At 41.2% G+C, this 72,089-nt stretch overlaps 2 protein-coding genes and 1 long non-coding RNA gene across 4 annotated transcripts in view; 2 read left to right on the forward strand and 1 right to left on the reverse strand.

The window, feature by feature from the left end:
- Nucleotides 1-9,575: 9,575 nt before the first annotated feature.
- On the reverse strand, nucleotides 9,576-58,181 carry Abcd2 (ATP binding cassette subfamily D member 2). Its single transcript, NM_033352.2, has 10 exons — nucleotides 57,041-58,181; nucleotides 55,314-55,494; nucleotides 49,310-49,431; nucleotides 45,677-45,842; nucleotides 44,865-44,959; nucleotides 41,240-41,385; nucleotides 28,422-28,567; nucleotides 22,899-22,983; nucleotides 16,660-16,785; nucleotides 9,576-12,883 (listed from the first exon to the last, which is right to left on the reverse strand). The coding sequence occupies exons 1-10, from the start codon at nucleotides 57,977-57,979 to the stop codon at nucleotides 12,664-12,666; spliced, it is 2,226 nt and encodes a 741-aa protein (NP_203503.2). The 5' UTR covers nucleotides 57,980-58,181; the 3' UTR covers nucleotides 9,576-12,663.
- LOC120093710 (uncharacterized) lies at nucleotides 30,648-44,389 on the forward strand. The gene is made up of 3 exons (XR_005487300.2): nucleotides 30,648-32,322; nucleotides 37,972-38,062; nucleotides 44,064-44,389. It is a non-coding gene; the product is annotated as an uncharacterized LOC120093710 (long non-coding RNA).
- Nucleotides 58,182-65,012: 6,831 nt separating the features above from the next.
- The window catches only part of Redic1 (regulator of DNA class I crossover intermediates 1), a 67,512-nt gene continuing 60,435 nt past the window's right edge, over nucleotides 65,013-72,089 (forward strand). Inside the window, exon 1 of one of the 2 annotated variants that reach the window (XM_039080329.2) lies at nucleotides 65,013-65,149. In XM_039080329.2, coding sequence (XP_038936257.1) covers nucleotides 65,127-65,149 — 23 coding nt within the window. In that variant the 5' untranslated portion in view covers nucleotides 65,013-65,126. The remainder of the gene's footprint in view (nucleotides 65,150-72,089) is intronic. The other variant, XM_006242269.5, reaches the window with a different exon arrangement.

Below are 72,089 nucleotides of genomic sequence, written 5' to 3' on the forward strand. Positions count from 1 at the left end.
AGGGCAATGCAAACAGCAACTAATACAGTTGGTGTCTGCTTCTCTGCTCATGGAGGCTGTGCTGATCTTGCCACTGACAGACACATTGACTTCATGGCTTTTGTAGTGTGACCTCACCCATAGCTGGCATTTTGAAACCACTTAGTGCTTTTACCTGTTTTCTCTACTTCTCTATGACCCATTCATTCATTTCTTCACTGACCGCTCTTTCAACCAAGTCTCATGAACAGGATCTTTGACGTCAGATAAGTGTTCTTCCTTCTAACAGCTTATAATTTGCTTTTGACTGTGAAAACTCACTCTGATTTCTTTGTGCTGGGTTCTAGCGGTGTTCATTGCCCTACCTCGATGCCCCTTGAGAGACAGAGCCCTGTGCTTCCTAATTGCCAAGCACAAACGGCATGGGGTTGTTAACCTGGTGTTGGATTTGTGGCAGTGACTTGAACTGAAATGAAAGTTGTTGCAATTTTCAGCCTGTGTTCACTCTCACATAGCATTTTAAAGTCTGCTAGGAACAGGTTGGTAGAATTATTGAAGAGGGTTCAATGGCAGAACTAGAAGGAAACAAATGTTTCTTTAACTTGATGGTGAATCTGGAAAGAAGCTATGGCTTAGGAGGTAAGAGGAGCAGGTTTTGTTCTCTCTCTCTCTCTCTCTCTCTCTCTCTCTCTCTCTCTCTCTCTCTCCTTTATGAATGGGATGCCAGAGATAACTCCTAGGAACAACTGCTGTATATAGGAAAACTCTGGTAAATAGTTCTTGGAGAGAAAGGGGCCATGTATGGAAGGACTGATAGCTAAAACGAGGCATTAGTGGAACCGATGGGTCTGTCAACAGCCATCCATGAGAAGAGGAGAAGAGGTATATTTGTCATATGTGTGTACAGAGAAGTGAATGCAATTAGAACATTAATTGTAGAGACAGGAAGAAGAAAGGAGAAAAAAATGTGGTGGAATTGAACTGTGGTGTTGGGAGTTCCTCTGAGATTGACCGTCCTGGGTTTGTAGTAACCTAAGGAGGAATTGCATCAATAGCACCCAGCTCCTACTGGGAGACTCTAAAGAGAAGAAGCCTTCATCTAGGTCATGGCTGTCTGGAAGTTTTCCAGGTGGGTTTGGTCAGTAGCATGTTCGAGGTAGCATAGTTAGTCAAATATAAAAGATTAAAACCACACAGGGTGGCGTGTGTCTGTAATCCCAGCATTTGGGATGCTGATGGAGAAGGATTGCGGGCTTAACTCCAGGATGGGCTGCATAGTAAGATGCTGTCTCATAAAATAATAAAAATAAACAATAACAACAAAACCTGCAAAACAAAATAAAGCCCACAATGATAATGTCCCAAAGTCCAATTTTCTGATTAGAAAGGAGAAAGTAGGTAGTAAATAGGTCTGCACTCCAGAGCTCCTCTGGAAAGGAACTTTCACTTGAGAAAGTAAGAGCGAGGTGACTGCGTGCATCCAGATCGCCTCTCCTCACCTCTTCAAGCATCTTCCCCTGCTGCTGCACCGCAACCACATGAGGACATTTCCTAGCCCCATCCTTATCTTTTTCTCTTGCACCTCCCCAGGTCCCTTTCTCCATTGGCAGAGCGTGTAGAGGGTATAACCGTGAAGTGGACACACTAACAGGGTTAGGCTTCCTGGAAGATTTGAGTTACGGTTCAGCTGTCCTTAGCTGTCGTTTTACCTGTAATTCCAGAATTCTGTCCCAAATAACGGCAAAAGCGTGCAGCTGCAGGAATGCACCTGGCTTGCCCTCGTAAAGGAACGTTAAAGAGACATGGGTAGACAAGAAAAGAGAACGCAGGCTCCCTGAGGGGAGAGCTTCTCGTCCCCAGAAGACATTGTGAAGAGAAATGTGGGAGAGGCTCGAGGAGCAGGGTGGAGTATCTGAACATGGCGGTGGTGTGAAGTCGAAGACTCAGGCCCCACATAAAACACCAAAGCCAAGGGCGTTCGCTGACTTCCTGTCTTAGGCTCCGCCCATCTTAAAGAGATGAGGTGTTGCTTCCCTTTCCTTGTGTCTAGGTTTCCTGCCTCTCCTGAATGATTGATTCTTTCCGCTAGTCACAGAGTGACCTCTGCACTCCCCTTGACAATCCTCCTTATGTGTGGACTCTTGGAACGACAACAAAGAAGGCAGCTTCATGCCCTTGGCGTGTACCTATCTCTTTATTTTCTTAATACCCCATACACTTATTCATTCAGCCTTCCCATCATTACTTACTCCACCAACAAAAGGGTATGACACGCACGCCCTGGACTCTGTCCTCCAGCGACTCACATTCGGGCTATTTCAATCCAAAAGGACTTTTAGTTGCCCAGAATTAGCGTTTCCTCTTTTGTGACTTCATAAAACACAACGATCCCCAAAGTGGTTCTGATTAGACATCTTTTAACATTAGTCATTCCAGTATGTGTAGCATTGGGAATGTTCATAAGGATTCTCTCCCTTCTAGTATTCTGTAAATACCAATATATTTAATCCTCACATCTAAAGAGTCCAAAACCCAAGGCACAGAAAAGCTAACTCAGTAGCATGCTCAGCCTGAGGTTACAAAAGGTTAGGATCAACCAAGCAGCTGGCCACAGGCAGGGGAGAGGGCTGTGTTTCCAATGTGCTCAACTGTCAGTTAAATGTATTTCTGCTTTAATTTATAGTCGTTGGGAGTTAGCTATCCTTGTTCAGAGGGTATTACACTTTATGTAAATGTTAAGAAGGTAGAAATTTGTTCATGTCTCTAATTTCTCTTACTCACAGAGACATCTCAGATGGTCAGTGGGATCCATAAAAATAGCAGAATATATAGATGCCTGGACCTTGTCCTCATGCACATAAGGAATGTTGAGAACCACTCAATGAAGCAGAAAGAAGAATGTGTGCTGTGGGATTTTGGAAGTAGGGCAGGAGAGAGAACGCAAGCAGAACTAAGTGACTTAAATAAGTAGTTAATGTTTTATTGCATTTTTTGCAATTTTAGTATATGTGCTGCTTAAGTGAGAAAAAACATTTTCAGTACTTTTATGAGAGCATCCAATTGGATAAAAAAGTATCAAACGCAGTGGACGGATTCTTAGTGTAGGGAAGAGGAGAAAAAGAGTGGAAGCAAACAGAATGAAACACCAAGAGCTCCAGCTTTCTGCTGACAAAAAGAAAGAGTGAACATTGCAGTTTTAGTTACTGGAGTTTAGCACATAGGATGTGGTGGTGGGGAGGGTGAACTCTTCCCCTCACCTGGGATAATATTCATCCTCACCTTCCTTTTTGTGTTTATTTTTTTCTTGGATGCTTTAGTGCCACACTTCAATTCAATCATCTTTTCCTACCCTATTGAACAAACAGTTTTTAAGGGTCTCCCTCCGGGTATGTGTTTCTCTATGTGTGATGAACAGTGCAGGTGGTAATAATCGTTTGTGTATCATCTAAGAAGAGGATGTTGGTAGGCAGAAGCAAATGAGTTACCTCTTTTTGGAGCGCTGGTCACTGAGGTTCCACAGACTTCCAAATGGTACAGGTCAAACCTGCTAATGGTGGTGAGCAGAGCCAGGGGCCTGTGAGCTGCTTGGGAATTTAGGATGTCCACATAAGATTAACCATATATATATATATATATATATATATACATATATATATATATATATATATATATATATATATGTTCCGTCTATTCACACAAACGTTCCTTAGAATAACACGCCACTGTAAAGGTGGGGATAATCTCACGTAACCAGTGATCTCATCAAGAAGGCAAGAGCACAGGATAGTGCATGACTAGTTTTTCCTGGATAAAGTAAGGTAGGCGCACATAGAATTCACAGAAGCTGTGAAAACATGCATAAGCCTTTGGCAAACTCAAGCCGGAACAAACAACGTGGAGAGGGTAGGTGGGTATAAAGTCTCATCCCTAGCTAAGGAGATATTGGAAATGCATAGTTGTTGGGAGAAGGAAAGTCCATCTTCTTAAAGGTGTGGTCCCTAGAAGGTTGACCACACTCCATAGACCATACACCCAAGAGCAAGTGGACAGTACAAACTGTAAGTGATTGTTAAAAGACAAGAGGCCAGAAAGTTGGGAGGTAAGAAGGGGGTGGGAAGAAGGGATGAATGAAGGAGACCTGGGGGAGCGGTGGAGATGATTAGAATACATTGAATGAAGTTCTCAAAGAACTAATAGAATGAGAGAAAGGGGTGTTAGACATAAAGAATGCAAAAGATTAATGAAAATAATACAGTACATAAAAAATAAAACTGGATGATTTGTTGACAAGGCATTGTTTGACAGACCATTTTGGATGTGAAAAGCGAATGCTTAAATGAATTGTTTATTAGTAAACATGTATTGGTAAACGAATGAAAGCCTTCTGTAAGCAGGACAAAAAAAGCATATAAAAAGAATTTTAGATTTCTTTAAAGTAAAATACGATTTCGAAAGATGAAAATTTGGAGAGAAGAACATTTTTGGGTGAAGAACAAGTAAAAGTAAATAAAATAAATGAATAATCCGAGAGAAAATAACACCAAGCATGCCTGACTAAGGAAGCTAGAAACAGAGGACTAGAAGAGGAATAATGAGTTTATCTACAGAAGATAGATTGAGGTCCAAGCAACATGGACCTTGAATACCATGAAACACATTCTAATTTTCTAAAACAGTTCTTTAAGCAGAGGCTCGAAAAGACACTTCTCCAAAGATTTTATACAAATGGGAAATAGTGTACCCCAATGTTAAGCATCCATGTGTCTTAGAATGGCTATTAACAAAAAGCCAGAAACAGCCAGTGCTGGAAAAACGGTGGGGGTGGGATTGGAAGCCCTGTGCATTCCTCATGGGGACGCTAAATTCTGCAGTACCACGTTGGGCATGAATCTGAAGGCACACCAGCACTTCACAGGAGCCAAAGGGGAGAAGCAACTCACAAGCAAAATACGTTGTCAAGTCCTCACTGATCCATAAGAAGGGATGGATCCTGTAATGTGCTGCACTCTGAGTGATGCTTGAGACCTCCACACTGAGTGAAACACGCTAAGTGAGAAGTAACAAATAGTGTATATCCCTTTGAGTGTGGTCAAAGTCACAGAGACGCAAAGGAAATGGTGATTGTGCTGGTCAGCTTTTGTGAATCTGATATGAATTGTAGTCACCTGGGAAGAGGGACGTTCACCTGAGCAGTGGCCTCCATCAGAATGACCCATGAGCATGTCTGTGGAGTGTTTTCTTGGTTGCTGGTTGGTGTAGAGGGTCCCAGACCGCTATAAGGAGTGTCCTGAACTGTGGAAGAAAAGTAGCTGAGTAAGCCTAGCTGAGTAAGCCAGAGGGAGCAAGCAAGTGGACAGCATTCCTCCATGGTCTCTGCTTCATCTCCTGCCTTAGCTTTCCATCAGTAATGGACTATAACCTGGAAGGAAAAAAAATCCCTTCCTTCCCCCTAGTTGGTTTTGGTTAGTGTTTTATCATGACAATAGAAACCTAACTAGAATAGGAGTCATGTTGGAATAGAAATGGAAGTTGTTTAATGGTTCAAGAGTCTTAGAATTGCTAGATTAACAAGGTCTACCGATCTGTTTTCGGTGATGTGAATACATTTAACACACACACACACACACACACACACACACACACACACACACACACACACACAGCTAAAGGTGATAAATGTTGGGTTTTTTTTAACCATAGTACAAAAAGAATTCATTTACTTAAGTCCTCAAATCTTACATTGGTATGTATGAAACCGATCATGCATGTATATGCAGGCATGCACAGGTGTCCATAGGCTCCAGGAAAATACCAGTGGTTGAATTTACATAAGCCTTGGTTAAACCCCTTCCACGTAGACCTTAGAAACATATTCCATAGGGAGGAGTATAAGGCGGTCTCAACATAGAAACCGTCACCACTTTCTGTCACTCTGAAGGTATGGGCGTTTGTACGCCAGAAAGCACCTCACTGAAACAGCTTCCCAGTAAAATGCCTCCTATAGGACTTCTTTTAGCCCTCTCTATTGGGAGCCTTAAGATAGCTCTATAATATTGTTTACTTTTACAAAAAGGAACTATATTTGACATATATCACTATCCCTGTTTTACATGGATTAAGCCAAGGATTCTTATAGAGTTGAGCCAGAAAAATATTTAGTATTTAGCAGTTTTTTTTTTGTTTTTTGTTTTTTTGTTTTCATTGGGATGTGACCTATTATTTGATATGAAATCACTGACAAACACTTAATCACCTTGTCTTAGTCAGTGTTCTATTGCCATGACTACAGTAACTCTCTTATAAAAGGAAGCATTTAATTGGGGCTTACTTACAGTTCCAGGGGTCTGGTACATTATCCTCCTGGTGGGGAAGCATGGTGGCTCATAGGCCTGGTACATTATCCTCCTGGTGGGGAAGCATGGTGGCTCATAGGCAGATATGATAACTCAGAGTCCTACATTCTGGATCTACAGACAGCAGGAAGAGAGAGACACTGGGACTGGCTTGGGCTTTTGTAAACAAGTCCACGTAGCTGTCTTCAGATACACCAGATCCCATTACAGATGGTTGTGAGCCACCATGTGTTTGCTGGGGATTGAACTCAGGACCTCTGGAAGAGCAGGAAGAGCTCTTATCCGCTGAGTCATCTTATCCGCTGACTGGCTTGGGCCTTTGAAACCCCAAAGTTTCAAGGAAGTGACACACCTCCTCTAACGAGGCCACACCTCCTAATCCTTCTCAAGTAGTGCCACTCCCTGATGACTAAGCTTTCAAATATATGAATCTATGGGGCATTCTTATTCAAACCACCATATATCTTATGAATTGTATTAATTACTGAGATTTTCAAGTAATTTTAAGTGTGTTTAACTTTGGAAGTTTTTTGTTTCATTTTTTTGTTGTTGTTGTGCTAGAGACAGAGTCAGGCTAGAAAACACTGACTAAAACTCATGATGTAGCCCAAGCAGCCTCTAATTTTCAGTGATCCTTTGCCTGTACCCCTCAGTGCTGGGATTGCAGCCTATGACAGCAGGCTTATCTATTTGCTTTTTTTTTTTTTTTTTTTTTGGTTCTTTTTTTTTTTTTCGGAGCTGGGGACCAAACCCAGGGCCTTGCGCTTCCTAGGTAAGCGCTCTACCACTGAGCTAAATCCCCAGTCTCTATTTGCTTTTGTAATGACTGCTTTTGCCTTTTAGAGTTTTCACACTCTAGCTTACAGTTTGTGTTGATATAGAACACATACTCCTGGATCTACAAAATTGGTTCGTTATAGATGTTCTGAACTTAAAATAATTTCATAGATTTTAGAGACAACATACTAAACGCATTAGAGGTCCTACTGGCAAAGTAGGTCATACGATTCTCAGCATAATCAAGAGAACTTGCTTTGAGAATATATTTATTGCTTACTAGTTAGAACAGAGCGGTGTAAGCAGGACGTACAGATTACTACAAAACACATAGGCTGTTTATCTGCATTTATAGCATCAAGAGGGTTGACAGCTGTTCAGTATGTCTACCAAAGTGTTTCAAACACAGTGTCGAGACAGTGTCTTGTCTGTCTGAATCAGTAGCACGGTAGCTGGTAACTTGAAAGTGTCAATAAACATTTTTATTTTATTTTATTTTTTATGCGGATGGATACTTAGCCTTCACGTTAAGTCTATTCACCGCTCATGTCCTTGGAGGTGAGGAGAGAGGACATCGGATCCTCAGAACTGGAGTTTCGGGCCATTGGGAGTTGCCGCAGGAATATTAGGAATTGGACTGAGTCTTCCAGATCAGCAGCCGGGTTCAGTCATCTCCAGTCTATACGTTATAACTGGATGGGGGATGAATTCCTCAGAACATTTAAAAGTCACCTCATGCCATCCCCCTTCGATACAACCACATTCTTAATGGAGAATAAAAATATTAAAGTTATAATATGTTACACAAATTTCCCACGGCCCTAACACAACTGAATGGAGACACAGAGCTGCACTCACACGCTGCTGGTATCAAACTAGAGTCAAAGCAGCTCGGATGCCACTTTAAGCGGCATGAACTCCTCAACCTCTCTCTCCATTGTTAGAGCTTACTTTGTGCAATTTAACGAATCGATGTATGTACGGGCAGTGCTTCACGTCTACTTAGTAAACAAGGTGCAGTTACTGACTTTCCGTCTCGTTAATAATCTCCATTTCTCAGGTTCAGTGGGCTTTAAGCCTGGAAAAGAGGTCACGTTCATTCTTAGAGTTCAGTACAGCAACGGGCATAATGATTAATGGAAAAATTGTTATTTAAACAACTATTTGGGAAAGGTTATGCAGTTTTGTTTTGTTCTGCCTTTGAGATAGGATCTTATCCTGTAGCCCTGGATAGCCAGGGACCTACCGTGTAGCCCAGGATGTCCTCAGACTTATGGTGATCCTCCTGCCTCTGTTTAAATGATGGACTATGTGTGAGGCACCATCGCACAAGGTATAACTCAGGTATATGTAGTCACAAACCCAACAGCTACTCATCGAATAGAAATCAGGCTCTTTACATCACTGACGTGACTTGTACCTCCTCTGAAAACCGAGGAAATTTTTCTTTTCAGGGTGATTAAAGAATTTGTCATGAATCTTGCCATCACTACTTTTCTATTGCTGTGAGAAGACACCAGGACCAAGGTAACTAATAAAAGGATGTTTTTAATTAGAGGAATGCTTACAGTTTCAGAGACAAGTTTATAATCATCACAGAGGGAAGCATGACAACAGGCAGACAGGAAAGCAGGGGCTAGAGCAGTGACTAAGAACTTAAACATCTTATCTGATGAGACTAGGCCTGGTGTGTGGGATTTTTGAACCTTTAAACCCGCCCCCAGTGAGACAGCTCCTCGAATGAGGCCACACCCCCTAATCCTTCCAATACTGACCACCAACTAGAACCAAACATTCAGACCTAAGATCCTCAAGTCCTGGTGCGTGGACGGCAGAGAGGACCATCAGGTACCCACGGCGCTATTCTCCCCCACCGTCACAGTGATGCTCACCACGGAAAAATTCCTGTTCACCTTCATCCACACAGCTCAAGCTGACTGGAGGACAAGTGCTCCTGAAGTTTTTGCATTAAAGGGTGAGATCCCTTTGCACCAGGCAATAAGAAAACTCACCAGAAGTGAAGGGGATATGTGTATTTTTGTTTTTGTTTTTGTTTTTTTTTGTTTTTGTTTTTTTTTGTTTTGTTTTAAAAACACAGATCCATCTGCAAACTTTCATGTGGCAATATTTAAAGTTCACAGGCAGACTCTCAGCTGCTGTTCATGGAGTGGCGGCTCCGTGATGTGCCGGGCGTGGGGAAGCAATTCCACACTCAATCAGGGACACTTTGCTCAGAGTAATTATATCGGAGGCATCTCTTTACACAAATAATTTAATATCTGTTACCACATTCATCACAACTTAAAGCACGTAGCTTCCTCAGGGTTCCAATGTGTAACACGTCCTTTAGGCTACACAGTCAAAAACCTAGTCCAAGAAAAGGAGATTAAACTTCACCTTCCGCAAATACATACTTCTACTTGGGATTAGTGCCCCAGATTGAAAAAAAAAAACCAACACATTTGTTTATACCTTTATTGACACGCCAAAATTTGGGTCAAAAGTCAAATTGCTATCAAAGGAAAACTCTTCCCGTGTAAACATAGGGTGAACTGGGCTGGTTTTCAAGTACGATCACCGACCTTGTGACTCAAGAGGATTTTAGCAATTATCTCGTCTGTAAGAGTGAACACAGTGTGCTTGGGTGCTTGGCATACCATAGCATGCTCCAGAGATCGGATGTCACAATGCAGGTTTTGAGTTATTCCCCGAAATAATCGAACTCCATACATTTATGCCTTTTCTAAGGAAAAAAAAAGTAGTTTGACAGATGAAGCTATCCTTCGTCTTCCTTATTATTCTTTGTCCTAGTCAAAGAAGAGGTCTCAGTGGTCTTTGTGTTTTCACAAGTATGCCTGTCAGAGTATCAGCTCTGGTCTCCCGTGGGAGCACTTTGGAAAGAGTCAGATTATACACAACACAGATCCACATCGGGTTCTCCCTCTAAGAAGGAGGGTACTCTGGCTCAGAAGAGGCAGTTCAGAAAATCAGTAGTGGGGTTGGGGATTTAACTCAGTGGTAGAGCGCTTGCCTAGGAAGCGCAAGGCCCTGGGTTCGGTCCCCAGCTCTGGAAAAAAAAAAAAGAAAAAAAAAAAAGATATCCAGCATTAAATCAGTAGTTACCAAAAGGCTACTGGGAAACAGTTAGTTCTGAAACCTTAACGTTTAAATTTCGTGACTAGAGTTTTAGTACCGAATTCCAAACATCGTTGAACCCCCATCCACTGTGTAACGAGTCTTATTTATTTCGATCCAGCTCGCTGGTAACATCTACTAAATAAGGTCTAGTTCCGAATGTAGCATTGATGTTGGCATCTTTCGCAAAGCTTGAAAATGTAGGATATCAGGTCTTACATGGTTTATTTTAAGTCTGAAATGGTATAATTTCAAATGTGAACTTTCAATTTTCCTCTTGTGCTTGTCAGAGCTAATATAAGACCCTTGCTTCAAATGATTCTCCTTTAGCACTATAACCTGGGTAACTGCTAGCACGGTTGTTAAGAGATTAGTGAATTGTGTTTTTTTTTTTTTTAATTCAGTGTCAATTTCTGGTTTTATACTTTTGCTAAACCAAATATTTCATTAGTGTCCCACATTATTAGTAAGAAGTAGCAGTAACAGACAAATACAAAGGTACTGATTATGACCTTGTATTGTTTTGTGTAAGGTGGTCACAGTGATTGGTAATTCAAATTGTGTAGATTTTTGCGGAATTGAAAATGTGGAAATGCTGCAATTTCTCACGACCATCATTGTGAATGACTTCTAGGGGGTCTGTCTTCCAAACCGTCTGTTATCGAGAGTTAGTGTCTGCTAAAGCGCTGTCTGAATACAGAAACAAAACCTTAAGCCCCTAAAACTGTTCATCTCGGGTTTTCACATACCTCGTCATGTCTGAGAGAGGATGAGATTAAAGCATTAGTCGTGGTTTTGTACTCCAGATGCACTGTATTTCATATGATGTGAGGGTCTCTGTCATCTTCAGCAGCGTGAAGCTTACCGGAAGTGCAATGTACTGCCCTCCTGAGCGCTGGCACTGCAGACACTTCGGCATCAGGTGGGTGTGCACAGCCGAGCTGCGTTGACCAACGCCCATTGCATTTCTCACTCAATTTTCACTTCTCACAAACAGTAATTAAGTGATGGTAACATCAACATTGCCAGCTTTCAATATCCTTACTATCTTTCAGATTTATTGATTTTTAATGCTATGAATGTTTTGTCTGCATGTATGTGTGTATGAGGACTACATGTATGCAGGATCCCTGGAGTCTACATGTATGTCAGATCCCCTGGAGCTGGAATTAGACACACGTTTGAGCCACCATGTGGATGTTGGCAATGGAACTCAGGTCCCCTACAAGAGAAGCAACTGTCACTCTTCTATGCCTGAATAATATTTATTTATCTGCTTTAATTTTTTTCCCTTATGCCCTGCTTTGCCTACAACCATTTCTGGCCATCTGCCTGGTCCACATCGTTTTAAAACCGACATTATATCCCAGTTAAATTTAAGGGCCATTAGTGATGACAGCACTGGGTCTGGTGTGTGGGGGAGGGAGACCTTCATGATCGCTACAGCTCTTCCAAAATAAATCATGTGATTAAAGTAAATCTGTGTGTGTGTGTGTGTGTGTGTGTGTGTGTGTGCGCGCGCGCGCGTTTCAGAAGAAAAAGGAACAAAAACTTGTATGTCTTAAAAGATGGAGTAAGGTAAAATGAATGTAGGAACATAACTGTGATTTCCAGGATCCATATTTAGGGCAGCAATCAAGTTTCTAAAATGCCATTTTGGGCACCAGACAGACAGTATTTCTGGACAGAAACCGTACTAAATAGGACTGCAGAGTCAAGCGGTAGCCAGAACAAGTATCGTTCAGACCGTCCTCTTCTGTATGGGCAATTCTCTTTTTAAAACATAAAAGGGTTTTTTTTTTAAACACATACACACAATTTTTATTAATGTTAATTTCTGTATCTGTATTAAGATGCTCAAGGTATGAAAAAATTTAATACAGTACTTTATACTTGTCTAGCCGTGCTTGTTTTCAACCACTGTCATTCGGATACACCCTTTTCAGACTGAAACTATGTATCAAACAGCCTGCTACTTTGTACACAGTTTGAGTTGGCCCCTAGCAATGCTGACTATAGATTCCAGGTGTTGCACCTATTGTCCCCGTTACCTGGGTTGAAAGAGCCCTCAAAGGTCTAATTCCTGACATCGGCCCAGCTGGTGCCCCTGCTGTCTTGTTTTGGGGCATTCTCTCCTAGGAAGAACCACACACACTCTCCTAATCTAGAAACCCACTTTACAGGTGAGCTAGCCTCTCACGGGGCACTAACCTGAGTCATGACTAACTGCAACTAATTCGTTCGCTTTTTTTTTCATTGGAAAAAGTTATCATATTTCCTCGATGCTGAAATCATACAAAATACTTTTTTTTTTTTTGCTGGCTTGCTTTCTCTTCACTTAGCTTAACATACTGCATGCAGTAAAGAAAGAGTCTCTGAGGCATCACCTAGAAGTTAACTTAAAACATGTCAAGGTCAGTTAGGATGTGTCCTCTGCAGTTTGGATCGTTTTCAGCACCGAGTCTTCCCCCAAAATTTTGCACAGTTCATTGAGTCTCTGCTGCATTTTGGGAATTCCAGCGAGCTGCGACTCCAACTTCTGTTTCTCCTCGCTTAACGTTAAGCGGATAGCAGTGTCCAACTGTTCAAAGCGCCAACCTCCTTCGCCATCGAATTGCAATAGGTGGGTGTGGTATTTCCTGTGTAATTAAAACAAAGTGTTATTCGTCATAATCTTAAAAGTCATTTTAGCTATAGAACGTTCTAGCTGATGCTCAAAGGCAAATTTTAGTAAATGTGGCTAATTGACATCTGAGTTCTAATGTTACCTCAGGTGAACAGTGGAATTGCTAAAGTCTAAAGTCTCTCATCTTTAAGAAATTCTTGATGTTCCTGAATTTGCTTAATATTTTGAGTACATATAATTTACAAAGGAAGACTATTTTTTTAAAAAGAGAATTACTTTATTTATATATAAGCACACTATAGCTGTCTTCAGACACATCAGAAGAGGGCATCAGATCTCTTTACAGATGGTTGTGAGCCACCATGTGGTTGCTGGGATTTGAACTCATGACCTCTGGAAGAGCAGTCAGTGCTCTTAACCATTAAGCCATCTCTCCAGCCCCAGCAAGACCATTCTTGTTTTAATTTACCCCCATAATTATCTTCTGAATAAATATGTGTTCTGAATAAATAATGAAGTGTAGTTAGAACAGAAGTAAGGACAGGGAATTGAGGAAAAAAGACCACACCAAGAAAAACAAAGGGAAGTAAAGCAACCACCAGCTCTACGTAACACCGCCCTCTGGGACGGATTCTACTTCAGTGCAACTTTCTCGGTAATAATAATGTAGAATCATTTTTACAAGACTGCCCGCAGGAGTCTTTTAGAAACAGCCCCTACTGCCACATAGATCTCTTCTCTCATGGTTCAGCTACCTAGGAGCTGCGTAGAGGAACAGAACTGAAAGATGGGAGGGAATCCATCCTTGTCTTACGGGAAGCCCAGGCCACCAGCAGAGGATTATGGGATGGTTGGATAGACCGTGGCTGGCAGAGTTGATCCAGTCGTGAGCCACTGTCCAGGGTCACTTAGATCGACTGGCTCATGATTATCCACATTTTCCGTCTTCAGTCTTTCATCTTCAAGTAGTTGTTATTTATTATGAACAGTCAGCTTTCTCAATCAGCTTCTACCCTCTATGCGGAGGTGAGCTGCTTAGCCTTCAATAAACAGGCCACCATCCTTATAACCACAGAGGTTAGGTATAGAGCGGTGGGTCAGTCAGGGAGGAAAAGAACTCCCAAAGAAGGGGAAATAGAATAGATAGTTATGGGTAGATGAAAGGGCTGGAATGAGAGGGCTAATGGGGGGTTGGGGGGAGAGGAAGATAAAGCAGGGAAGACGCGGAGAGACAGGTAAGACTAAGGGACATTTGAGGGCTATCGGAAGCTATCACTAGACATTTCCTAAAATATATACACATATAGAAAAGGAAATTTGAATGGAATCACCACGTAATGTTGGAGACAAAGCCTCCGTATTGATGTCACTTGTCACCAAATGAAACCTCCAGCACCAGGGACGGGATACCTATAATTGAGTTGTTGTACAAAGGGGCCCCGTGAAAACCCCCAAACAACCCCGGGTAAGCCTGTTAGTTGCTTGCCACAAACTGATTGTGAAGCCCTGTTGCTGAGGACAACACCTGCCTAACTCATTACCCATGGAGATGTCTGGCGAGTGCCTACCTGGAGGGTTCATCGCTACTGACTAGAGTTCATGTCACGGAACTGGAAAGTACCCTGCACATCACCAGAGGAGGCAGGTAAATACCAACCCAGCAATGAAACGTGCACCACTATAAACGCCACACAACGGTCACCTGCCTGCCGCTGCCATAGTAGCACAAAATAATCAACTATTACCTGGTTGAATTTAAGGTCCACACCACGATACGGAACCCGTACCAGCACGGTTTGGTTGTCCAAGAACCTAACACCAGGTAGGCCATGACCTAAAGTTAAATCGAATGCTGCTGTTCTGCTAAAGGAACTAGCAATAAAGCGACTCCTATCGTGTTCTGTTGTATTCGTAAATCAGCACTGTGCTCGGCCAGAATCAGAGAAGCTTCCTCCTGCAGTCGACGGGAACAAATGCGGAGACCCGCAGCTAGACAATACGTGGAGAGTATGAGCCCTCGGAACCCGTAATCCTATATGGGATGTCTCCATCAAATGCCTCCCCGTCAGGGCCAGAGCAGCCTTGTAGAGAAGAATGGTGAAAGAACTAAGGAGCCAGAGGGGAAGGAGAGCTCCTAGGAAACGAGGCCTTGTAGATACTGCAGAACTGATGCACACTGAACTCAGAGACTGTGGTAGCATGCACAGGGCCTGCACGGGAGGGGTAAGCCATGGTAGGGTTCCGGTGCTGAGGGGGGAGTAGACACAAACCACCATCCCTCACCAAGAAGCTAGATCCAATCAAGAACCACTGGCAAATAAAAAATATTTTTCTCGAACCTCACCTCACCACCGCTGATATAAACCACACTTTAGGGCAGGCCCTGTGGGCAGCAACAGATGGCCAACACAAACCAGACTCAATGGCATTTCTGGAGGTTTTTGTGTCCCATAATGCTTTGTCTGGGTAGTTCTTTTTAAACCTTACAGGTCTTATGTATTATTGCTTCTGATGTTGTGATTGTATGGGATTATTGTATGAGCAAAAGTGTGTGTTTACTTTTGTATGTAGTTTTTTTCTTTGGTTCTTTTTCCTGTTTGTTTGCTTGCCTGTTGTTATTGCTATGCCTGTTGGTTTTTCTAATGAGAGAGAGAGAGAGAGAGAGAGAGAGAGAGAGAGAGAGAGAGAGAGGAGGAAGAGGAAGAGGAGGAGAGAAGAGAAGAGAAGAGAAGAGAAGAGAAGGAAGAGAGAGAGAGGAAGGAGGAGGAGGGAGAGGAGGAGGAGGAGAGAAGAGAAGAGAAGAGAAAGAGAGAGAGGGAGGGAGGGAGGGAGGAGGAGAAGAGGAGAGAGAGAGAGAGAGAGAGAGAGGGAGGATGTGAATTGGGTGGGTAGGGAAATGAGAATGTGGCAGGAGTTGGGTAGAGGGGAACCCTGGTCAGAATATATTGTATGAAAAAACATATACAATAATAAAAATATACACTGGAAAATACTGACATACATATATATACATATATATATATATATATATATATATAGTATTTATATAGCAAGCTGAAGAATACAAAATAAAAAAACAAAACAAAAGCCCCCTAACCCTATCACTAAACTATGGAAGCCAGGAACAGTGAGATGGCTCAGTGGGTTAAAGGTACTTGCTGAGTGGGTCGTTCCCCTTTAAGAAGATGGATGGCACTGTTTATGATGTCTGCCATCTCCACTGATTCGTCACCATCGTATAAATGGTTATGAGAGATTTAATGCCTGCTCCTACCAGGTTCTTTTTTATTTTCTTAAAACAAACAACAAAAAATAAACTTTATTATTATTATTATTATTATTATTATTTTATTATTTTTTATTTCCTATGATTCCTTTAACTTGATAATTTTAGAAATACTAAGTTATAGAATTTTAACATTCACCCCCACCACTGCATTTTAAAGTAAATATTAAAAGAATTTTGTAATCATACCCTAACCATAACCCACTCTATAATCTTTCACAGTACATTCTAGTGTTATGATAAATAGTTTTTAGTACGGATCAACCATCGGATTCTCTCATAGCTTTTCAAAATGACTAGAAGGTGATGTTCGTTTCCACATAACGCATTAAGGCTACCTTAGGCCAGAGGGAGTTAAAATATTAGGAGGAACATCAGAGAAATACAGGTAGAAAACAAATGAAATGTTTTATATTCTACACAGAAAAGTTTAGCAACGTTATCTTTTAAGAAGAAGAAGAGACAACACGTCCCTCCCAGAGGAGGCTGCCGTGGGCACCTACCACAGAGAAGGCCTGTGCGTTATAGACAGTAAGGAAATGCCAGCCCCGATAGCAGCCTGAAATATCTTTCCTTCCACGTCAATGCTCACAGCACTGGTGCACTCGTCCAGCAATGCGTACTTCGGTCTGAAAAGAAGAGGGAAATAACTGAGTGAACCTGCCCTGGAACTGTGTCTTTCTTCGGACAACCGTTGTACCCTGACAACTTTGGAGGGGCTGAGAAAAATGTGGCAATACTCAGGTTGGTAATTGGTAAAGCAAAAAGCAGCTGTTTTCTTACTCCGCTTGGCCAGCAACCCAGCCTAGCTTAGTCGACAAGTCTAAAGTCGATGTGAACACCGTCATTGGATGTTTTCATTTTAGTTTTGAAGATTAGTTTCCAAGTATTCCAAGGCAGTTTTCACCATGAAATTAATTTTATTTCTATAGTTTGATTTTTTTGAGATTCTAATATAATTATATCATATAATTTCCCCTTCCCACACCCTCTCGTGTACCCCACCTTGTGCTATTTTCAAATTCATGGCCTCCAAAAACAAATTAATAGAAAGCTCTCATTTTACATAAATGATTTCTTAGCCTCCTAAGTTCTTTTTCCTAACATGCGTTTGTTTATTAATGGGATCCCGTTACCTGTTCTGGAGACAGAGCTGAAGGCTGACAGATACAAGAGCTAACGACATCTCTGTCACCCCATGCACTTCCCCGAAGACAATGGTGAAGAACTAGCTCTGGGGGTTGGTTATTCTGTATCGAATATTGCTTTTCTGCGTGATAATTATTGATTGTGACTTGATTTGAACAGAGAAGGCGAAGAAAAGTATGCAAGAGAAAGATGTAATAAATCCTTCTCTTTGCATAAAGCTCTTCTCCTTGCCGTTCATCGAACTTTGTGCCTTCCTTTTTAGAGCGCTTTGAGCGAAAGAAGATTTTTGAAAAAAAAATGTATATTTTATTTTCTGTTGTCATAGCAACTTGTAAGGAATGTAAGCTGAGTCATACGCTTTTGTTTCCTTGGCAGGGCTAGGCTGTGGGTGTGTGTGTGTGTGTGTGTGTGTGTGTGTGTGTGTGTGTGTGTAAATATACCAAACAACACAGCTGGGATTGGGCACTTGTAAAACTAACACTTACAGTGTTAAATAACATCATCTCCTAGACCTTTGGTCCTTTTTCTCCCTCTCGACGAATCACAAATAGTGTAGGATATGTGAAGGAAGAAACCTAACCCCTCAAGAAAGGATTTTCCTGGTCATTCTTTAAATGTTAGAATTGTAAGGATCTCACAGAGCACATTCTACTGTAACGCTTCCTATAATTTCTGACCGGAGTTCTCTGCTGTCGCCAGCTCAGATTTTTCCTATCAAAGCTTCTGTGTTATAATCTCACTGTCATAACTGCACTGACCCCCGAGAGCAAGGGAAGAGGCAGTTACTCAACATTACTCTTTTCCTTCACTGGCTTTAACTTTCTAATTTATTTGATTCATTTGCAAAATGAGTTTACTATTTGCTTGTCCTTGATCTCACAGAATTCACTTAATTTTCACTCCTTGTTATGGTAATACCTAATACATTTTACTGATTAGTTCAATACGTGAAACATTGGGTTAAAATCCTTTCTTTACGCATGTCTCTTGTTCTCATTGAAGGGCTTGTCTTATTGACACAGAGGCACGGAAAAATGGTCACATTTGCAGCTCACTGCAGCACACCTCGCAGGCTGTGTTGCTGATCATATTACTGAGTATTTATGGACGAAACCCAAGCCAGCTCACAGAGATGGGCTAACAGCTGGTCCGAACTGTCAAGCTACAGTGTGCCCTTGCGTCTCCTTGGAGCGAGCATTTCAAAGCTCAGCATGAAAAAATCCAGAGTTGGTAGAATTTGGTTCATTTTTTTTTAATGTACCCTCTATCCTTAGACTAACAATGTAAGCTTATTATTAGTAATACATATATTAAGACATTACTAAGACAACTAACATTTCTCACTAAAATCCACAGCTGTACACAAAACAATATAGTGTATGACTTCGCTTACATGAGACAGTAAAGAAGATAAACCAATAAGAGCAGAAGTGGGTGTATGTAGAACATGAGTGAAAAGGGAACTGAGACCCTTTCTCCAGGTAATAGAAACATTCTCTATCTTGGTTGAGATGTTGGGTGAGGCGAACATTATGTCACTTAATGTCCCTACATTGTAACAACTTATTGAATCAGATACTTAAAATGTACTTAGTATATAATTATTATAATGATGGTAAACTCTAGCCAAGCATCATATAACAACAAAGAGAGGCATAGATAGCATGTGAAACATATAAGCATAAGGGATATATAAGCTATAAATTATGAGAACAATTAAGATGACAGCCAGCTGTGTGCAGCAAGACCAGGAAGAAATTTCTTCAAAATGTTAACATTGTCTCCTGACAGCTAATGGGATAGGAAGTTTTAAATTCTTTTTACTTATCTGCGTTTCTTAAGGAAACATATAATTAAGGTGTGTTCTGTTGATAATAAACAATATGTGCTATGATCTCATGAAAAAGGCTTGGACCTAAATCTAACCAATCATTTTGCTCTGATTGCCTGCCTTTAAGAAAAAAAAAATGGAAGTTAGAAGAATGAGATTATAAGCCAATAGACCAACCTAAAATGTGCCCCACCCTAAATGACAAAAGTCAGTAATACGAAATGTGAGCTAGAAAAAAAAAATGGCTCATCTGGTAGAGCTTCCGGCTGGCAAGTCTGACAGCAGTAGTTTGATCCCAGAACTCACAAGGTAAAAGGAGAGAGTGTATTTCTTGCAAATTGTTCTTATAGTCAGGTGGGACACATATACACATATGCACATATGCACACATGCACAAACGCATGTACACATACACACTGAGAATATATATGGGTGAAAGGATGGACAGATAGATGATGGATAGACAAATGATATACATGTGATAAATAATAGGTGGGTAGGATAGACGCATAGATAGATAAGTGACAGATTCACAGGTAGACGCATAGACAGATAGATAAAATGTAATAATAAAATTAGGCTGAGGCAGGAGGGAGCAAAGATCGGACCTTTAAAGATTACAATGTAATTGAGAGAACAACAAAATTCAACACTTAGCCCCCTGTAGTGCAACATACTACCATCTCAGCTCTCAGGAGAGAATTTCAGACCATCTTTGACTGTGGCAAGATCTTTTCTTTATCTGTAAAACCGATTTTTGTGTTGAATAGATAGGTATAGAAAGGGTTTTAGACCACAAGAGAAACTTAGGCATTAAGTGAGGCTGAAAACTTATTCCAGAGAAGAGGAGTAGAAACAGAAAGGATGGATGAGAACAGTGTCTGGATTTACTCCTTAGTGCTTTTGCTTAGAAATTCTTGAAGTCTATGAAGCTGAAGTCACAGAGAAAAGATTTATAAAAATTATTTCTTGTCATCTACTAGATTGTAGGTTGATGTCCTTATGCAAGTGAAGGCAGACACAAGAAAAGAAAAAACGAGGCCTGTCATTGGATGAGAAGAAAGGGGTGCGGGAGCAGTTTTAGAAGGGAAGGGAGGAGCAGAAAGGGAGAAGCACCAAGGAGGCAGACGATCCTTGCCATGCATCTCTCCATAGATACAGGTTGTTATGAATGCTTCTTAAGGGATGGACTTCTATAGGCATATTTATCTTATGTAGGTGGGCGGTTTATATCCTTATCAATTGGTTGTAAGGTAATTGTGTGGATTGTTATTGTACATTGATCATTTAACACATAAATCTTGTTGTTGGCTTACAGTTTGTTGAGTCATGACTTAACTGGGTTGTTGGGAGGGTGAGCAGGGTCCGTGACAGGAAGCCATGCTAGGCTATAGAATGCTTGGGGCTGGTGTGGTGTGGGGTCATGCTAGTGGAACGTGATGTGTGTGTCAGGCTTGGTAATCACCCGCCAAGGGGACAGTGTTTGGAACTGGCTGACAGAGAAAAGGCTAGAGCGTGTGGATCCTTGAGGAGTGGGAACTTGCAGAACTGGTCGTGTGCTTTTTTTAATTATACCACAAGACTGGAGGTCTCTTTAGATTCCATTTCGCCATTGTTGGGCATTTCAGGTAAGGTCACCCCATTGAGTCCTGGGATCCTTCCACATTTCAGGTCTCTGGGACTTTCTAGAGGTTCCCCCACCCCTGGCAGCTGCATATTTCCGTTCATTCTCCTCTGGGCTTCTCTCCTGTCTTCCCCTCACCCCCCCCACCTGATCCTGTCCCCCTTTCCTCATCCTCCGATCTCCCATCTAGGACCATCGCTCCCTCCGTTTCCCGTGATATTTCTTTCCCCCTTCTAAGTGGGATTGAAGCGTCCACACTTGGGCCTCCCTTCTTGTCAAACTTCTTATGGGCTGTGGGTTCTAGCAACAGTAATCTGTACTCTTCAGCTAATAACCTCTCATCAGTGAGTACAAACCATGAATGTCCTTTTGGGTCTGCGTTGCCTCAAGACAGGGCCCCCCCAGTGGACAGGAGCCACCTACCCATCTTCAAAAATTTTGACCCAGAATTGTTCCTGTTTAAAGAAATGCAGGGACAAAAATGGAGCAGAGACTAGGAAAGGCCGCCTAGTAACTAGACCAACTTAGGATCCATAGCATGGGTGGGCACCAAACCCTGACATGGTTTACTGATGCCATGTTGTGCTTGCAGACAGGAGCCTAGCATGGCTGTACCAGCAGCTGACTAAGACAGATGCAGATACTCACAGTCAAGCATTGGACTGAGGTTGGGGTCCCCAGGGAAGAGTTAGGGGAAGGACCTGAAGGACTTGAAGGGGATGCAACCCCTTAGGAGGACCAACAGTGTCAACTAACTGGTCTACCTGGCAGCTCCCAGAGACTAAGACAACAACCAAAGAACATACACGGGCTGGTCCGAGGCTCCCAGCGCATGTGTAGTAGAGGACTGCAATGTCTGGCCTCAGTGGGAGAGCATATGTCTAATCCTGTAGAGACTTGGAAGGAGGATGAAGAGTATCCTCTCAGAGGCGAAGACGAGGTGATGGGGGTGTGTGTGTGAAAAACTCTAGGAGGGTGAACTGGGAGGGGCAACATTTGGATACAGATAAATAAAATAATTAATTAAAATTATTTCTTGCATCTCGATTTTTCTGAGTTCACTGAGATGTGTGAGCACATTCTTTTTCTTTTCTCTTTCCTTCTTTCTTTCTTCCTTTTTTTTTTTTTTTTTTTTTTTTTTTTACTAATTTTAACTCTAAACAGTTGAGGAAGGAAAAGTAGATTAAGAGACTACTTAAACTTGAATTAGATCCACCTGAATAATCATGTTTTATTTATAATTATAATGTATAACATATAAAATAATGTATTTGAGGTATGATTATTGATAATATATTTCAGCGAGTCTGATTTAGATCCAATTTAACAATTCAGAGAAATTCCCAAATGGGCAGCCACTGGTTTAACCAGTGACGCTGAGGTTACATATTCTTCACGTTTTAAACCTAGTGAAAATCCTATCTCAACCTTTAGAACACATGGAAATTTAATCTAGCACTCCAAATAGTCTTTTATCTACGTTACCCAATGGAAAGCACCTAAAAAACTAAAACACCTGGGGAATCTACTACAATAAAACGTAAGCAAACCTAAAAGTAAAGATTTTATACAACTCTCCTAAGATACATTTTTTTAAACATGCCATCCAGTCCCCCGTCTTCTCCTATCTTTGGTTTTAAAAATGCTTCGAGGATTTATTGATTCGCTGTCATTTACTTGTACGTGTGTGAGCATGTGTGTGTGAGCGCGTGTGTGGTGTGTGCACCACGGTGTGTGTGGAAGGCAGAGGACAATGTGCAGTAGATGTTGAGTCCCTTTCCACCACATGGGTCTAGGGCAGGGGTTCCCAACCTGTGGGCTGTGATCCCCGTCGGGGGGGGGGGGTCACATATCAGATACTTACATTATGATTAATAACAGAAGCAAAATCACAGTTTTGAAGCAGCAACGCAATGATTTTATAGTTGGGGGTCACCACAGCATGAGGAACTACTGTATCGGGTGGCAACACGAGGAAGGTCTAGGGGCTCACTGGTGGGAGCATCTCTAACCACTGAGCATCTGTCCAGTCTCCCGGTCAGTTGTTATCTAACCTAAGACGAGACTGCCTCGTCCTGCTGAGTACTGTCTTGTTCTATCAGTAATGACTATGGGTTCCCTGAACGCAGCACACTTACTTATGGTAAAACATCCGTGCCATCCCCATTCTCTGTTTCTCCCCTCCTGAAAGGACATCTTTCCAATCCATGACTGCATCCCATCCTGGAAAGTAAAAACAGACAGACAAACAACTAAACATACAGGTTGCAGAGACTCGTTGACTTGTCACCACATCTACTCTGGACGAGTGATTCCTGGCCTGCTTTGATTGGAAACAGGAGGGGCCCTGTGTTCCGTAGAGCAGGTGGCCAGCCTTGAGAGCCATGTGTCTGAGTATTTTAGTTTAAATATGATAGTAATTCCTCACACGGATAGACGTCTTGAAAGAGTTGTAAGCATTGGCACCGATGAAGTGTGTTTGTTACTCAGTCTGTTCAAAGGGTTGGTGAGCGTATGCTGATTTTTTTGAGGGCAGTGGGAGAGAAGATCTAATAATTTGCATAGGACGATTGCCAAGTCCCAAAACCGTGTGGGAGGAACTAGGTTAAACGGTTCCCACAAGCCTGGTACTTTATGCAAGTCTTCATTATTCCACAGCTTACGAGATAGCGGCCTTTATTTGCGTTTTACAAGTGGGTGATCCAAAAACTCACGGAGAAATAGAAACATCTGAGTTACACTTGTCTCTCAGAGCTAGGATCTAGGTTTATTTGATGTTTTCACAGCTTATGCAGCCCTATCTCTTAGAACATTTTAATGACTGATTGCTTAATGTCACTTTGCAAGGCAAGCATATGTATCTATATGACTATCTCGCTATCCTAATGTGAAAACAGGACCAGAAACATTTAAAGGAGAACCCAAGTTTCAGAACAGCATATACCATAGCCGTGCTTCTGAAAATGCAGAGACACACATACCAGGCACACATCTGATAGTTCTAAGTTAACACTTCTGTAATAGCTGAAAAAATTTAAATGACTATCTTACATAATTGACTTGAAAAGATGACTTGAGAACAAAACCACAGCTCCATTTTTGCAGACTCCAATTTTCAGAGGAGGAAAAAAATGACTGCCCACACTGGACAAACATTAAAGGCAACATTTCCACAGCTTTGGTGCTCTGGCTTTAATTCTCCCATTGGAGGAAGACCACGCTCCACACACCCACCTTCTCCCTTACCTGTATCATTATTAACCTATCTAAGTAAACCTGGCTTTAGGTACAGGAAGACACAGAATCTTTGTTTTATTACCATGGGTGCCTGAGAAAAACAAATGATCAGATCAATTACTTAATTCTTTTGTGGATTAAAAGAACATGGGTTTATCTTTTAGAATGCAAAAGGTCAGCCAGCACCTTCGACAGAATAACGTATGTTGTTAAATCAGGAGTTATCTTTATGGTTTCTTTCTTTGGGAATTATTATAAAATTTGCCGCATAGTTTAGAACATGAAAAATTAAACCAGGCTCAGTGTAACATGCCTGCAATCCTGGGGCAGGAGCAGGAGGATCACGCCAGCCTGGGCTATGCCGTGATACTCTGTTTCGAAAGAAAAAAAGAGCCTGGATTTATGAATAAGAAGCTAAACAAAGTAGGAAGATGAAAATTAGAGAGAAAAAGGATGGGTAGGATATTTTTAAGGATACATCTTATGTTATTTTTAAAATTTGAAGAAGTCTGGAAGTGATCTGTGTTCCAAAAGTTACAACGGAACTACAATAAAAGTAACATATTTGAAGTAAATGCAGGGCGAGAAAGGAGGAGTTAGAGGAGGTGAGAGAAACGAGAGAGAAGAAGACATAATACAGAAAGCCAGAGGCTCCCAGGACCAGTGGGGATGACATCAGCTGAAATACCCAACGAAGGAGAGAGAGAGAGAGAGAGCCTCTAGAGACGTATCCAGAGGTTAAGCACTGCCCCTGGATGAGGGATGGGGCCACCCACCCATATCCAAAATTTTAACCCAGAATTGCTCCTGTCTAAAAGAAATAAGGGAACAAAGAGTGGAGCAGAGACTGAAGGAAAGGCCATCCAGAGACTGCCTCACCTGGGGATCCACCCATATGCAGCCACCAAACCCAGACACTATTGCTGATTCCAAGAAGAGCTTGCTGACAGGAGCCTGGTATGGCTGTCTCCTGAGAGGCTCTGCCTGAGTCTGACAAATGCAGTGCTGATGCCCACAGTCAACCATCGGACTGAGCACCGGGACCCCAGCGGAGGAGTTAGGGGAAGGACTGAAGGAGCTGAAGGGGTTTGCAGCCCCATAGGAAGAACAACGATATCAACCAATCAGACCTCCCCTCTCCCAGAGCTCCCGGGGACTAAACCACCAACCGAAGAGTACACATGGAGTGACCCATGATGCCAGCTGCATATGTAGCAGAGGATGGCCTTGTCAGGCATCAATGGGAGGAGAGGCTCTTGGTCCCGTGAAGACTCAATGCTCCAGTGTAGGGGAGTGCTTAGGGCGGGGAGGTGGGAGAGGGTGGGTGAGTGGGGGAGCATCGTCATAGAAGCAGGGGGAGACGGGATGGGATGGGGGGGTTGCAGAGGGGAAACCAGGAAAGGGGATAACATTTGAAATGTAAATAAAAATCCAATACAAATATATCAAATAAAAAAACAAAAGACACAATAAATACCAGGACTGTGGTTAAGAAAGAGCACATACTGCCCTTGCACAGGACCTGAGTTTGGATCCTAGCACCCATGTTAAGTGGCCCGCAGCCACCTGTAACGCCAGCTCCAAGTGATCCAACACTTGGCCTCCCCAGGTACCTTACCTCCTTACATACATACAACTGATGAGTAATTTTTTAAAAAAATAAAATTAATACAGTAGAATCTGGAGTGAAAGGCCTTAACATCATCTGATGACGTTGGGTTGATCTCTTTAGAGGGAATATTGTTCGACATTATTTAAAGATAGATCTTTATATGGCTATATTGAAACTTAAAAATGCTGGCTTGCCTCTGGGAAAAAGAAAATTTGAAACAATACTTTCCTGTGGCCCAACTTTACAGTAATTATGAAATGCAACTGATGAGGATGCTGAGGACCGCGCTGCTGAGGACGGCGCTGGTGGGAACGGTCTGTTCCCTGCGCTGAGAACAGGGCACGAGAGAAAAGTCTTTTTCAGTCAAAGGAAGGTTAACTTTTACCTATTTTTATTCACTGCACCCTTTGTTCTACTGAACCTCGAGGGTTCCATCAGCAGCCCTGGCAACACCCACCATGCTTGATGCTCATTTACGGAGCCCAAGACAGCTAACCGGAAAAGCCTTTCCCTGCTTCCTGAGCCTGCGTACAGTTCCCGGCTGTGTCTCTTTGTACCTGTTTTATTTTTTCCCTACTTTGGAACCTGTTTATGGGAATAAGACGTAGTTATTTTCCCATTTCAGCTAATCTACATAATTCCAACAGGCTTCTTCCAAAGGAAGCCGTAGACTGGGAATTGGAAGTATTTACCCCCCGCACCGCTTAGATGCTTTGGTTTTAGAAATTGAGTAAAACTAGTTCCTTAGGAAAGAAGTGTCTGTGTGAAATTAATAGTCCTGATGTCTGAAAAGCTAGGAGACAAAAAGCACATGAGAACACAGGCTGTGACTACTGTTAAGTCTTTCAGACTTAGACCTGTGTTTCAGTTCTGTCCCACCTGCTATGTGGGAACAGGCGTGCAGGGAGCGCCCCGATTTAACCTGTGTAATGGAGACACCCAAGCATCATGAACGGGCTTCCATGAACACTGAACAGAATGATATACAATTGTTTGTACGTGATGTATTCTGTGCGGTAAAACTCAACAAACTGTAACCATTCCTATATTACTAAGGTCCAGAGACTCCTTTCTTTGTGGGAAAAAGAACAAATGAAGTTTGTTATGTGTCCAAAGCAAGGAGGTATAGAACTCTAGGCTTGGCACATCTTAAAAATAGTTCTACAATGTCATGACTAAAAAAAAAATTGAGTATTTCATGTTTATTTTAAATTTCTATTTGGATTACTGGATTCCAAACTCAATTAATCTTCCCATAGTATGTAGACCTTATACTGTCAAGGTCTTTTGAAACCGAGAAGGCATTGGCCACGTGACACGAAAGGAAAAATCTGCTTCCCTCCAAGTGCAGACGCTGTTAAGAGAAATGTAGAGATGTCTTTCCTGCCTGCTTCATTTGCTTACTGTAAGGATCAGGGTCATGGTTCATGTGTGCTTGGTATGCATGAGCCCTCACAGTAAACGCTACACGTATAGATAGCGTTATTTACATATTCACAGACACGCTAAAAAATATATTTCCATCTTACCATTGAGGATGCAGAAAGCAGTGCTAATTAGGATTTGACTCTGAGTCCAAAGCCGATATTCATAAGCACCTACTGTACTTTTTTTTTCCCCTCAAAATAATTTAATTAGGCTGGGAAACAGAGCATGAGATCCATACATGCACAGATCAACCTAGAACTCTGGCTTGCTCTTTAGGTAGTTTTCTGTGCTATAAAATCATGTGACTTATCGATACATTTGAAAGCACAACTATTAGGAAATAATTGGAGCGAAAGCTCCTATGGTATGCATAGTCCCACTCTTTCCTATATGTCTTGTGCTAAAGGAACCTACAACAAAGGTCTGTGTTCTGTAATTTCTAATTTGTGGTCTAAATAGGTCTGTGGATGTTTGCGCGCATGCGTGCCTGCATGTGTGCGTGTGTGTGTGTGTGTGTGTGTGTGTGTGTATTAGAAAGATTGTGGGACTAAAAACAAACAAGTTGTGTGAGAGCCACTTCCAAATATTCCGTTTGATGTAACCTGAGAGAGCTGGCAAGCACATGGTTCATCGCAGACTTCACATACATCTAGCAAGCACGTCAGTGAACTCAGGACACTTGTGCATTTAAATACCAAGGTCTTTAGACGCTACATGTGGTGTTATGGTTACTCAGTAAGAGGACTGTAGTGTGCTGTATTAAACACAATTTAAGCAAAACCAAGATATCAATAATGGGAAAAAATCATAAACCTCTACTTATATGATTACGGTCTAATAATGTCTATTCAAATGAAACCACAGGCTTCATAGACACTTGGGACAGTCATCACAACTGTCAGCTTGACTAGAGTTAGTCACCCGTTGTGGAAGTCGTCTGTGTGTCTTAGTGAGGGCGCTTCCAGCGAGGAAAGACCGACAGAGAAGAATTGGCTTAAAGTTAAGCCCAAGAAGGACAAAGGAGGAGAAAGAGAAAGCCAGCTCTGGTGAGAGCATCGTGCATCCTCGACACCATGACAATCTGACACCTACGAACCATTAGCGAAAGGGGAGGTCAACCCGTAGGCTGCTTCCGTTGGGTATCTGGTAACCAATACCAAACAGAAGTTTATTGATTCAATTAATTGATTTCTTTTTGAGACAAGTTTCGATGTGACCTGGACTAGTCTCAAACTTGCCGCAGAGGGGACGGTGACTTTGAGTTCCTGCTCCTCTTCTCTCTGTGTCCCAAGTGCTAAGAAGACTGGTACACACCATCACACACAGCCCAAACTCGCTTAGTATAGAAAGCTGAACCACATTTAAGATTAATGACGCATTCTACCTCCTTCTCTTTGGACTATGTGGTAGAGGTGGACGCTGTGCAGAATATGCTCTAGGTCTCGGTCTGTATAACCTTTCTCATGCATGTCATCCACCGAGTCAGGATAAATGACTTGATCCCGAAGACTTCCAAGAGACATGTACGGCCTATGAAACACCAAGCACATGTGAATCCTAGTGTAAAGGTTATGTTAACTTATCCAGAGTGACATTCTGATGTCTGGAACACACATTTAAATTATATCATTTAAATTATAGGATTATATTATGTTTCCCAGACGCACTTCAAAAATAATACCTGCTTTATGGAAAAAAATACTGCGATATACATGCAGGAAAGTTTTGAAACCATTTGATATCTTCTATAAAAATATTTTGTTTCACCATCGTGATGGCTATTCTTGGTTGTCATTTAAATCCGGAACTAACTAAAACTCAAGAGTCTGGGTGCAGCAGTGAGGAACTTCTGTTCGTGAGTAAACCATGTGAAGTGGGAAGACAGACTTTCAATCTTGATCTCTGAGGTGGGAAGAGCCAGCTTTAATTTGGGCTAGACCTTCTGGTGACAGCCTATATAAAGGACAGGGGAGGAGGGAGCGTCCTTCTTTGCCTGCTTGCTCTCTCCTCACTAGCAAGTCCATTTCTTCACTGGCATTAGAGACTACATCTTTAGGATTCCAGTGTATACTGAAGACCAGCTGAGACATCCAGTCTTGTAGACTGAACAACTGGATTACTGAACTTTCTGTTGGTAGACAGCCATTGTTGGACTAGGTAGACCACAGCCTGTATACCACTGTAATAAATCCTTCATATATATATATATACACATACTTTAATTGAATCATTTTCCTAATTAAATCAATATCTCTATCAATCTCTCTCTACCTATTTCTTATCTATCTGTCTGTCTGTCTGTCTGTCTGTCTATGTTCCATTAGTTTTGTTCATCTAGAAAACCTGGACAAATACATATGCTTGATAGCAACTGTTTCTGAACATCCAAAATTATTTGCACTAAACATAAAACCTGGAGTTTTGACAGTCATGTAACCAAATAAACTAAAAGGCAAGATATTAATAAGAAAATATAAATTAAAATGACAACAGTTTTCTTGTGCATCAGATAGGCAAAACTTCAACAGCTTGATAATTCTGTCAGCTGACAGGCCCATGGGGTAAAACAGACGTTCCATTACAATGCTGAATATCCGACCTCCTTGGTGGAAATGGGGCGAATTGATGTGCCATTTGCTTTTCGACTCACTTTGGGGAATTTTCTTGAAGAAGGAGGATATCTTCTCAAAATGCCCCAAAGGAAAACTTGCCTAAGCTTACCCATTACAGTGCAAATTGCATGAAAACCAAGGGAAAGACTGAGCAGAGAGAATCCTTGAGTCAACTGTCTGTAGTGCACCACTGTCTGTCTGTAGTTACTGTGATGCACCACTGTCTGTCTGTAGGTACTGTGATGCACCACTGTCTGTCTGTAGCTACTGCGATGCACCACTGTCTGTCTGTAGCTACTGCGATGCACCACTGTCTGTCTGTAGGTACTGTGATGCACCACTGTCTGTCTGTAGCTACTGTGATACACCACTGTCTGTCTGTAGCTACTGTGATACATCACTGTCTGTCTGTAGCTACTGTGATGCACCACTGTCTGTCTGTAGCTACTGTGATGCACCACTGTCTGTCTGTAGCTACTCTAATGCACCACTGTCTGTCTGTAGCTACTATGATGCACCACTGTCTGTCTGTAGCTACTATGATGTGCTAAAAGGACCAGGCAGGCACACATAAGTACTACAGAGTCAGTTCTGTGACCATCATTCGGCTCAAAAGGAAAATGTAAAGGCAGACCCCGATCAGGACACCTCAAAGGCAGCCGGGACAGGCTGGCTGTGGGTGAGCTGTCCTTGCCTAGGGCGGCCTGCTGTGGGAAGGTTTGTGGTATACCTGGCCTCTATCCACTAGATGTCAGTAGCAACTTCTCAAACATGATCAAAGAATTGGCTACAAGTCTCCCCAAGGGGACGAATATTCCTAGGTGATGAAGCTAGGAACCCCAGTTGAGAACCAGAGGTAGACAGTATGTCACCTTCTATGAAAAGAAAATGAAGGGTGATATAAATACATACATTTGTTTGCACCTACGGAAAGAAACAGGAAAAGTGAACCAGAGACTAGTGAGGTTGCCCAAGGAGGTGAAATGGATAGAGTAGAACAGACAGAAAACATCCTTTCTAAACATCTTTCTTTCTTTCTTTCTTTCTTTCTTTCTTTCTTTCTTTCTTTCTTTCTTTCTTTCTTTCTTTGTTCTTTCTCTCTCTCTTTCTTTCCTTCCTTCTTTCTTCTTTCTATATCTTTACTTCCTTCCTTTCATTTTCTTTTCCTTCTTCCTCCCTCCCTCTTTCTTTTTCTTTTCTTTATTTTTGGAGACAGAGTTTCACTTTGTAGCCATGGCTATCCTGACACTGTCTTTGTAGATCACACTTACCTGAAACTCATAGAGATCTGCCTGCTGCTGTCTCTGAAGTGCTGGGGTTAAAGGTGTGTGCCACGTCTTTTCAATACAACTTTCGATTTTATGGTCACGTTAAAATGTTACTAATTGATGAATAAAATTAACTAAACAATTAGTTGAAAAGCAAGAAACTGGATGTTGTTTTTAAGTATCAGAGAGATATGATGGCCACAGAAGAGAGGAAGAAAGGTATAGGAGTGGAAAAAATTAAGTAACTTTGGCTACATAAGCCTCAATTAATTATAAAGTGGTTAAAAACAGTTTCCTAATTCCATCCCATCTGGGACATCTGAAAGCCACCCTTTCAGAAGGTCACATCCTGTAGGCAATATGGTGGACTTCTTTTTGCTTACATAGAAAATGCATTACCCACTGCAACACCTTTCTGCTTTCCCTCTGATCCCGTCACACAAACGGTAAACTGATAAGAGCTTGGCCTGTAAGTCCCAAACTGTGAGGGAATGGCTCTCCATTGCTGCAAGCTACTGGTTTTCTGTGGTAGCAGCAGTGGAAACTAACACAGACAGAGACTCCGAATAGCCTGTACAACCTGAGTGGCTCTGTGAGGAACATCAGACCATCCTAGCTGAGGGTCTGTCTTATACAGACAGCAAGGGATAGCCGCTGCAGCTCGGCAGCTAAGAGCACATTTGCTTCCCAGCACCCACACGGCAGTTCACAGTTGTCTGCAAGTCCCATCAGACTTAATATCCTGCTCCGATTTCCATACATACCAGGTACTCATGTGGACATGGAAACACACGCAGGCAAAGCGCTTACACACATTTAAAAAAAATCCTTTAAAAAAAAATCACACCAGCTTTATGTGCTTTCCTGAGGAGAAAGGCTTTAAATACAAATATGTTTTTCAGACCAAATGCCCACTTACATTTTCATAGTATTTATAGTGTTTCTTTGAGGGCTAACTAGTGTGTAATTATTTTGTAACATACTTAATGAGTATTTGAAATAAAAGTTTGTGTTTCAGCTACACATATATGTAATACAAGGGACCACTTGAGTATCTTTGTTTAACTTGGCACATGATTCAAATATTATATTAGCCTTTAATATCTATAATTCAGTGGGTTTTTTAATACACCCACAAATTCAGGTGGCCATCACTCCCAATTTGAGAATACTTCTCTTGGCTCCTACTCTGTACGCTCCATAGCTGGGATCACACACTGTCATCTGGCTGCTTGGTGCAGGTAATCCGTTTTCTGTCTCCATGGCTTCGCCTATTCCTAATGTTCCAAACACACAGACTCACACAGTCTGTGCCCTCTTGTGACTGAGTTCTTCTTAACGACAAGTGTGTTTGAGAATGTGCCACGTTCCTTTCTAGGGCTGATTCACACTCTTCGTATTTCAGGTGGGTGCCACATTTGCTTCATCCATTCATCTACTGAAGGATATTTCAGTGTTTCCTTCTTTGGGGCACGATGCGTAGTGGGTATAAACCAGTGAATGGAACTGTAGGGGCAAAGAACTGCTCAGGCAACTTTCCAAGATGGCTGCACCACTTCCGGTCACGTTTCCCCTATACATTTAAAGTCTCTCCTTCTCTTTACTCTCCTTTTCCGTTCTATGTTTTCTACACGCCTACAGTCCATGTTCATTTGATTATGCAATCATCTTAAGCAGTCGCATGAGGATGTGTCTTAAATGCACGTCTAGTAACAGTCACATTGGTTGAAAGTAGGGCCACTGAGCGGCTGTCGCAGGGCACTCACCAACTACTCAGGACCTTAGGAAAGCAAACGCTTGCTGCCTTTAAATGGATGCTAGCTCCGATTTAGCACAGATCAGGAGATGTCCTTCAACCTTTGCCTAAAGCATAGACGTTGATGCCCTGCCGCGTGGCACACACAGCTGCGCATCCAGTCCATGAGTGCCTCTGAAGGCTTCGCCATGCAGCCTCCCGGAGGGCTGATAGTGGATGACGTCATCATTCACATCCAGGTTTCGGCATGCTTACTATGCTGTATGCTATACGGTATAGAGCAACGGGTCTGATGATGAACTGCAGAGAGGTGGTTCTGGGGTATACCCAGTCTCACTATGACAGTACTGCCACTCGACTCGGAACTTGACCTAATTTGTTTGTAGAGTCACTGATTGCATTCAGTTTATTGTCGGTACAGAATGAAGCAGCAGAATGAAGTAATGCGGTGAGATTGTTGACTATAACACAGGCACAAGAATTCTCTCAGACCTTCATAGAAGACCTACTACCAATACTGTCTAAACTATTCCACAAAATGGAAACAGAAGGAACGCTACCCAATTCCTTCTATGAAGCCACAATTATGCTTATACCTAAACCATCAAAAAGACCCAACAAAGAAAGACAACTTCAGAACAATTCCCCTTATGGATATTGACTCAAAAATCCTCAATCAAATTCTCACAAACCTAATCCAAGAACACATGAAAACAATCATCCATCACGATCAAGCGGGCTTCATCCCAGGGATGCAAGGATGGTTTAAGATACGGAAATCTATCAACGTAATCCACTATATAAACAAACTCAAAGAAAAAACCCCATGATCATCTCATTAGATGCTGAGAAAGCATTTGACAAAATTCAACAGCCCTTCATGTTAAAAGTCTTAGAAAAATCAGGAATTCAAGGTCCATACCTAAACATAGTAAAAAACAATATACAGCAAACCAGTAGCCAACATCAAACTAAATGGAGAGAAACTTGAAACAATTCCACACAGCTATGGTCACTTGATCTTTGACAAAGGAGCTAAAACCATCCAGTGGTAAAAAGATAGCATTTTCAACAAATGGTGCTGGTTCAACTGGAGGTCAGCATGTAGAAGAATGCAGATCGATCCATGCTTATCACCCTGTACAAAGCTTAAGTCCAAGTGGATCAAAGACCTACACATAAAACCAGATACACTCAAATTAATAGAAGAAAAAGCAGCGAAGACCCTCAAACACATGGACCTGGGAAAAATTCCAGAACAGAACATCAATGGCTTATGCTTTAAGATCAAGTATCAACACATGGGACCTCAAAAAATTGCAAAGCTTCTGTAAGGCAAAGGACACTGTCATTAGGACAAAAGGGCAACTGCCAGATTGGGAAAAGATCTTTACTAATCTTACAACTGATAGAGAGCTAATATCTAATATAAACAAAGAATTCAAGAAGTTAGACTCCAGAGAATCAAATAAACCTGTTTAAAAATGGGGTTCAGAACTAAACAAAGACTTCTTAGCTGAGGAATATCAAATGGCTGAGAAGCATCTAAAAAATGTTCAACATTCTTATTCATCAGGGAAATCCAAATCAAATCAACCCTGAGATTCCACCTCACACCAGTCAGAATAGCTAAGATCAAAAACTCAGGTGACAACAGATGCTGGCAAGGATGTGGAGAAAGAGAAACACTCCTCCATTGTTGGTGGGATTGCAGACTGGTACAACCATTCTGGAAATCAGTCTGGAGGTTCCTCAGAAAATTGGGCATAGTACTACCCTGAGGACCCAGTTATACCACTGCTGGGCATATACCCAAAGGTGCTCCAACATATAACAAGGACATACATTCCACTATGTTCATAGCAGCCTTATTTATAATAGCCAGAGGCTGGCAAGAACCCCGATGTCCTTAAACAGAGGAAAGGATACAGAAAATGTGGTACATCTACACAATGGAGCACTACTCAGTTATTAAAAACAATGACTTCATGAAATTCATAGGCAAATGGATTGAACTAGAAAATACCATCCTGACTGAGGTAACCCAATCACAAGGAAAACATACACAGTATGCATTCACTGATAAGTGGATATTAGTCCAAAAGCTCAAATTATCCAAGATACAATCCACAGACTACATGAAGCTGAAGAAGAAGAATGACCATAGTGTGGATGCTTCAGTCCTTCTTAGAAGGGGAAACAAAAATATTCATAGGAGGAGATATGGAGGCAAAGTTTGAAGCAGAGACTGAGGGAATGGCCATTCAGAGCCTGCCCCACCTGGTGATCCAGCTCATATATATACAGCCACCAAACCCAGACAATATTGCTGATGCCAAGAAGTACATGCTGACAGGAGCCTGATATAGCTGTCTCCTGAGAGGCTCTGCCAGAGCCTGACAAATACAGAGGAGAATGCTAGCAGCCAACCATTAAACTGAGAACGGGGTCCCCATCAGGAGTTAGAGAAAGGATTGAAGGAGCTGAAGGGGCTTGCAACCCCATACGAACAACAATAGCAACCAACCAGAGCTCCCTGGGACTAAACCACCACCCAAAGACTATATACATGGACTGACCCAGGGCTCCAGCTGCATATGTGGCAGAGGATGGCCTTGTTGGGCACTGATGGGAGGAGAGGCCCTTGGTCCTGCCAAAGCTAGACCCTTCCCCGGCAGTGTAGGGAAATGTCCGGGTAGGGAGGCGGGAAGGGGTGGATGGTTTGGGGGTGGGGAAACACCTTCATAGAAGAAGTGGGAGGGGGGATAGAATAGGGGGTTTATGGAGGGGAAACCGGGAAAGGGAATAACATTCGAAATGTAAATTAAAAAAAAATCAAAAAACCCAAAACAAACAAACAAACAACAACAAAAACCCAAAAACCCACAAGTGCAAAGGAAGGCACTCAATACTTGGTCTGTAATTCAACAAAATGGTTTGTTTCTCTTGAGTTCTTTAAGAGAAGGCGAAACTTAAAGGAGGTGTAGCTCCCTGAGGTAGTGCTTGCCTTCTGCTCAGTGCTGGTTGATCCCTAACACTGAGAAAAAGTCTCCTGAGGGAAAAAAACAAGTGAATGTGGAGTAACTGACCTCTTCAGAGTATTGTCTGCTCGCTTTTACCCTATGGTAAATTTTTTTTTTTTTTTTGGTTCTTTTTTTCGGAGCTGGGGACCGAACCCAGGGCCTTGCGCTTCCTAGGTAAGCGCTCTACCACTGAGCTAAATCCCTAGCCCCGGTAAATTTTATTAGACATAATATGGTTAGTGGGCAATAGGCATCTGTGGGAGACTTTAAAGATAGATCCGGTTGAGTACGTAGGAAAATACTTCGAGTTTATCTGGATCCTTTCTTTTGGAGCCGTGTAGTTCACTGATGCAGTTTACAGGGCTGCAAAGGACTCAAAACGCTCAGAGTCCTCAGACGCCTTCAGTGTTATAGAAGCAGGGTAACCCTGCAACGTCACCGAAGTACTTAGAACTTACAATTTCTTATTTTTTTAGCCTTGATTTCTTAATACTGTATTTTTAATATGGCACTCAGATCAAGAATGAATAATTATATACTAGTAGTTAACATATTTGTGTATTATTTTATATATTTATATATAAATCGCATGCTGGAAATAATTTTTATGTATTTGAAACAATAAATTTATATATTACATAATTTTGAATAACACTGCAGGATTACTAGAGATATGGCTCAGCAGTTAAGAGCAGTGACTGCTCTTCCAGAGGTCCTGAGTTCAATTCCCAGCAACCACATGGTGGCTCACAGCCATCTGTGATGGAATCCGATGCCCTCTTCTGGTGTGTCTGAAGATAGCTATAGTGTATTCACATATGTGAATAATACATTGTAATAATATTTAAATTTGAAAAACAGCTATTTTTTCTGTGGTTGACAGATGAAGCAAAAATAATTATAGTTTTGTAATGCTTAATTTCCTATTCGTTTTTCAAGGATCTAGTAGAAATATCTGAAATACATACTCCTGAAATAATTTTTGCTCCTCCCGGGAAAGAACTGTAGCAGGAAATTGTAATTGTTTTTCTGTGAAATCGTACATATATACTTATTTTTAAAAAACTATTAGCTCCCATAGTAAGGGTAATTAAGATGAGATCCCTCCCCAATAATTATGTTTTATGGCTACTAATTATTACAAACATCTTAGCTACTTTAAAAATTTGCATTACATTCTTATTTTTCTGTGCTAGCATTGAACTGATTTTTTATATAAATTTATTGTTTGTTAGATTTTTCTGTTTTTTTTATTATTTTATATTTGAAACAAAGGGGGGAAAAGGAGAGAACACTGAAAAGAAGGATCCCCATCTTTGTGCTCAGAGTCCCTAAAAACAATAACCTAAAATGCTAAAACACTTCCTGAGTTGAGCAGTAATTGCGCTAAAGAAGTGAAAGGAAAAAAGAATGATTTAAATGAATAGAAGGTGGAAATTTAAAATTATAAAGTTTCACTGGACAATATTGATAAAAAAGTCGACAACATTTTAAACTCTAAGCTATGGGGAGTGTACAGTCGAAGAGTTATAGCCAATTTCTGTGACTGTTTGGCCAGAAAGAAGGCGGAGCTAATCATGAATACTCGCTGTCAGGCACTGAAAAATGCGCAGCTTGAACCAATCATGTCACCGCGCTTTTTCATACACAGCAAGCTCAGGATTTGCGTCCTGAATGCATAATATCTTTCCTAATACCCTGGTGGTTTGTAGCAAAAACGAGAGCTACTCAACTCAAAAGAGGTATTTAGTCTTACGAAAATCACGCCATTTGACTCTTCGCGTCTAGAACTTATAAAGCAAGGAATCAGCCTCCGTCTACTGAACCCTGTTCATTGCTTCAGAAAAGAGGAGTAGGCAACATACCCAGCGCGAGTAACGAAGCAGACAGACGGTTCACCGTGTAAGATGCCGGGCAGGTTTGCCAATAGAAGGGAAATCTGTCTGTCAGTCATTCAGTTCTGGGGTAAGGCTCAGTGGGCGTGTGTGTGCCCAGCAAGCTGAGGCCGTGGATCCAGCACAAGCACTGCCCACTCCAGGAGGTTTATGTCAACCAACACAATCCTTATAAGAACACTCGTCCTCGGGCTGGGGATTTGGCTCAGTGGTAGAGCGCTTACCTAGGAAGCGCAAGGCCCTGGGTTCGGTCCCCAGCTCCGAAAAAAGAGAACCAAAAAAAAAAAACACTCCTCCTCTCGTTTTACTGAAGTTTTGTTTCCCAAGACTCAGAGTTATAACTGGGTAGAATTTATACAGATTTTGATTTATGACTGTAGGAGGACCGAATCTCTCTCTCAGCATATGGACATGTGGCTTTGAGGAGTAAGACGATCTGTTAACACTCCTGGCCTGAGAGGTTTCTTCCAGGTAAGAATAGTGACAGTGGGGACATTTGAAGTATTGAGTGGTAGGTCGCCGAGAAGAGAGTGTGAAGCATACAGATAGATGATCCTCTGAGGGTTAACTAAAGCAAGGAGAGGTTGCCAGTCTGCCCTTCTTCCCTGCCCTCTACAATTCCTATCCCTTCTCTAAAGTCCCATTTCTGTGTCCCACTCTGAGGACTGCTAGGGCATTGATGGAGTTGATGAGGAAGAAAACTCAACAAACACAGGTTAATTCTGGCTTTGGGGGCTGGGACAGCGGCAGGCAGACGGAAACTCGCCAAGGCTTAAGTGGGTGAGTGATGGGCCATAGGTAGTAGAGAAATGAAAGCAAGAACAGAAGGGTCATAAGCTTTATCCTCAGAGGCCCGGGAAGAAGAGGAAAACACACCGAGAACTGACGCAATAATTCAGGAGATGCCCAAGTGGATGATGCTTTCTGAAAGTCAGGAGAGCTGATCCAGCAGGGGTGATGGGCGTCAGTCACCTGGTTAAGGAGTGCAGTGATAATGTACAAGACATTCAGTCTCGGTTGGAAATGCCAGAATACGTATCTCAGTACCATTTGAGCAAAGTCCCCCAGATCCTGTCATTCAACGCCTAATGTATGTTTCAGGCAAAATGCTCTGTCTTAAATCCTACAGATGTGCCAGCTTTTCTATTCTGTCCTGGAAGAGACGGGGTGAGGGAAAACGGTTTGAACTCAGTTTACAGAGAACAAGTCTGTATTCTTGTACTATGGCTCAGATTTCTAAAGATCTGCTTCTTCTTATTAGCATTGCTAATGCATTAGAAGACACCAACTGGGGAAATACTAGGGCGGTTTCATAATTTCTCAGGAATGCTTGTTTCCCAACGTACAACTCGAGCCAGAGGAGAGTTTTTGTTTGGGTCTCTGTGTGTGAAAGTTTGGTAAAACCCAAGTTCTGACTCCACCCTGAATAGTGTTATTTTGCTTACCACACAACATAAGAGACCTGCTCTCATAAAACCTACTGAGTTTACCCCAGTGAAAGGAGCAATGTATTTTCCATTTAATCAATGTATAAGGAGACCTAGCCTCTAAGGAGAAATCCTTCAATCATAGTGATTAAGTGTGAGCCTATTTAATGACTTGCAGAGTTCATACTTGGGCCCCCAATTCTATTTTGTTTTTTTTTCTCCCAAACTAGTAGTGATATTACATTCTGTTACTAGAGGGCAGTAAGAAGTAGTAAAGAATTAATCATAGGAGCCATTTATGTGATCCTCTTAGACCACTTACTGTCATATTTTAAAGTGGTCAGACTGTCATCTTCTTTTAGGTAATAAAATATTATGTGATCATTTCAGAATCTACTTGAAAAAAAACCCACTTCCTTCCAGAATACTAGAAATAAATGCTACAATTAGATTTTCTTAGTTTATGTTCGTGTTTTAAGTAATTGTTAAGCAAAAACGGAAGGAATGGGACTCTGTAAAATTGTAAGGTTAAACACAATTCCCCCTGCCTCTAGATGCATATAATTAAAGTGAACTGATTGAAGGCAAAATCATTTAAAAATTAAAATATAGATCACTCCTGCTTATTTTTTTTCTTAATTAGGTTGGAGTTGACATTTTTGCTTAGGCAAAAATACATTTCATAAGACAAAATTTCCTAATGATTTCTGCTTATTGTAAAACATCATGGTTGGTTCACTCTGAGGGTAAAGGTCACTTTCATAAACTTGCCCATCTCTTAGAAAAGTCCTGCCACTATACACACACACACACACACACACACACACACACACACACACATATTCAAGGAGTGTTTCATTCACATAATATGTGAAATATCTAAAGGGTAAAATGGTAGCTTTTCTTTACACTCTTATTTTCATTAAGAATATCTTTCTTTCTTTCTTTCTTTTTTTTTCCCGGAGCTGAGGATTGAATCCAGGACCTTGTGCTTGCTAGGCAAGTGCTCTACCACTGAGCTAAATCCCCAACCCCAAGAATATGTTTCTTATAGACCATTTTTCCTCATGGTTCTATATTTATTGCTTAAGTACAAAGCTGAAGGAAAGCTATATGCTACATTCACTCGTAAAACATAAACCGAACCAAGGTTTCCGAAAGGACAGAAAGGAAACGATGCTCCTGGCGCCGTGTGGCATTCTAGCTGTGTTAAACACAGGTGCTAACAATATCTTCCTGCACACCAGACAGCATCCTGCTGCCTCCACCGTGAGTCTCATTTGAAAGAAAACAAGTTCGCAGAGCCCAGTTGCTGCTTATGGCCTAAAACTCAGGCCAACTGAAGAATGGTCGCACCGTGTACCAGCAAAGAGAGGACTGAAGTGTCCGATGTTGCGTGGCATCGGTGTGACACGTCCTTGTGCTCCAGCCTTACATCCCCATCCTGGATGCATGGTGGCACACCTCAGAGCAGTCCTCTGATCCCGAGGGAACACCGTGACTGTCTGCTTAACCCGGGCGACACACAAGATAACCCAGAGAGAATACACGGAGTGTCTATTGAACCTGGCCGACACTTGGAGAAATCTCTGGACCAAGGGAGCTGATTTTTCATTTACAGTTGACTTTCTCTCGCCACAACGAGTACTCTAATTCTCAAGTATATAACCTTGTGTTCAGATGCTTCTGTGTGGTTATGAGGGAAGATGGCCAACGATTTGGGGAAAAACAATGTGATTTTCTATGCTTGTCTTAGTCTTAATGCAATGTCAGTCAAGGTAGTTAAGATTTATTATCTAGCATAGACACAGTAAAGACCTGAAGAAGGCCCTGCAGCATGAATGGACAACCTCAGGACGCTAAAGTATAAAACGTGATAGAAAGGCCTGAATAGGACCGGAGCCCTATATTTTTGTAAGAAGGCAACATGACATCGAATTATTCTTTGGAGCCATTTACTCTTTCCTAAGACATCTGAAGTCTTTGAACACTCTTAACATGCTGTCAGATCTGAAAACTACAGGAAGTGGCATGGATCCAGGGTCAATTACCGTCAAGGCAGTAAGACAGAACTCAGGGAGTAACTGAGCCTCACCTTATTTCCCCAACAGTTTCTCTACGTGAAAATACCTTAAATGAGCGTAACCTAAAGGGCCTGAGAGATGAGCGCAACTTAATCACAAAAGCAACTGTTTCTATTTGATACAAAAAAAAGTCTTACCTCTGTGGAATATAGAACATATGTTGGGGAGGTGGTTTATAAAGGACTCCTTCATACACAGGCCAGAGCCCACTTAAGATTCTGAACAGAGAGCTTTTCCCACAACCATTGGGGCCGGTTATCAAAAGATGCATCCCTTCTTCTACCTGAAGTCAGAAATAGAATCATAAGCTGCAATGTTCAATAATTATTTCATCTGGGAGCATTTAAAAATGTTTTTTTTTAAAGTATCCAACCCATATGATAATCTTGGATAGTGAAGACAGCAAATAAAATATATCAGGATTGCAACTTCGAGTTTAACTTCGGCTATTCTATGGAGCTAAAAGTACCATAAAATAATTAATTGCAAAAATATTGACTCTTTTTGGAAAGAACACTGGCTCTCCGACACTTCAACTGAGATATTTTGAATCTGCACACAGATAGAGAAGTTAACTACACATGAGAGAAAATCAAATCATAGGGTTTAAGTTAAAATTAGATTTTATTTTACTTATATTACTATCTAATTAAACTAATATAAAATCCAATGCAACTGAAAGTTGAATATACTAAAAGCACATTTATCCCAGGAGCCAGGTGGGTTCTTAATTTTTTATATTAGTGTATGGAATGCTGAAAGATCACAAAAGCACATAAAAGAAAGATAATATTAGTCTAAGTCTGGTGCATTTATAGATGTAAAAAATATGTTTATGAAGCCAAGACAGAGGAAAGCAAGGGAACTGTAGTGTAGCATATGCCTAGGGTTGGGTTTAAACACATATAGTCAAGTCTCCGTATAGTCAGAACTGCCCTTCTGAGGAGTCAGCCAACTGGGGATTGTAATTACTTGAAGAAAAGAAAGGCTGCATCTGTATCAAATATATACAGACTCTTTTCCTGTATAAAACTGAACGGTTGAATGTTATCAGATTTGGGTGTCGTGGAACCTATCCCTTAAGGATATTTAGGAAGAACATATATACATATAATAATCACCTTCTCTCTGTAAATGGAGATCATATCCATATATTATTCATTCCATAAAACAAGTTTACTTATTAATCACTAAACCGAAACTCCCGTCTATCACTTGCCTTTGTTATCTATTAAGTTTAAATAGTTAGACTTCTTGACTTGCATTCAGTTTGATAGGGTGGAGAGGTTGCCTTCCTATCAGACATGTGCAGGGGACCACATGCGCAAGGAGCAGGACGCAGCTTACAAATTTGATTTGCTTTCTAATCAGGGATGCAAAAATGAAGATGAGGGGAAGAGAGATAGAAATCCACAGGATGTCTATGCATGCACCTTTTCATGGAATGGAGGATGTCTATGCATGTGTATTTTCATTGAATGGATACAAATATCCAAGTTTCAAAAAAAAAAAAAAAAAAAAGGAAGACACCAAGAGTGAAAGGCAAAGGTGGATTGCTAGTGTTCCAGAACATTCTGGGAGAAGCTACCAAGAAGGAGCTCTGTCTTGGTTCTTCTCTTCCACTAGACTTCTTGATGATGGGTGATTCACTTGCTAGATACCTGAGCACCATCCAAAAAGAGTTTTGGAAGGTACATGCCATGGTGAGCAGCGCATTCCTAAAATGTTTTAAACTATCAATTCCCGTCAGGAGTTCTTAGAAATTTAACACTTTTAAACTGATAACCGAGGACTTTTTTCATGTTAATATTTTCCTAACATAACTTCTCAGTAAATTATGATTATATTTTCTTAACATAACTTCTCAGTTAAATTATGTTAAGACAGTGCGAGGAAAAGAAAATCTCACACTTCGGATTTTCCCCACCCCGTTAAGTCATAACTTTAATTTTGAAGACCAACAAAGGGATAAATGTAATTTTCCTTAAAAAGCGTATATTTCCCAACCAATACTGAAGAAATGCAACTTTTTTATCCTATTCCAGGGAGATTAGAATTAAACTACACGTTCTGAAGAGAAAAGTAACAACCTATAAACAGCATGTTACAACAATGTCTATCTTCAGAGTACGTTAAAAATCCATAAGACTCTCCCGGTGGATTATTGCTTATTTCATACAAGAGACTTAGCTCTGAGTTTTTCCTCAGTGTATGATGGTTTTACAGAGACACGGTTAGAAGACATCAACTTGGAAAGCTTTGTCATCTTTTTATTTAAAAACTAAAGCAATGAGAACTAGTATTATGTTACCTAAATGGACCCAAACAGTAACAGAACCAGTTTCATTCCTTTTTTTCAGGGTGAGCACTGAACTCGAGCTTTGTGGGCTAGGCAAGTACTTCATCCACTTAGCTAGCTAAACTGCTGAACTACTAAGAGAAAAATAAAATGTTACATATTTGCAATAAGTAGCTAATTGGTGCACATGTCATATCCTAATAATAAAACCACTCTACGGGTTTATAATTGAATAATAAATCCCGGCCAAACAATTCCTCTTCAATTTATTAACAGGATTTCCCTGTGTTCAACACATCTTGGCCTCTCTTTTCAACTTCCAGTAAACCTGTACAACTGCAAATATATCTCGAATAACTGAGCCTAGGCTAGGATCTACTCCAAAATCATTAGTATTGTGATGCTCATAATTTGAATGGGGGACTGGTCATGCCTTTGATCAAACAGCTCAAATGTCTTTATCATAGTTCCTATAGTTTAAATCTGAAATGTCTTCCGTAGGATCACGTGTTGATCACTAAGTCTCCAATTTCTGGCACATTCTGAAGGGTGGTGGAAAGCCTCGGGCATGAGTCCCATGTGGAGGAAGGAGGTTAGTAGGAATGTGTCCTTGGGCCATACCTCCGCCTGACACAAATTCTCTTTCTCTGTTCTCCACCCAGCTTGCAGTAAGGACCTTCCTTTCAACATGTTCCTGCCTGGTGTTCAGCTGTGCCTCACTCCGAAAGCCTCGAGATAGCTCAACCCCAAATAAATCCCCTGAAAGCAGGAGCCGACGGGACACTTGCATGTGTATGGATACGTAAGCAACTAGTACAGCCAGTCAGCCATTTTATACGAAGTGTAATGTGTATGTTTATGTCTCACAAAGCCTTAAAACCAGGTCCTCGAGTTTACAAAATGTTTTTTGGCACTCTTTTTTTTTTTTTTTTTTTTTTGCAATTAAGATGCAGGATATTAAATAAATTATTTTCAACAGGATCAAAAACTAGAGTTGAGTCCATGAATCTTCTGATCATTTAAAGTCAAAATGAAAGTCAGGAAACCTGGATTAGTAAAACTAAATTTGATAATGGACCTCTGGGGAATGACAGTATTTCAGAGGGCATGTAAAAGTATCCTCTTAACATATTTCCTGACAACCTGTATACAAAGTTAAAATTCATTCCCAGATACTAATTTCCGCGATTTCCTCTTGTTTGCCCAGAGCTATGTCGCAAGTCCCCTCAGTGTTCTGTAATTTGATTTTCAATCTGGCACCAACGCGGCAGAGCTCGCGCTTCTCTTTTCACTCTGCTTTCTGAGGAAGTTACTGCGTCTGCAACTGAGACACTGTGCATACCTTTCGGATCCTCCCCTTTCCACACGCTCCTCTCCAAGCACTTAACATAAGGAACATGAATTCTGAGTTGTTTTCTATTAGTGTGAGGCCAACAATAGAAGATTCTTGGACACCATCTTACTTTGAAGTTCAGACTGGAAGCCACCACTTCTCCCGCCGGCGTGATTATGGGAACATTTTCACAAAGGATTCCATGATCCACGTCAATGACTGTCCCTGTAACCAAAGAACGCTTGAAGTTGCAAAGGCTACCTCATTACTTCTAGTTTAACTGGAAGAATGATACAGCAGGATGGGCGAACTCAATTATAAAGATAATTCACACTAGTAAGTCATAGAAGAAACACGTGAAGTCAGCTTAATATCTACCTGTTTTTAATCGATTTAGAAAATCTGTCTGATAAAAATAGCTTTACAATCGAATATCAATATCTTTGGCCTAGTAGGCATAAGCTATATCTGATGTAACCAAGCCCCACAGTTTAGAATTACTCTGTTCCCCTATTTCCTACAAGAGAGAAAGGAATCGAGAAGTGATATATTTCAAGACATGGTAAACATTTAGAAACCCAGAATAATGAAAAACAATATGGCACTATCACTAATGCTATTTATTGGTTCAAGATTTAAAAGCAGACAGTTCATGCAGCCATGTGTGCTGTCTGCGAATACAAGGCTAACACCGTTTCCCTGAGATTAAGTGTCTCATTTCCTTAGGGTCCCACTACTTATCCCTGCCCCTACAACTGTAACACTAACACAGAGGCTATTTAAATATCAGTTTCTTGTAATTACCGGAAGCTGTTTCCTAAAGAAGAAACCTCCAGTTCTTTTCGTAAAACGACAATAACCTATAAGAAAAATGTTAAAAAAAAAACAAAACAAAAAACCGACAAACTACACAAAGCAACACCAAACCCTGAAGTAAATCACCTTTGATTGCCAGGGTGTCACTGAGGGGCAGCTCCAGGCCACCTCTACTCTTGCTATTGTTTTCAGGCTCCTGAGTGACAGTTCTCTTATAAATGCCTCTCTTCACTTCATCGAAGACCCAGAACATGTTGTACACTCTGGCAGTATAACCCGCTAGTTCAGTGATCTGAAAGTAACATATAAAGGGTGAGTTAATAGAGCCATGGTAGACGATTTTTAAAAAACATGTACTACGTAAACTTCTTGATTTATTGCTAAAGATTCCACTTTATTGGGCACAACAACAACAAAAACCCCCAATATATCAGATGACCGAAGGGAACAATAGTCAAGAGCCTTATTGGGGACAGTAAAGGAAGTCACTGGCGTTGTAAAACAAAGCTATTAGTTTACTTTAGTGTTCAAAATGAACGAGAAACTTTCACAACATTAGTGAGCCGTGAGGGTCTTCTAGTTACATTGTCTGATTTGGCCTGCATTAGACATGTTTCTGTTGGTTAGTCTCTTTGTTTTCCAGTCAGAGTCTCCCTATGTAGCTCGGACTGGCCTCATACTTTGCAGTAGACGATCAGACCGTGTATGTGTCTCACAGGTGGAACATCTGCCCAGCATACGTGAGGCCCCAGGTTCAGGCCTCCACGGTTATGCACGTATTTTCGGAAATTTGAAACAGAACAATAACACAAGCCCTAATTCTATTGACTAGCTGACATTTTCAAAAGCAAACGAGTCATCCAGCTGGATGTGCGGTCTCCAAATACAGTCCGAAGCTTTCCCCCCAGCACAAACAGCACCAACGAGCCCTGTGTTTAGGCACACGTGGAGATGAATATTTTAAACAGCAGAAAAGTACTTCTTCCCCCTTATTTATAAATGAATGTTCCTAAGCCAAATATTGCCACAGTTCCTGTCTGAGCAGAGGAGTATATGTGCTAGAGGGCACAGGTTGCGAAAGTGAGCATGGGGAAGAGGCGTCTGGAGGTCTCTGTATTAGTCCCACACTCTGGTTTCTTTTCAGGCCGAATGTGATTTAAATGCTTGGGGGAAGCTATAAATACACGAATTCTTTTTTTCTAGCTAAGATTATGAGATGTTTTCGCTCACAAAGCTGCGAGGAAGGAAGGATGTTTCCCTCTGGTTCAGCCAGCTGTCCATCTGGGTCAAGCTCCTGCTGTTGTCCTATTATGTCAGCACGGCTTGCTTTCAGGGGGCTGGGAAAGGTGACAGTCTTATCCATGTCATTTGCCTCCGAAAGAGAATAGGGAACCTGACACCGATAAGTATGCATGTCACAAAAGACTGTCTCCTCCTAACTGTCATATGTAGATTAACCTGGGCGAAGCCCGCAGATGGCTGAGATCTTTGTGCCGGGGAGAGCTTAAACTACATAATGAGTAGGTGTCACAGGCCTTCCACAGAAGGGAAACCTGTAATTTGACCACTTATTGCTGTATTTTTGATGTTATAGCTATCTAAAGGACCGCTTTTGAGATGTCATCTGAAAGAAAGTCTTGGGCTCTTACGTAGAGGCATAGAGAGGGATGGTTTGACAAAATACGGATTTAAAAGAAACATGGGTGTCTTAGGATTTCTACTGATATGGTAAAACACCACAACCAAAGGCAACTTGAGGAGGAGAGGGTTCACGACATCTTATAGCTCGCGGGTCACACTCTATTGCCGAGGGACGTCAGGGCAGAACGTCAAGGCAGGAGCTGAAGCCGAAGCCATGAACGAATGACGCTCACAGCTCGCTCCCATGACATGCACAGTGCACTTTCTTATAGAACTTAGGGCCACCTGCTAGGGGGTAGCAGTGGCACTAACCCCCACAGTGCTTAATGCTTCCACATCAAGTATTAACCAATATGACACTCCACATGGACTTGGTTACAGGCCAGTCTTAGTGGAGGCATTGTTTAAATTAAGGTTCCTTCTTTCCAGTTATGGCCAGCTTTGTGTCCGATTGACATAAACCAAACAGCACATTGGGCAAACATAAATACTGGCATAGAAAAAAAATAGACCAAAGATTACTGAGAGATTCAAAAGGAGCAGGAGGCAATGGGTAAGCAGACTAGGGTGGACACAGGAATGTCTATAAAGACTAACAGTGTACAGAAGACAGAACGCTTTGGGACACCACGGGTTTGTGGTGGAATGTCAAATCCTGCATGCAAAGGAAGCTTTGCTCCCCTGGAGCTTGTGGAGAAGACACAATGTTTCTTTTCCTGTCTTAGTAGCACCGAGCGTGTAAGAATGAGTATTCTTAGACTCAGAGCTTGCAAAGTCAGGATAAATAAAGTCATTTTTATCACTGGAGATAATCCAGAATGGTTAAGTGACCGTCCGTATGGAATGTAGCATGTTTTGATGGGAGATGGGTAATGTTTTTTTCCTTTAATGTTAATAACAGTTAAAATAAAAATTATTATAATAATAATTTTAATCTTAAAATGAACTCATGGAAAAAGTTTTCCCCAAAAACCAGGTCTCCAGATGATTAAGATTTCTGTTTGTGGGGCTGGGGATTTAGCTCAGTGGTAGAGCGCTTACCTAGGAAGCGCAAGGCCCTGGGTTCGGTCCCCAGCTCCGGAAAAAAGAACCAAAAAAAAAAAAAAAGATTTCTGTTTGAATTTTTAAAATCTGAGTGTTTTCAATAAGAGGTACTGAACCATTGGTTTTATGGGGAAAAATAAGATCCAATTCAATAGGTCAGTTCTGTAAGAAACTCCGGAAACTTTGAAATGGTATCACGCTCTAGTTAATTTAAGAGATGAATTTACAATGGTACTCTAACAACTCTCTTGGCTGTATTATCTGCAAAATTAATTAGTGGAATTTTAAATGGATGGTAGAAAGATGGGTACATCGGCCCCTGCTCTCAGCGAGCTCAGGGTCAGGTGCAGGGGAAAGAACCATGTCAATGTGAGAGAGACAGAGAAGCCCACGCAGATGCTTCAAAGATGGCCGGAAGAGGAATCATGTTACTGGAGAGACTACCTCAATGGAGGATGAACACAGTTTGCAAGATATAAAGCTGGCATTATTAACTTAACCCATTGAACATTGAAATGCATTGACCCACGCACCCCACATTATGAACTTTCAACACCCTACAAAATCATTGCTGTCACGAATCCAATTTACAAGCACGGAAACGGGGATACAGACAGACCAGAAGCTCGAGGAGATCATGTGGTTCGTAAAGGATGAAGTCTGAATGGAAATGAAGCATGGGCTCTTGAGGCCACGCAAGAGCAATAATTCCTTTTTGTTCTCTTCATTTAAAAGAAAGTAAAGTCATGCTCGTAAGCAAGAATAACAGAACACCTCACTTCAGAGTTTCTTCCCTTGACATCAATTATACCCTGGGCAGTTTTGAGGAGAGGGAGAGAGGGAGAGAGGGAGAGAGGGAGAGAGGGAGAGAGGGAGAGAGGGAGAGAGGGAGAGAGGGAGAGAGGGAGAGAGGGAGAGAGAGAGGGAGAGAGGGAGAGAGGGAGAGAGGGAGAGAGGGAGAGAGGGAGAGAGGGAGAGAAAGAGGGAACTGTTTCTAAAGTTGCAGTGCATTACATTTTGCTTCATTTTCAGATGCATTCATATTTTAAGCAAATAGGCAAGAAATTAAAGTACCTCTTTGTATGAAGACATAATCCTCTCAATCGCGTCAGCTCCAGAGGCCAGTAAATTCCGAGCAGTGGTAAAGGCCTCTGTCCGATCGCTAACCATAGCCTGCTTAGGGCCATCCTCCAGATCTACAAGAAAAATCACAGAACTATTGAGTTTTTTCCCCCCAAGTTGCTGTCTTATTTTATACCAATTAAATGATGGCTAAAATAACGATATTTCATAACTATCAGCAATTTCCTAGAACAGTGCTTAATTATTATATTATTAAATGTAATAAACACCATGTGTGTATTCATTTTATTAGAAGTTTTTTTTTCATGGTATTTTTTTTTAGAACAAGAATTAGCAGAAATAAATCCATTAGCTTATTCCATTTAGCCTCCTTTGGACTTTTCCTGTATCCCCCATCCTGCTAACTCTTACAGCTGTGTGACAAACTCTCCCGCCAGTCTCAGGAAAAGTGCTCACCTGCGGCTGCCACGGTGGCTCAGTAAAGTGCCCTCTGTGTGGGTGTGAGGACCCCAGTTTGGATTTCTTCTACCCCTACTGTTTAAAAATGTCGGGGCATAGTGCTCACTTTAGCACTGGAGGAATAGGAGGGTCTCTGGGGCTCACTGGCCAGCCAGCAAAAAATCAACGAGCCTCAGGTTTAAAAGAAGAGAGGTGGGGGAGGGGTTGCTGTTGGGATGGTTCAGTGGGTAAAGTCACTTGCTGCCAAGCCTAATTCCTGAGTTTGATCCCCAGACCTACACGGTAGGAGACAACCGACTCCCAAAAGCTGTCTTCTTACCTCCACGTGCACGATGCGGTCGGTACACATGTGCTTACGTTCATACATACACAGAGACACACACAGTAATAAATGTATAGATTCACATATGATATTTTAAATAATAAAAAATATTATTTAAAAAATTAAAAGTAAATAAACAATAATAGTGGAGAGTTATCTCAGAGATGCCTGACATTGACTTCTGGTCTTCGTACCTATGCACCAATGTGCACACATGCACACATGCACTGGCTCATTCAAACATGTATGTACACCATGTACCCATACACTTATACCAACCTATTAACCAGAATAAAAAATGGTATGGTTTCTTTAAGAGGAATTTAAACAGATCTGGCCCTCATGATTTTGACATTTTTCTTCTTTCCCAAACATTTATCATTCAATAGCTTGGCTGAGTCACTGACGTGCCCTTCTCTGTCAGTCCTTTGGGATTTACACATTGGCTTCTTCTCACTCTGTAGTCCAGACTGGCCTAGTCTTTATGTTGCGATCCTCCAGCTTCAGCCTCCTGGGTACTAGGGTTACAGGTGGAGCGCATGCTTGACTCGACTTCCAAAATATAACGAGATGCGCTTGATGGCAAGAGAAAGGCCCGTGGGATTCTCAGCCAGCTACCAAAATAGTGAGTTCCTCTTGAGCTAAACTAAGAAAAGGCTTGGGTTTTGACCATCTGGACAACTTGATTGCTGGAATTTATGAATGTGGGTTAAAAGGGTTTTGACCTTTCACTGGCAACCTCTGTCAAGAGAAAAAAAAAAAAAACCAACTGCTCAGAGGGATAAAGGTTGATACGGAATTATAGCTTCCATGTTACTTTGGCAGATTAATGCCTTCTGGGTTTTCTCCACGCTTTCAGCAACAAAATAAATATTTTCTCATAGTGTGTAACTTTTAAACTGCCTCGTTCTTATGTAGGCATCATGGAAGCAGGAGCCAGTAACGTTAGTCCTGCATGCAGCCATCAACTGCCTTAGTGTCACATATGAACCCATGACCTAAGCTGCCTACCTATCCATTTCTCAGCACAATTTGATTCTTTAATGAAGAGCAAAGACACCAGTAACATCTGTAATCTCTTTCTCTCTCTTAGTACAAAGAAAGGGATATATAGCCTTAAAACAATAAACAGAAGACTAAATATTCGTATGTTTCCCTTTCAGTGATTGGCCCAACAGTTCCTCCTGTCAATCTACAGAGCAAGTTTCAGTGTGGCGACTGTGGTCCAGGAGGAAAGGCAGTATGCCAGGAGTTATATAGTGTCTCCCATTCCTAGTGCTCCTATGTGATTTTTTAGACAATCCAGGAGCTCCAGACTAGAGGCTTCGAGGCCCTCTTCTGAAGGGGAAAGCAACATGCTTCTAGTAGTGATTCTTGTTTTAAATATAAATAGCCTATCCTAACTATGAACATTCACTTGACATTGTAAAAGGGTGGCCCAGTAGATCTACAACAGAGATGGCTATCTTATTCTCCCGCTGACAAAAATTATACAGCTTCTTTCTCCAAACCCAGTGATTTTCAACCTTCTTAATATTGTGACCCTTTAATATAGTTTTTGTGTTGTGTTGACCCTCGACCAGAAAATTATTTTTGTTGATACTACTGTAATTTTGATATTGTTATGAATTGTGATATAAACATTGGATATGCAGGGTATCGGATAGGCGACCCCTGTGAAAGGTCATGACCCAAAGGGGTAATGTTGAGAATCACTGACCCAAACTGTTCCTACTTCTGACTTCCTAGACACTTTCAAATCCTTGCTCCTTTCAACAACAGTAATGATACCAGCAACTGTCCATTAAGCATTTCCAACAGGCAGGCACCATACTAAGCTTAGCACTGATCCTCAGCACAATCCTGCTAACTTCCCCTATTTTAAGTAGGAGGGATTTGAACCACAGAAAAGCAGAATGGGCACTTGTAAGCAGAGCTGCCCGTATGTAAGCCCAAGCACTCTCATTCCAGAGCCCACAGACTGGGAATATAATGAACGCTGACAAGAGCCAACACCTGACTTTTACTACTCATGAAACGACATTTCAAAGCATACCAGCACATAATAATTTCGCAGCAGCTCCGAATGATATCCACACGATTAAGAAAACTAAGGCCTATACATTTATATAGTCCCCCCCAAAGCTTGGTTAACTAGTCCATCAGGCCAAGGTTCCCCCTCATCTCTCTTTATCCCCACCTCCTACCCACTCCTTCCTCAATATTATTCATCCTCTTTTTCTCTTTTTTTTTGCTACTCTGTTTCATACTTTGAAACTTTGATTATATATTTCCAACTATCTATGTACTTGGGAGCAGATGGGTAAGTGCCTTTGAGGAGAGGTGCTACCCATGCAGACCAGAAAAGGAGTCTTGGCACTGGGGATACAAACACTGTGAACTACTCAACAGAAGTGTTGGGGTTGGGAACAAATCTCCAGTTCCCTGTAAGAGCAGCAAGTGCTCTTAACCACTAGGCCCTGTCTCAGCCTTTGATTCTCTCAGGCCCCAAGCCCTGCTACTTTCTTACTCTTTGAAATATAGTATCATGCAACTATTTTATCTGTAACACAAGAGGCACCTAAGTGATTAAGTTTAAATTATATATATTTTCTGAGACAGGGTCTTTTCTACATAGCCCTAGATGTCCTGGAACTCGCTTTGTAGATCCAGGATGTCCTGGAACTCCCAGAAATCCACCTGCCTCTCCCTCCAGAATGCTGGGATTAAAGGCTTGCACCACCACCCCTGACCTTAAATTAACATTTAAGACGAGACTTGGCATATGATTCCTAGACCTGAAACCTGAAACTGATATCAGTACGTGAAAACCAGCTGTTTTCACTGAGTGAAATGGTATTTTCACTTGGTTAGGTCACCAGAAGTCACATCGATTTAGTAGCTTGAACACATGTTCACACACAGCAACTTTCATTTCTGCAGACTTTGAAACACTCTCAAGTATCGTTCTGCAGATGGGTCCTTTTGTCTTCTGAGGGGCTCTCCGGTTGCCTACATCTGCAAGCAGTTCTTTGGAATGAGCTTTCTCTGCTACTCTGTTTCACTTCCAATTGAATCATCACATGTTTTTTATGGCTGTTATTGTCAGTGTTTGTAGGGTTTATTTTTAGACACCTCATTACCTCTTGGTAAGTGAGCTAGTTAGTTTCATGGCATACATGTTTACTTCTTACTAACCTCTGTGGGGTTAATTTGTCACCATTAATAGCTACATTATTTTTTTCTATTCTGTGTGGATTACACCAGAGGTTTCTAATAAGACCAAACACTGCCAATGACATTGTATTATTATCTTCTTATGGGCATTATATCTAATGTGGATTAGATATGGAACCTTTCGATGAACGTGATTAGTTTAAGAAATAACCTTTTAATTTCTTAGCAAATCTTAAGAGTGTACATTTTTCAGTGTCTTCTTTTTTACTGTAAACACTCCTTTGGAAAGTAGTTCTCTCTTTACAAACGGATTTTGTCTCAAATACTAGTACTAAGAATAACTTTTACAATAGAAATTTTAAATGTTTTCTTGGTAAATTTGAACACATAAAACCAGATAAAACTCAATCTCCACAGTTTCTACTTGGCAGCTTCCTTGTGGAGTATATTTACTATGTGTTTAGTGCTGTCCACAAAGAAGTACCTGCAGTTCACAATTCTCCTAAACGAACATATTTAGCTTAATAATGACTCAAATAGACATTTTAAAAATAAAATGAACTAAACCATGGGAGTAACTTTAAAAATTAAAATATTATATTTTCCCTTGTTTTTATTACCTTAATTTAAACAATAGTCATTAAGACTGAACTGTATATAAACAACTATAAAAGACTGCAAATCATCCTTCATTATTCTAAGTGTTGTCTTTTGTTTTCTAGTAGCTTCTACCTCACCTCAGGTATAACAGCTATGTCTTTCATAAGCATCTCTGTGCTAAGTCTCACAAGCCCCTCTGAAGAAACCTTTCCAGTTTTACTTTCCCAGAAGAGGGAACCAAGGCTTGGGAGAGTTTGAGGGTCTCAGGAGGAATCATTGGGGCCAGGTTTGAAATCAAACACTGTTTCCCTCAAAATTCTGCTATAGGTTCACCCCTAAGTTTTTGATCAAGTAGTTTCTAAAGAAGGGGGATATTTGGTTTTTGGAGAACAGAAAATCCTTCTTCATTAATTAAAGCCATTCTTGCACATCTGTGGGGAATGGGGAGGCTGGTTCAGGGCCCCTGAGGAGTCTGAGATCCAAGTTGCTTAGAGAAACCACTATAGTGATTACGGGTTTATATCACCCCATGTTCTTTAAGTATCTCCAGATTATCTGCAATATTTCATGTGACGTAAATGCTATAGAAACAGTCATTATAATGAGCTCTGTTGAGAATAAAAGTTATGTGCTGGTCATGGACAGATTTTCTCTGTTTTTGCTTTAGACTCTGATTTCTGTTCTGCGCTTGACTGAATTCTTGAGTGTGAACCTATGGAAGCTGAACTCTAGCTGTAACCCCTTCCTTCCTGCCAGTAAAGACTCAAAATTCATACAGAAAGAGCATTACGCCCTTGTCTCTCTTGCCCTTACTTTTCTTTGTTATAACAAAAGAAAAAAAAAACTATAGAGACAGGGATAGTATAGAATTAACTGCAGCTTGGTGAACCCCACCTCGTAAACCTCACCCAATCATGTCATGGGAAGATGTCTGTATTACTAAAAATAGAGGAGAACCCATTCCAAGATGCACACATACACCCTGAAATAGCATTCCTGACTATCTAATGTAGTCAATCAGCTTTCAAATCACGAATCGGGATACATTCAGTTACAGAACATTTACATGCTTAATCCTATGGGATGCTAAGACCAAACCACAAGGTACGCTTATGTCATACTCTTTCTGAAGATACTGATTTGATTTGTGGTTAAACGTAAACTGAAAAGCCACTGGGCAGTATAATTGAAATTGCTCTAAGGCAGACTTCCAGAGACACTGGGTTAGAGACCTTGGTGAGTAAGGTTCCTTGAGCTACCTGTTGCTTCTTTTCCTACTGGTGGTCTGATTATTGAACGTGAAAACCCATCACTGTTTCTGAGTACAAGCAACAACAGATACTAACTGTGTACATAGTAACAGAGGGGACATGCAATGGCCTCTTCAAGAGAAACAATGTTAAGCGTATATTCAAGATTAAGTGTGAGTGTTATTACCACCATCTGCAAAGCCTGTTGCAGTGATGATAGGTATGGCCACCATAATTAGTCCACAGCCGCTCCACACATACTTCATCAGGAACTGTTCTATCATGATGTACCACAAACGTTTGGATAGAATAAGGTTCATCTGGTAAGCTAAAGCCTTGTAACACTTCTGCAGTTGCTTCATTTCTACCTGAAAAGGGGGGAAAAGACAAGAATGAGTGCAGGGTGAGCTGTGGAAACGAACATTGCCATTGGTTAAGGTTCCCTTTCATGGCGTAGCTGTATTATTTTGCTGTATTTAGTATAGCCACTGTTGATACAGCTCTACAACTAATAAGTGTAACTAGAATTAGTCGTAATTTAGCATTACTTATGAAAACACGTTATCTGGTAAATATAATATTGTTTGAAATACACAGGAGGGAGACAGAAACATAGCTCAGTGTTAGAACACTAGCCTACTGCTGATGTACATAAGGCATTGGGTATAATTCTCAACAGTGAGAGAGAGAGAGAGAGAGAGAGAGAGAGAGAGAGAGAGAGAGAGAGAGAGAATTATAATTTAATACTTTTGAGAAGTTAAAATTAAATAATATTTTTATAAATATACAAGTAAGCATTGTTAAACCTGTATCATTCTTGAAGATATGAAAATATACGAAAACAAACAAAATGTGTATAATTAGACCACTTTTGAATTGGCTCAATTTCGCTGATTTTTGTCTTTTAAGTGAACAATCTACTAATTTACACTGAGTTCAATGGTTCAAAAAATAACAAATCAGGACACAGTACACAAAGCAAATTCCAAGTAGGAATAGAGGTCCTAAATTAGTTTAGATTTTTTTCCTTTGGACTGTTTCTGCTATTGAGAAAGAAACAATGATAATTCTTGGTGCTTTAAAAGGAACATCATTCTGCTTGGTAGTTAAAAAATATTTTTAAATACTTCAGTATGTATTGCCAAACCATTGGTACTATATTTCAGATGTCCCCACCCTCAGTTTATATCATTCTGAAGCCATTATAATACACCGCAATTTTTATATAACTGGGCTAATTGTTCAACTGTTAAGGATCTGTAGCATTTAAAAATAGTGCTCCTTCCTCCTCCTGTCCCCGCTAATCTTAGTTTTTACTCCTCTCCTAGGCAAAATTTAATTATCTCTGTCAAAGTTATGTCCTTGGCATGAGCTAAAAGTAAATAAAGGAAATGCCATTTTATTAGAAACTTTTCTGCATTTCTTAATCTGCACACTTTCATTGATCAGTTCTGCAGAACTGTCTGAACCTGCAGTTATCCCCCTTGAACACAAAAGAACAACAAAGGAGACTACCCTAACATCCTCATCTCAGTCCAGAGGTTTACTCCCAGTTCCCAGATGTGCGTTTTTTACACAATGTACAGAACCCTTCACCAAGTTAGTGCTTAAGTTTTAAGAAAATGCCTTCGAGTTCATTCATTACAGTCATACTGGGAGTAACAGAGGCTGTGCAGACCACTTAAAAAAGATCAGACATTTTATTCTCGTGAAACTCCAGAAAAGTTCAGACTCTTTAACTCTCTAACGGCTGATGATTTAAAGGGCTAATGTATTTTAGCACGACTTAGCTACCAGAGGACTGTAAAATGCTCAGAAAGTGGGTCTGTCAACAAGACAACAGATGGTATCTAGCAGAGGAGTGGCTGCTTGGACAGTCTCACATTTCACCCGTTGCTTTAATGTCTGTCTTACCTTATGTCCTCTGTAGAAGGCAATTTCTTCCACATTGGCTATGATTCTGGAGTGAACATACCGCAAGTAGCCCTTTCTATGAGCTTCTTCAGCCACCAGAGTACCAAATTTGGGCGAGCAAGCTTTCAGGACTTTAGCAGTGGCATACACCACGAGCCCTGCTAACAGGGTGGGCCCGATGGGGCTTGCTCCTCTGGATGTAGCTGTCCGGATGAGGGTATAGGAGGTTAGAATTACATCTAAAATCGGTTTGGTAAGGTTGGAATACAGGTGAGCCACCGATTGCGAGAACATCATAATGTCTTCAGTAAGAGACTGGTCAGGGTTTGCCAGCCTCCCGTCCATATTTATCACCTTATAATAAGTCTGATTTGCAAAATAGGTCTCATAGGCATGGTCCACTAAGCGAGTTCTAAAGGCCAATGCCAGTTTGCACTCCAGGTACCTGATAGCGCTGTTGACAAAGGTAGCGGGGACGGCAATCATAAGCCACTTGACTAGTTTGATGATGAAAGTCCGAGGCTTCTTTTCCACGATGCTTTTCACGATTTTCCCATCCAGACCAGCCACGTAGATAGACAGAAACGTTCGTGAGATTAGAGCCACCGAGTGGAGGCAGAGCCACCCCGTTTCAGTGGTCACAAGTTTTGGAAAGAGGATTTTCCGAAGTTCTAGTAGCTGTTTGAAAAAATCTGCATTTAGTCCCGGCGCAGGTTTTTTACAGATGATCTCTGTGCAATGCAGTCTTTCTCTGTTCTCTGCAGGCGGGTAATCTTCTGCTTTCGCCTTCCGGTGGCCAGGCTGCTTTAAACGCCTGCCAAGGATGGGATAGAGGGTTTTCAGAGCATATGCCGCAGCCACCAGGCAGGCAGCCCTTTTAGCAGCACCGGATCTGGTCCATTTCACCCGATAGGCTGCTGCATTTAGCATGTGTATCATTTTTCCAGCTAACACAAATGGATTTCTCTCCAAAGAACTCCTTTTAACAGCTCATGCTCCGCGGAGAGCCCAGCAAACGTTTCAGAAAACCCCACAGCCTCCCATGCTCTGCAGCTTGTCTCCCTTACTCTTATTTTGTTCTTCAGGGACGGATGCAGCAAAAAGCTCAAACTCCACCGCATCCACCGGGGGCGAGTCCCTCAGCAGCCAGAGCTGGCCAGGCTCCACCCCCCAGGCTTCTCATTGGCTGCGTGGGCGGTGAGACCCTGGACTCCTCGCCTCTTCCCTTTGAACCTTAAAAGTGAAGAGAGAGCCAAAACAAATCCTATACTTAAACAGGAGTTCAGAGAGTTAAATATCTATTTCTGGAGAGGTCGAATAAGGTCAACTGCTGGAGAGCAAACCTTCCCTCGGAGCTACTGAGCATGCTCAGCGCCACTTAGAAACCCTCCGAAGTTTCAGAATATACATCCCGTCTCTAAGATTTCTACAAAGGCGAAGGGCAGAGGGAAGCAAGGCTCGCAGCAGCTTTAATGAGCCCAGAGAGAAAGAACCAGCTAGAGGAGGGTGGAGCCTCAAGAGGATTAACGGAACTGGCCAAGGGGAAGGAGTCGGACAAGAGAGTGATAAAAGCTAGAGCCGTAAAACAAAATAACGAACGCATATCCTTGAGAATGTTTTGTTCAGAAGATGTTGTCCCTCCACGCCTCACTCCCGCCCTTCGCCCTTGTTTCGATTTTCTCAGATCTTCGCAGAAGCTACCAGATAGGCTGCTATTGAGGGTGTCCCTTGTACATAAGCCGGAGGCGAGCTTGAGTGTTACAGAAAACAGTCACCCGCTACACCCAGAGCTCCTCCCACAGACTCCCCTGTACCATCTTGTCCTGATAATAAAATTCTTTCTGCTCCATGATCGTCATGTTTAGCAACGTTCATCTGAAACGTTAGTACTTGTTTACAAAGCGACTTAAAATCTCCCTTGTGATTTTGCTTGTGGGTAATGTCGCCCTATAATAAGAATTTAATCAGCTGGGAATTGAGCTGGAATTGGATGATGGAAAACGATTATTTTTTTAGGATGCGTTTCTTCAAGACTTTTTTTTTTCTTCAAGTTTTTCTTAAGGTTCAGAGATAATCTGCTGGCCTCTTCCTATGAACATTTTTGCTGTTTGATAAAAATCAAAAATGTTTAAAAATGGTTGGGGATTTAGCTCAGTTGGTAGAGCGCTTGCCTAGGAAGCGCAAGGCCCTGGGGACCGAACCCCAGCTCCGGAAAAAAAAAAAAAAAAAAAAAAAGAACCAAAAAAAAAAAAAAGAATGTTTAAAAATTATTCACATTCCCAGTGGAAGACTTAGCGATCAGTAGTCAAGCAAGACTTTGCATATTTAAAAAAATGAAGGCCATTTTCTGAAGCCCAGGCAAAAGTGATTTTGCATGATAGACCCTTTTTCTGCTCCCCTCTTCTGTCTTCCCAACGACTGACTTACCCTGAAGGGGAGCGTTTAGGCCAGAGCACAGTGCAGTAAGTTAGAACTGCCCGATTTTGGACTCTGACTTCATAGGTAGCAATGAATATCCTAGTAAGAGCACCAGTGGAAGGGGAAGCCCTGGGTCCTGCTAAGACTGAACCCCCAGTGAACTAGACTGTTGGGGGGAGGGCGGCAATGGGGGGAGGGTTGGGAGGGGAACACCCATAAGGAAGGGGAGGGGGGAGGGGGATGTTTGCCCGGAAACCAAAGAATTATTATTAAGTATTAAATAAATTAAAAAAAAAAGGTATTTTCAGACTACAAAAAAAAAAAAAAAAAAAGAACTGCTCAATTTAATGTCCTAGTGTTCTATGAACCTTACGCTAAGAATCATTTTATACTTGGGCCTTACTACACACAGACTTTTCCTTTGATCCTTCCACAGTAGTTCCAGGGAAGGATCAACACCCCCACCTCTGTCCTGATTCAGCTTCACACGGATCACGCCATAATTTCAAAGTGGAAGAGGTTTACATGGTGGCTGTAACACCACACAGCTGATCAGTTCTGAGTTTGTTACTAGTCCTCCCTGTGCCTCAGCTTTGCCACCTGTAACCTGAAAACAATGTATTCTACGAAGTAGGTGTAGACATTAAATAAAGTAGTTAAATTGTTTTAAAAAATATCCTATATAGAAGTCTGCAAACCTCCGTGCTATATGTGCGCCAACGTTGAGTGATCTTTATTGTTCCTTAGACATGAATTGCCTGTACTAAGAATGTCTTTTAAAAACAGTATTCTTTTAAGCTCTTTGCTATACATATATTAAATCTAAGAATTGTTTGTTATACTGAGGTCATTTATTTGCAGTCAACAGATTTACCAATATACGAATGACAAATACCTTTGGTATTTGATCATATTAGCACACTCAACCAATGATGTTAAGACTTCCTGGGGTGCCAATGAATACATCTACAGCACATCTCCTGCACCCAGGCCCCAGGAAACACCAGGGTAGAGTGGTGGGAAGGTTGGAAATGCCAGAAGACCAGAAAAAAAAATCTGCTGTGAAAGTATGTCTCCTTGAAATAACGGGGAAGCTTCACCCAAGACCCTTTAACTGCATAACTGCTTAAACAGGACCAGAACAAACAGGACACCAGAGACATGCAAATATGGAAGGGGAACTCTTAAGAAGATCCTACCCCTAGACAAAAAAACTTCAGGCAGCTAAGAGAGCTAAGAAAGGGAGAAATAGGCTTCCCCGGTGATGACTGAGCCCCCTAACTGGTCACCCAATTCTAAGTGCTCACCCATTCAATCATATACTTACAAGCAGTATTAAATGGACACAGTAGGTTTTATTTATATAATTATGCAAATGTGTGTGTGCACCCACACGAGTGTGTGTGTATGTGTGTGTAACAATAATAATTAAAGAAAAAGAGGTCATGAATTTGAGAAGCAATTGTAGGATGTAGGAGGGGTTGGAGGGAGGAAACATTTGGTGGGGATGTAATTATATTTTAACTTAAGAAGTTCAATAATAAAAGATCTTCTGGGCTGTTATGTGCCTTTGTGTTTAAAGTGCTTGCCTAGCATGCTTGAAGCATTGGGGCTTTCAATTCTCAACACTGGGCAAGGGAATGATTTTCCTTAGCCCAAATGTGGAGATCAGAGTCATAATAGTTATGGGCAAAATCTTTTATTTCTTGGATCATGGCATTGGTGCATGAAAAATAAGACTCTTTACACACATACAACTAATCATCTATGTCACATCTTCTGGTAGTTAAACATAGATGGATTAACTGCAGTTGGAAAGGACAGGGGGCAGGATATACCTACGTGGGGGTAATGGACAGGGGGCAGGACATAACTGGGGGTAATGGCAGGATGTTCACTCAGGCTGAATGACTAAGCAAGACAGCAGCTGGCAGTTGAAGGAAATAGCATTCAAGACTAGAAAACAAGAAACAGCCGTGTCAGAGAAGGGACAGCGAGCCGGAAATCTAGGTCAAAAGAACATTAAAGATGTAAGCTCACCTAGACTCATGTATTTGAATATTTGGCCACCAAGGAGTGGCACTGTTAGAAGATGTGACCTTGTTGGAAGAAGTACGTCGCCGGGGATGAGCTTTGAGGTTTCAAATGCTCAAGTCAGGTCTCCCTGCACCCTTCAGATCCAGATGGAGACCTCTCAGCTACCTCTCCAGCACAATGTCTGCCTGCATGCTGCCATGCTTCTGTCATGATGATAATAGGCTAAACCTCTGAACTGTAAGCCAGCTCCAATGAAATGTTTTATTTTATAAGTGTTGCCATGGTCATGATATCTTTTCACAGAAATAGAAACCATAACTAAGACAGTAGATTGGATAATAACTATATTGGTGTATAATGGGGTAGGAGAAACAACCTTCGAATTCCAGAGGTAAGAGACTTGTAAAAGGAGTTAGGAAGAAAGTAATCAAAACCAAAGGAAAAAAAAATGGCATGAGAATTGTGATTCAAGGAAGGTTGAAGGTCAGTTATTAGAATTGTGGAAAAGGCCAACATGTGATTTGACTTAAGAGTCAGCCGGTTCAGCACAGACCCAACTATAATAATCTAAACCCTACCATTACCCTCCACACTGCATGTTCCAAGTGTGGGAGGGTGGGTCCTAAGGTTTAAAACCAAACTCAAGGCTTCAGCTAGGAAAAGAAGGATTCAGTTGGAGAGGAAAGAAGACAGAAAACGTGCCACAAGACATCCCAGTCAACAATGGATCACATTTAAGAACTGAAAATTCCCCTCTTGCCTGTTGACATTGTAGACATGTGTCATAGAATAAAGTAATACTCATGCATTTGAATTCATCATGTGGTAAAGAGATTTACTGTGCTGCTGGACATAATATAACAAAGACCATATTCTAGATTATAATAATAATTCTACTGATATGTATATACATCTATATGTATATATATACACACTGTACTATACTTTTAATTGTTGTTGTACAGGATACACTTGAATATTAAGTGGCTTTTAAGGAATATGACTTCTCGTGTTCATTGTATCTCTTTGTTGCAGGCATCAAGAGAACATAAAAAACAATATATACATTCTAACTAGCTTTGTGGTAGTTCACTTCATGTTTGACCAATGAGAAAACCATCTAGAATGAATCTCACAATGTATTTGTTTTGCTAAACAATGCATGGCTACGTATCCTTTTGAAGTAAGCCATTAGGATTGTTATGGGGGCTCTTTTAATTTTTTTATATCGGCACTAAGCAACTAAAGCACTAAGCAATTGAAAGCAAAAAGAAAAGTTAATATTCGTTTTAATTTCAAACTAGGAGAGAAAAAAAAGGAAGTGAAAAAAAATCAGTTGCTGTTGTAGTAAGCATTATAAAATTTCCGCTCAAGCCTCTGAACTTAACGCCATTTCATATGGGAAATATTAACTTTTTTTCTCAATGGGATTAATAATCTGAGAAAAGTAGTCTGACATTAATGTTTCAAATTTATTAGTGCAGGAGGCTGGGAAGATGGCTAAGCAGTTAAGAGCATTTGCTGCTCTTGCAGAGGACCCAGGTTCCTATCACCCTCAAGGTGATTCACAGCTGTCTAGAACTCCAGTTTCAGGGAATCGCAGGCCTCTTATGGCCTCTAAGGATATTAGGCATGAAAATGGCGCGCGCGCGCGCACACACACACACACACACACACACACACACACACACACACAGGGAAAACACCCTGCACGTAAAAAATAAAAATTTAAAATTTTTTCTAAATCACTCTGCTCTAAAGGATGTTATTTCATAGATCACCAATATCAAGATCAGAGCTGGAAATCATATATATTTATATACAAAATATGTTTCATAATATATAAAACAAACAACTTTCAAATAAAGAGAACTGAACAAATATATAAATAGGATGCAGCTTGTTTATGTTTCCATTATAAATCTGCGATCTTTAGAAGGAAAAGATAAATTACTTAAGTTTTAAGAAGTTTGAGTGGGTCATTTTTCTTCTCCTTAAGAAACGATAAATAATATTTTCTTCGTATAATACTGTTCTCTTGAACAGTCCTCCAAACCCAAAAGATTATGTAGTTGATAAACTGGCTCTTAAATAGTGGTGTTTAAACTACACGTATCTCTTGTGAGGTTTACTGCTCGAAAGCATAAATGACACTGAACATTTTAGGTCAGTGTTTTGACTGTGCCCATGTTTCTACAGAGATATCATTTGCTGGGAAGGAAAATTCAACAATAGCTTGTCGAAGTGTGTGTCTTAATATTAATCTGTAACCTGATTCATACTCCCACCGCACCTCTGTGGCTAGGAACAAAAGAGGGACTCTAGTTAGGGAGAAGAGATAATTTATCTAGGCTTTCTGTCCTTTACTCTTCTCAGAAAACAAGCAAACTTTTTGTTTATTTCCAGGCAAAAGGAAAAAAAAAAAAGAAAAAGATAATGCATTAGCTAAGTTTTTCCTTTCAGTTATCCAACAAAATTTTGAACATAAATTGGAGATTCAGACCTATTGTACCTGTGTTGTCTGTATAGTTAATTAAAAAGACCAACCAGCACTCAGCGATTTTTCTGAGATGCTGAATTCACCTGCTTCGATTCCATTACAGATACAATTTGGTAGGGGTTTGCTGTTGTAGGAAAATTAGGATTAATATTTTTAAATAAGATGCATTTATTTTAGTTACTATTTCTTAGCAACTTAGATAAGCATTATATTTTGATACTTTTTCCTGAAAAAAAAATCATGGCAATTTGAAAAATTACTTTATTTGCAACCAGAAACGTCATGTTTTCTGTTTGGTTTGTTATTGTTGTTGAGACAGGATTTCTCTATGTAGCCCTGGCTGTCCTGGTACCCATTCTGTAGAATAGGTTGGACTCAAACTCAGAAATCTGCCCACCTCTGCCTACCTCTGCCTCCCAAGTGCTGAGATTAAAGGCGAGCGCTACCGTTGCTCCATTAAAACTTGTTTTTAGGGGTTGGGGATTTAGCTCAGTGGTAGAGCACTTGCCTAGGAAGCGTAAGGCCCTGGGTTCGGTCCCCAGCTCCGAAAAAAAGAACCAAAAAAAAAAAAAAAACTTGTTTTTAAACATAATTTGTAAGAGAGATGTTTTGTGAAGACAAAAACAACATAGAACTTTTTTTTTTTTTTCTTTTCTTTGCTTTATTTTCTTGTTCAGAAAGAAATTTAATGTCGGGACCTTTTCACAGCTAATCGAAGCTCTGTAAGACTCTTTAAGGGGTTCATAAAATGTACCTAAGTGTTGGTCCTGAATGATGCGTCTTCTCAACAATGCTTTCTAACTATTAAAATTTGTACTGCAAGTTCAAGTCAAGAATTCAGGTACGGTGTGACAAGTTGGAATGGCAATGCCACCTTTGAATTCAGGTAGCTGTAGCGGGTTGCCTTTCCAAGTTCAGCCCGTGAACTGATGGCCCAACACAGAACAAGAAGGAAAGCACAGCAGCCATGGGGTCCTAACCGGAAGCGCACGGAGGTAGACGAGGTGTCACACCGGAAGGCACTCTCACGCAGTGGCTGTCGGGAGAGGTGCAGGCTGCGGTCCCTCTGCGTGACCCCGTCAGTGTGCAAGCTGTGAGCTGCGAGGGCCCCGCGTGGGAGCTTCTGGAGAGATGAACTGGGTCGGGGGATCCCGGTAAGGTGTGCGCGCTCGGGTTGAGATCCAGCCCTCACGGTCCTGGAGTGCCGCCATCATCCCAGGCCCAAGGCAAGGTCACAGCCTTCCCTGGTAAATGCCAGGATGGAGACCTCAGCATTGTCCAGGGTCCTAAACAAACTCTGATTCCCACTCTCCACGGGGGTTCTCTGAGGGGTAGCAATTGGGGCGGGATTGCTGTTTCTTTCCCTCCATTCCAGGCATCCTTCTCTAGTGAGGACCCTTGGGCATGGGGTACAGTCTATGTAGGAATTTCAAAACAGCCCTATTCCCAGTTGTATTATATATATTTACCGTATTTTCAAATTATAATTAAAAAAGATACATTATTATTACTATTATTTTTTATTTTTTTTATTTTTGAGAAGGTCTCATTCGTTAGCCCAGGGTGTCCTGCAACTCAACAGTCCTCATGTTTAACTTCTAAAGAACTTGGTTTGCAGGCATATACGACCAAGCCCAGCTCATGGCTTGTTTTTTTTTTTTTTTAAAGACAAATACAATGAAAACTTACCTTGAATAAAGAGGCTATATAATTTGTTCAGTATTCAGGATTAATACATAAAACATTCATTATAAATTCACTATTTTGGGGGTTGGGGATTTAGCTCAGTGGTAGAGCGCTTACCTAGGAAGCGCAAGGCCCTGGGTTCGGTCCCCAGCTCCGAAAAAAAGAACCAAAAAAATAAATAAATAAATTCACTATTTTTATATAACTGTTCATTGCAGTTTGCCTTACACGTACTCTAGTGGAAGTAATTTAAGGCTAATTTAACTTGATAAAATGTGTTGATGGGGGTTAATTTGTTTGGTATATATGTGTATATATGATATATATTTGATTATATGACAACACACATATATATGACAAATGTATCCTAAGATAGCAGGATATTAATATAAAACACTGAGGAATTTTATAAAAGAAAGATGGCTAGTAATTTTAACAGGAACACCTCTGTTGAATATGTTAGTTCGCATTGTATTTCAGAAATGCACACATTTTTAAATGAGCGTGGGGATTCATCCCTGTAATTTCCCACAGTTGGCTGTAGTGAGAGTATCTCCACCAGATTCAGACCAAAAATACCATCCCCAAAAGCAAAATGGATCCTTGAGATGACTCAGCATGAGGATGTCTGTCATCCAAGCCTGATGCCTTCAGTTTAATCCCTGGGACCCACAATGCTAAAAGGAGATAACTGAGTAAGGAAAAGGTGTTCTCTGATCTTCAACAGGATGTGTGTTGTGTGACAAAACTTTTCCTAGGGAGACACAGCACAACACCCATGTCTTTTTACCCCAGAGAGCGGGCCCATGACAGAGCTAAGTACAGATAGTACCAAAGTCCAGCTTCGTAAACCAATGGATAGAGGGAGCAGAAATAACGCAAGGACGGCTGCATCATCAAAGCCTACCCTGGCATAGGTGACAGCTCACAAAACAGGAGACCTGCTGCACACCCTGTAGGCAGCTATACAGTTTGGAGTGTTCTTTCCAAGTGATTTAGTTTAATTTTCTTCCCGTCAGTTTGCCTGGTCTGTTTTACTTGTGTTGTTTACTGTGGGAGGGAGGGGTCTAGTGAGGATGGTTAGTTTCAGGAATTTCCTGGAGCTATTTCAGTTGTTTGCCTTCTGGCTTAAGAGCTTCCCTGATGGATGGTAAATCTTGGATGAATGGTATGTTTCAATCTTGGAGGAAACTGCTACATAACACTGTGGCATGGGCATGCTCACACACACACACACACACACACACACAAATAAATAAACACATAAATGTTAAAACAAAGCAAATGGTTTATTTTGGCTAGTGTTCTATTAGCACCCTTTAGAGAAAACGAGAAATTCACTTACAGACTTATAGTTGATGCATGACTATAATGCAATGTATGGCTCTTTAAAAAGTGAATATTAATGGACTGTAACTCCAGCTCCAGGGGATACAACACCCTCTTCTGGATTCTACAGACAACTGCTCTCATGTGCACATATACATAATTTAAAATAATGTATTGGTTACTTTGAGATTAATGGTTTAGTGCTGCTGGAAGGGTGCCAAAGCAGCGTCCTTAAGGAAACACGGCCTAAGATTGCTTTTCTCCACAGGAAGTACTGCCACACCTCTGATATCAACGACCAGAGGCCTAAACCACAGGATAAAGCAGATCAAACTCTAGGATGCACCAGGCTGGACGATGACTCAGGGAGGATAGGTGCATGCTGTCAAGGCGTAGGACCAGAGTTTATCCTTGCTCTCCAAACAGGAAGGAGAGACCTGCTGCTGAAGTTGTCCTTTGATCTTCAATAGTATATATGGTTACATACACACACACACACACATACACACACACACACACACACACACACACAAATAAATGTAAAACTAAAAAAAGTTATATGCAGTTTTAAATAAACGTTTCTTGGCAAGATGGGCTTCCTAGGGTGAAGCCCTGTGGTGGTAATGAAGATCTGATTATCTCCTGTGTCTACTGTGAGAGCAGGTAAGAGAGGACAGGGTTAGCCGCTCTTGGTACCGTGATCTTCTAAGGGGCCACAGTGTGAGTGTGTGTTCAGTGAGCACGGGCAGCCAATTGAAGCCTCTGCGGTGGAGAATTTCTTAATCCCCACCTCAAACTGTCTTTGAGGGCTTGGTTACTAGGGACTTGTTTTAGTTGAGAAAGTTGAGAGCTGCCTAGCAACTTACCATTTAGATAAGTGACTGGAGAACAATTAGAGCTCTCCTTCACAACTCCAGAGCACTCCAAATTAATTTAACAAGAACACTTTTACATGTGAGACCTAGACAGGGTTTATATACATATGTGTGTGTATATCTATATCTATCTACCTATCTGTCTGTCTGTCTATCTATCTACATGTATGTGGGTATAAGTTTTACTTAATAAAAAGCACCTTGAGATAGAGTATTGGGTTTGGAATTATGTACATCTTTATATTAGTAGAAATATAAATAATCAGCAGTATGTAACAAGTGTTTTAAATGCCTTGCGAGGTAGTGTAGTGGCTGGTTTTGTGTGTCAACTTGACACAAGCTGGAGTTATCACAGAAAAGGAGCCTCAGTTGTGGAAATGCCTTCATGAGACTCAGCTGTAAGGCATTTTCTCAACCAGTGATCAAGGAGGGAGGACCCAGCCCATTGTGGGTGGTGCCTGGGCTGGTGGTCCTGGGTTCTATAAGAAAGCAAGCTGAGCAAGCCAGGGGAAGCAAGCCAGTAAGTAACATCCCTCCATGGCCTCTGTATCAGCTCCTACTTCCTGACCTGTGTGAGTTCCAGTCCTGACTTCCTTTGGTGATGAACAGCAGTGTGGAAGTGTGAGCTGATAAACCCTTTCCTCCCTAACTTGCTTCTTGGTCATGATGTTTTTACAGGAATAGAAACCTGTACTAAGTCAGGTAGATAGGGGACTAAAGCATAGTTATCATTATGTTTTTTGCCCAAGGAAAGGAGCCAGGAAGTATCAGTTAGGAAGTGCCAATTCAGTCAGATAACATTGCATAAAGAGATAAATACGAGACAGGTTGCACAAATAGTGGTGGAAATTCAAAGCCATGAAAGTGGAAGTTATGGTGCCATAAAACCCCAGTATTGCACAAAACAGGTGCCACTGAAGCCATAAAAGGTGAGAAGAAGATGAATATATGATGGGATTGAAGACCTAGTTCTTAGCAAGGTTTTAAGAAAGAAATGGATGGGAGGGTGTTTATATATATATATATATATATATATATATATATATATATATATATATATAAAACTGTTTGGGAAACAGTAGCTTGGTCTGCATTAAGATGCTTTCACCAGGGGCTGCATACGTTTCGTTGTTACCTGAGCGAAACAGAGTACAGTAAGTTTATTCTTTTGGTAGAGGTCATCTGATAGCATGTCCTCATTGGAAACAATGTTCTCACATATAGAAATGATACAGTAAGTTTTACTGCAGAATTACTTGAAGGGACATCATTGCAGTCTTGTAGATGAAAGGTCTCCACAACGTCTCTCATTAAGAACAAACTTCACATTTGACCTTCAAGAGATCTTCATATGAGGGAATCTATCAATCCTACATAAAGTGCCTTTCATGATGAAAGTAGCTAGTAGCTATAGAAATAAGCCCCTCCCCTTAAATTTGTCATCTTATTGTATGTAGAGTGTTTATAAACTGAAATGTTTCAATTCCAATGAAATATCCTTAAGTGTAAATTGATTAAGCCACTCCAAGCTCATCTGTATATGACAGTAGTTCCAAAGCCCTATAGTTGAAACTTGATAGTCCACACCAATGCCAATTTTTCAAACTATTAGGTTTTTAACCTTCTGGAATAATGTTTTTCTTAATATGGGGATATTAAAATGCACACTACCCTTCTTAGTCTTTTCCTGACAAACTTATGTATTGACCTGAAACTCTTAGTGTTTAGCCCCATGGTTAAAAAAGCCCCAAAGACCCTGAATTTTCATAGTTAGACTGACCTTCAAATTTGAGGATAGGTAGAAACATTGTTTAACTTGGAAAAGAATACTTTATTTTCTTTGTTAATCAGTGACTAATTTCACAGTTAGGCATGGAGGCAGAAAAGGACCATACAAAGATGCAAACAGTGTTTGGACCCCAGAGGACTACTGAGGATCAGACGAGGACGCAGGGCTAGTCACTGCTGCACCGTGGGTGTGCAATCTGCATCACACACTCAGGCACAGGCCAACTGAAATCTGGTCACTCTCCGGGACTTTACTCTTTATTGAGGGAGAAAGAAGTATTACTATTGAGAATGTTTAAGACTGGGGACTCATATTCATGCTATAAAAGCAAGTGGAATGAGTAAGAATGGGACATAAGCTAGATTAGCAGCAGGCTTGACCAATCAGAAGACAGGTAGATGGAGATGACAAAATAAAAACATTATATAAGTATTTGGGGATAAGGCTATGTATTTAAATACTTTAGGTGGATGTATGTAGGGTTTTTTTGATAGTGAGTTTGAGAGATAGAAAAGTAGAAGTTTTCCATTAGTGAAGAGCCAAGTTCACAAGCAGCCCAGCAGCAGCAACGCTTCGTATCAGATTACAGAATCAGTAGTAGGTAGGCATGTCATTGGGTAGATTTAAAAAGTGCAAGAGCTAGGATTATGCTAGAACAGTGTATGCCGCTTTTCCACAGTTCCAGTATGACTATATCCACTCTTCAAGTTTAGTTAGAAGTCTTGATATACTTTGTGGAAATCACAGGCTGTATGATTGGAGACAGGGTATGGAACTTTCCTCCTCATGGATAGAGCCAGGTTGTAGAGGATATTCTGTGAGGAAAGAATGTTATCCATATGAACTGAGATGCAGAGTCTTGGAAATGAGGTGCTCATGTGAGGGAAAGGCATCAATCATGAAGGAGAGATTCAGCTGTCACTAAGAGTTCTGTCTGTCCATCACAAGAAGTATTTGGTGAAATTTAATCCCACCCCCTACCCACCCCTAGTTTTGTCCCCATTTCCCCACAGGAGACCTCACTGGAAGGAGCTGCCCATCCTGAGGACCATTCATGGACAAAATTCACAGGCCTGAGAGATGGACTGACTTATAAAGTCTCTGCTCTGAGAATGTCCCTTTGAAAGGAAGTATAGCTTGTCGCTTGTCCTGCTGATGTGACAAATGTCATGAACTCCTCTGAGAATCTCCACTGTAATCTCTAAGGAAGGTGAATGACTGATGGAGTGACAAGAATCACAATGAGTGACCCCTCCCAGCTTGGTTCTAGAGAGGGAGCAAGAAAGAAAAAGATTTAGCCACCATTTGATTTCTGGGTTGGAATAGTAGAGGGCCTCTCTCTGTCTTAGGTGTGGGTATCATTGGAGCTTCAGGGTGGAAATTGAGCCAGAGTTCTAATGTTCTGCACCTGGGAAGCATTTCCGTATGAAGAAGAAAATCCTTATTGAGAAACAATCACCCGGTAATATGTCATAAGGTCTTAGCTCTAATAGGGTTTCTTGATGTGGTGAATGAATGGGCCAGCTACTTTAGAGTTTGGCTATACTTTCCATTTAGTTCTTTAAGACCATAAAGATGGTAAAAATTAATCAGTTATTTTTTTACTGTCGAGGTCAGTTGAGGGTCTGGTCCATAAGGATCAGTTAATAATGTGGAAAACTCTCGGCTTCTTGAGCCTTAGAAAAGGGTGTTATATGCTAAGGTGGATCAGGGTCTTTCTGACCATTCTGCCTCCTTTGAATAAATGAGGACCGTGTCCTGACTCCCCCTGTAGAATGTACGCTGATTAGAGTTCAGCCTCTGTGTCTCTAACACCTCACTGATGAATGTACTAGAAGAGCGGAGTTCTTAGAAAGAAGTCCTGTTGTCCCCTGGAGCCTAGTTGACCTTGGAAGGTAAGGCCTGAACTATTGGCTGTCATTTTGTCCTCTCCACGTAGACATATGCTTTCAAGTATGGTTAATAAATACCTAGAAGGTTAGTTACCTTTGGTCTGGCATATTTACCCTTTCAAAAAATGATTTTTATACTTGAAAGTATTGATAATTACATCATTTCCTTCTTTACTCTCTCTAACCATTCCCATGTCCTTCAAATTCATGGCCTCTATTTCTGTGGAAAAAATATATATCACAGACATACAAAGGGATAATAAAAATTTAAGCAATTTTCTTGCATGAAATCTCAGGTTAATGGATAGCGCTAGGAAGGATACTATAATGTGAAGTAAACCAGACCCAAAAGAGACATGCCACATGTTCTCTTTCACCTCTGGTACATAGCTCCCGACTTCAGATGTGAGTGTAACCTGGAGTAACTGTAGAAACAGGAAAGCACGGGGGACAATGAGGTGGGGGAAGCAATGGAGAGGGAAATAGCAGGGTGTCGGTGGTTTGAAGGGGAGAATGGGAAAAA

The sequence above is a fragment of the Rattus norvegicus genome, chromosome 7 (assembly GCF_036323735.1).
Source record: "Rattus norvegicus strain BN/NHsdMcwi chromosome 7, GRCr8, whole genome shotgun sequence".
Classification (NCBI taxonomy): domain Eukaryota; kingdom Metazoa; phylum Chordata; class Mammalia; order Rodentia; family Muridae; genus Rattus; species Rattus norvegicus.

Bases quoted from the DNA above. Each gene is read 5' to 3' on its own strand.
- Abcd2 (NM_033352.2), bottom strand. From the start codon at position 57,979: ATGATACACATGCTAAATGCAGCAGCCTATCGGGTGAAATGGACCAGA. The intron at 41,386-44,864 runs GTAAGATGGTGT...TTCTGACTTCAG, and splicing joins CTTCCAGTCTGAACTTCAAA to GTAGAAGAAGGGATGCATCT. The intron at 12,884-16,659 runs GTAGGTGCCCAC...TTAATTACACAG, and splicing joins ACGCACAGGCCTTCTCTGTG to GAAATACCACACCCACCTAT.